At 33.6% G+C, this 71,629-nt stretch overlaps 7 protein-coding genes and 2 non-coding genes across 11 annotated transcripts; 5 read left to right on the forward strand and 4 right to left on the reverse strand.

Moving 5' to 3' along the window:
- Positions 1–6,824: 6,824 nt before the first annotated feature.
- Positions 6,825–10,376, forward strand: LOC144563281 (proline-rich receptor-like protein kinase PERK3). 2 transcript variants are annotated; one of them, XM_078312730.1, is made up of 8 exons: positions 6,825–7,514; positions 7,802–8,239; positions 8,334–8,420; positions 8,533–8,603; positions 8,780–8,856; positions 8,952–9,099; positions 9,192–9,353; positions 9,814–10,376. In XM_078312730.1, exons 1-8 carry the CDS (start codon positions 6,854–6,856, stop codon positions 10,069–10,071), a joined length of 1,902 nt encoding a protein of 633 aa, XP_078168856.1. In that variant the 5' UTR covers positions 6,825–6,853; the 3' UTR covers positions 10,072–10,376. The 2 variants fall into 2 exon arrangements, with proteins under 2 accessions (XP_078168856.1, XP_078168857.1); XM_078312731.1 differs by having other exon boundaries at positions 7,805–8,239.
- A 5,698-nt stretch (positions 10,377–16,074) lies between these two features.
- LOC144562901 (ras-related protein Rab7-like) lies at positions 16,075–19,707 on the forward strand. The gene is made up of 7 exons (XM_078312251.1): positions 16,075–16,304; positions 16,423–16,449; positions 16,564–16,663; positions 18,294–18,440; positions 18,645–18,725; positions 18,834–18,979; positions 19,435–19,707. The coding sequence occupies exons 1-7, from the start codon at positions 16,252–16,254 to the stop codon at positions 19,502–19,504; spliced, it is 624 nt and encodes a 207-aa protein (XP_078168377.1). The 5' UTR covers positions 16,075–16,251; the 3' UTR covers positions 19,505–19,707.
- A 1,550-nt stretch (positions 19,708–21,257) lies between these two features.
- On the reverse strand, positions 21,258–26,052 carry LOC144563282 (cell division cycle 20.2, cofactor of APC complex-like). Its single transcript, XM_078312732.1, has 5 exons — positions 25,977–26,052; positions 25,322–25,588; positions 24,537–24,806; positions 22,090–22,653; positions 21,258–21,989 (listed from the first exon to the last, which is right to left on the reverse strand). The coding sequence occupies exons 2-5, from the start codon at positions 25,556–25,558 to the stop codon at positions 21,843–21,845; spliced, it is 1,218 nt and encodes a 405-aa protein (XP_078168858.1). The 5' UTR covers positions 25,559–25,588; positions 25,977–26,052; the 3' UTR covers positions 21,258–21,842.
- Positions 26,053–48,098: 22,046 nt separating this feature from the next.
- Positions 48,099–48,197, reverse strand: LOC144563744 (small nucleolar RNA snR60/Z15/Z230/Z193/J17). Its single transcript, XR_013514412.1, has one exon. It is a non-coding gene; the product is annotated as a small nucleolar RNA snR60/Z15/Z230/Z193/J17 (small nucleolar RNA).
- A 384-nt stretch (positions 48,198–48,581) lies between these two features.
- On the reverse strand, positions 48,582–48,672 carry LOC144563745 (small nucleolar RNA Z43). The gene has a single exon (XR_013514413.1). It is a non-coding gene; the product is annotated as a small nucleolar RNA Z43 (small nucleolar RNA).
- A 3,430-nt stretch (positions 48,673–52,102) lies between these two features.
- On the forward strand, positions 52,103–54,966 carry LOC144563088 (uncharacterized). The gene is made up of 6 exons (XM_078312472.1): positions 52,103–52,342; positions 53,249–53,376; positions 53,507–53,610; positions 54,129–54,216; positions 54,527–54,588; positions 54,755–54,966. Exons 1-6 carry the CDS (start codon positions 52,230–52,232, stop codon positions 54,905–54,907), a joined length of 648 nt encoding a protein of 215 aa, XP_078168598.1. The 5' UTR covers positions 52,103–52,229; the 3' UTR covers positions 54,908–54,966.
- Positions 54,967–60,080: 5,114 nt separating this feature from the next.
- On the forward strand, positions 60,081–61,511 carry LOC144563716 (uncharacterized). The gene is made up of 2 exons (XM_078313210.1): positions 60,081–60,366; positions 60,969–61,511. Exons 1-2 carry the CDS (start codon positions 60,110–60,112, stop codon positions 61,399–61,401), a joined length of 690 nt encoding a protein of 229 aa, XP_078169336.1. The 5' UTR covers positions 60,081–60,109; the 3' UTR covers positions 61,402–61,511.
- A 5,971-nt stretch (positions 61,512–67,482) lies between these two features.
- LOC144562580 (uncharacterized) lies at positions 67,483–69,772 on the reverse strand. 2 transcript variants are annotated; one of them, XM_078311770.1, is made up of 3 exons: positions 69,232–69,772; positions 67,973–69,177; positions 67,483–67,622 (listed from the first exon to the last, which is right to left on the reverse strand). In XM_078311770.1, exons 2-3 carry the CDS (start codon positions 69,156–69,158, stop codon positions 67,585–67,587), a joined length of 1,224 nt encoding a protein of 407 aa, XP_078167896.1. In that variant the 5' UTR covers positions 69,159–69,177; positions 69,232–69,772; the 3' UTR covers positions 67,483–67,584. The 2 variants fall into 2 exon arrangements, with proteins under 2 accessions (XP_078167896.1, XP_078167895.1); XM_078311769.1 differs by having other exon boundaries at positions 67,943–69,177; positions 69,232–69,770.
- Positions 69,157–71,374, forward strand: LOC144563009 (U-box domain-containing protein 70-like). The gene is made up of 3 exons (XM_078312384.1): positions 69,157–69,165; positions 69,673–70,347; positions 70,540–71,374. The coding sequence occupies exons 1-3, from the start codon at positions 69,157–69,159 to the stop codon at positions 71,224–71,226; spliced, it is 1,371 nt and encodes a 456-aa protein (XP_078168510.1). The 3' UTR covers positions 71,227–71,374.
- The last annotated feature ends 255 nt before the right edge of the window (positions 71,375–71,629 follow it).

A 71,629-nucleotide genomic window follows, 5' to 3' on the forward strand; every position in this document is an offset into this window, starting at 1 on the left:
TAAATTTGATATATAAACACATCACTCATGAAGTAGATCGGTTTTAACAATTTGAATTTATCATTGAAATTATTTCGATAAATCTTGAAGACTAGAGTTAAGTTCACCAAAAAATTTAATAAATTTAAGAACATCTTAGTTCTACTCAAATTATAATTCTCAAGACTTTGTTTTGAATGATTCTACAAATTTGACTTGTTCATGATAGCAATTAAACTATGAGAGTTCTTTATAATCACTAAATATATCTTGAAAATTATTACTTTATATATAGGTGTAAACCCTAAATTATTACTTCATAATCACTGCATATATCTTGAAAATTTGATATACAAGTGTAAAGAAGAGTTATTAATTGTTAAAGTAATTTTCTTCAAGTGTATACGAGAACAATATTTTTGGTTAAAATCAACTTGCTTAATATTACAAAAATACAATCACACCATCCTATTTTCAATATAATTATAGGTTAGAACAATTAACTTAATGTTAAACATAACTAATTAAATATTTTATCGTGCAACATATTTATTAAAATAAAACTTGTTACTTGAGACATCCGAAAATTGACAAAAGGCAGTAAACATGATGATTTTTATAGAGAGATTTTTTTTAGATAGAAAGATAAGGGTCTAGTTTTTTAAATTTTATTTTTGAATGTTTATAAATAATTTTTTGTTCGAATTTTGAAAATAGATTTCAATCTATAGAGATAGTTCTTAGGCTTGTTTTGATAAATCAAAGAACTTTGGATATTTCGAAGTGAAGCAATTCACTTTGATTTGTAATAATAACGAAGGAGCTGACAGGATGAGATCTTCTTTTTATTTAAATTAAATGAAAATTACCAAATTAAATTGCACATAGTTAGCACCTACACATTTACAAAGCCGCAACTTGTATCCTAAAAATCATTTTTTTAGTAATATTTATATGTATAGGAAAGATAATATTTACAACATGAGTAGAACTTGGCCGTTTTTGAGTTTATCAAGTCTTTTTGCGAACTTAATTATAAAATTTATCGGATTGACTTCAAATGATAAATCTAAACTATCCAAACCGATCTATCTTACGAGTAATGCGTCTAAGAATTTTTAAATTTAAAATTAATTTCATTTTTGACTACTTGATCCTATACAAAATTAATTTAAATTTAAATTTTTTTCAGATGAATTACTTGTAATGTAGATCGATTTCAACAATTTGAATTCATCGTTTGAAATCAATTCAATAAATTTTATGTAAAAAAAGTCCTAGTCATGTTGAGTATGAATTTCGCTAATTTTCTTGATGTTAAAATCTGAGGAAAAGAGTTTATGTATGTTATCAGAGTGAGTCTATGGTACTATGCATATTACGATTCGGCACCGTGCTACAGCTCTATATTCGAGTTTTCAAATCCTAATGGTCGATCCGAACCGTTCATTTTGTTCTCCATATTAATATGTGTTTGGAGACCAAATTTTACATTTTTTGAAATTTTTTTACTATTTTTTGAAATTTATTGAAAATCACTGTTTTTGGATGGTCCAGAATTTTCAAATCAAGTGATTTTCTAAATATCTAAAAAAATAGTAAAAAAAATTAAAAAAATGTAAAATTTGGTCTCCAAACACATATTAATATGGAGAACAAAATGAACGGTTCGGATCGAGCATTAGAATTTAAAAACTCTAATATAAACCTGTAGCACAGTGCCAAATCGTAATATGCATAGTACCATAGACTCACTCATGTTATCACATCATATATTTTAAAATAGTTACAATTATTGTGACAAGTTACAGTTATACAAATTATTAATTATAACTGTTTATTTAACTTGTATATAGTTGAGAGCCCACTTATAATGACACTTACAAATGAAGGGTGCTTTTGTACTTTCTCATGATTATTTAATAACCTCTACCATGTCATTAGCGCGTGTTCAAAGTTTCTCAAGTTTGGTCAGCCTTAGCTGCATTTATGAATTAATTAAGCACTCTTTCTCTCTCCGTGCACAAAATTAAATTCTGAGTAACAATCAATGACTAAGTATTAATAGTTTTCTTTCAAAATAAACAAATGCCCTCCAGGTTTAATCCCTCTATCTGACATCTTCTGTGATACTGTGTATCAACTGTTTCACATAATCACATGCCAAAATAAATAAAAACAACCAACCAAAAAAGAAGAAGAAAGAGTAATAAGACTTAATTAATAATATTAAACAACTTTTTTCACTAGATGAATTTAAAAGAGTATTAGCGGAACCAAGCTAATTCACAAGTCCCAACCATGTACAAGATGAACTCTTTGATGTCTGAACTTTGAACCGGCTGAGGTGCATTTAAATTCCGCTATATCTTCATTGTATTGTACGTATCTCTGTTATTAAAAAAATAGTAATAAATATTTTCGAACTTAAACAACAAATGCACCGACAATATTATCTTTATAGTATATAAAATGTTACTTCAGGTTTCATCTTTGATGAAAATAAAAAGTAAAATAATGTTCGGAAATTATTCACATTACAAATAAATTAAAAAAATATACTTAATTATTGTAAAATGCGCTCCCGACTGATGCACACTCATATATTATAAAAGAAGCGTATAATTGTCCACCATTTGTCCATAACTTTGACTTGCGTGAATACTGTAAAACTACTTCTATATGCTGTATAATAATACAACATATCACATAAAATATATCAGTTAATCACAAAACATCCAACAACTATTTGAAGTGGTCCCATGATAGTTAAAAAAAGATTGCAACTTGCACAACATGACAAAAAAATTGTACTTTCAAATTGTACTTTCGGAAATTGCAGTTATAGGAAGTTATTGATAGTTAGTGTTAGTTATTAACAGTTATTTTGACAAAAAACGTGATAAATAGGGAAAATTAAATTTTTCGATTATTTTTTTTCTCGATTTAATGAACACACAAATAAATCATCAAAATAATGAATAATGTAAAATTGACCACTTTAACTATAAAATTACAGACATGCAAAATTCACAGATGAAAACGATAAAATAAAATATTGAACAATACCAACTTTCAATACTGTAAAAATATTAAGTTAAACTGTGAAATGAAAAGGTAAAAACTATAAAATTACAAAATTGTAAAATTAGCATATTAAATAAAATTAAAAAAAATGTTAATTTTCAATACTATAAAATTGTAAACCTAAACTATGAAAATAAAAAGTAAAAACTATAAATTTACAACAATGTAAAATTAGCAGATGAAAACGATTAAATACAATTTAAAAAATATAAATTTTCAATACTGTAAAATTGTGAATTGAAACTGTGAAAACAAAATGTAAAAACTATAAAATTTCAATAATGTAAAATAAGCATATGAAAGGATAAAATAAAATGTAAAAAATACAAAATTTCAACTTAAACTACAAAAACAAAACATACAATCTACAAACAATCAATACTGTAAAATTGCTAAATCTAAACTATAAATCAATTTCATGTATACTGTAAATTTTTAAATCTAAACATACATCCATCATCTGTTCACAAACAATAATATTCATCACAAAATAGCAAACCTAATTATATCATTCAAAATTCAGAATAGCATCAAAAAAACTATGGAAAAATAACTTTTACATTGAAAACCTCATGTATTCATTGTTGAGATGAGTAAGAAGCCTTGTCACAAGAACCACACGTTCTTTCGAAATATCGTCCTGCATACAAATAAAATAAACAATTAACAAATTGGATTTATTACAAATCAGAATTACAAAATAAACATACAAGTTTTTTACCTGTGTGAAATTCAAACAAAATAACTGATGTATCCGACGTACCTTCAAAATCAATCAAGCAAAATAACTGATGTATCCTATAAAATTAACTAATGTATACTGTATAGGTAATAAAAACAATCATGTAAAATAGCTTATCTAATCAATGAAATTAACAGATGTATCCTATAAAATTAACTGATGTATCTTCTGTATGTGCAAAGTAAATCCTGTAAAATAATTGATATAACCAATATAGTTAACTGATGTTTCCTATAAAATAACATATGTATATTATAACATTGACAGATGTATCATACACAATTAACATTGACAGATGTTTCCTATAAAATCAACGACATTACAAAAACGATCTATGTAATTTGGAATTCAAATATCAAATTCAAAAAAAAAAAAAAATTCAAATCAAACTTTAAGATAAAAAATTTACAAAATCAAACGAGATCGACAGCTGATCTGTTAGATTAGATCAGATCAACCTCAAAATATTACCATCGATTAGCAGATGATAAATTATTGGTGAGAAATAATTGGAGATAGGAACGATTACCATGATTAGCAGATGAGAAATATTACCACATCGATTAACTTTGAAACCTCTTCGCTAGAGCAAAATTGGTGAGAAATAATAGAACAGACGAGAAAGGAAAACTACCATCGATTAGCATAAAATGATCTTCCTCACAGCGTACTCCACTGGACCAACCGCTTGAGATAGGAATGAGGCGTAATCGAACAGGAGGAAGCGCTGCCATGTGGCTACCGAGTCGGCTACTGACCGTATAGAGCAGGACACGGCGGAGGGGCGATGCAGAGAGAGAAACGACGGAGCACGGTGTGGATCTCGTGTGTACGATGGTTAGAGCGTGAGTGAGATGGGAGTGGCAGTGGTCACCTTGATCTCCTCCGCTATCTGAGAGAGACCGATCATATTTCTTTTTGTAGATTAATTCATTGAAGAAGAGAGCGATCTTTTGTAGATTTTTTTTTTTAAATGGAAAGTTAGTTTGGGAGAACCGTTAAAAGTAGTTTGAAAGACAGATTGAATAATTTGGGATAAAGCTTGTGGACAAACCGTAGACAGAACAGTGTGGACAAGAACTTTTTCTCATTACAAAATGTACACTTTCTTATTTCAAATAAACATTTTATACAATTTTCACGCATTGACTTGGTCAAATTATACCTTCATAACAAAAAAAAACAACTGTTTTGAACTCTTAAGCCGATTTTTCTACCTCTAAATACACAATCATTTAATACATAGAGAAAAGGTAACGTCCCTCGGGCTACAGTTCCCCGAAAATCCCCGCATATAAAAAGCTTATCTTTTTAGCTTAGTTCCGATGCGCTTTCAAAGTACTTTTTCGGTCACACGCTTTCAACTGCCATAACCGGCAACGACGCGCTTTCAACTGCCATAATTTCAAGTACAATATGTATGTTCACAGAATAATATTTGTATGTTCACAGGATAATATGTGTATGTTCACAGGATAATATTTGTATGTTCATAGAAGGTGGTCCCCAGTATAACTGCCGATTGTACTTCAATTGTACTTTGTTAGTTGGTCACACGTTTTCAACAACTTTCACGCGTTTTCATCTGGGACCACACGGTTTCATCTGTAGAACATCCATTGAACTTGTTTATAGGATTGTTTTCATAGTATTACCGGATCTAATGAACTTGTTTATATGATTAGTATAAAAAGTTCGGAGATTTTCGAGGGACTGAAGGTCGGAGACTGTTAGCTGTTTCCTAATACATAATACCATACGTTTGACTATTATATAACACATTTAAATATGACGGACTGATTTTTTTTTTTTTTCGAAGTTGAAAGAGATAGTTAATGTATGTAGAATTTTTTAACTTATGTTAGTTTGAAAAGTTCAATTCCTGATGCCTCATTTCTTGTCGTCGTATTATCAAACAAAAAGTTAAGAAGCAATTTTCTCGTCTTTATTGAAGTAGTTAATTTTGTATACTAAAATTTATTAATCATTACTTTCTCGATTTCGTATTATCAAAACTGTTAGAATGTGTTTGAACTTTGAAACTTTGAAACTTGATGTGAAAGGTTGAAGTCCTAGAAAATGAAATTACACCGCGTATTGAAAATTCAGGAGGAGATTATTTATCAAATGAGGGCCCCACTAATGAAGTTAATTATTAGATGGATTAAATAGATGCCTCTATTAATCCGCCTCCTTCAAATCCATTCCGCTGACTTTTGCTACATGTGAATCGGATCCTCTCTATCATGTGAACTTTCGTAGATGATAGAGTGCAGATCTGGGCCGTTAATTCTGATTTTGTGGCCGTGATCTAACCGATTATATTTTTCGCAGCATCTAACGATGCACATTACCATTGAAGAGGATCATCATCTTAGCTGCCAGGTGACTGGGTCAGCGGAGTGCGTAACCTCTGAGATATCTCATATTTTGCGTGACCGACGTGTCCGGTGCCTATTCGGGGATACAGCGGGGGGCCAGTATTATTTATGCTTTGAGATTCGTGTAGAACGTATTTGAACGGTTGAGAATTTCCAAAAAGTCACGCAAAATATGAGATATCTCAGAGGATGTGAATTCGGTCATGAGTGGCCAGTGTGGGGTGGTTTATTCCCTTCCCGGCTAATTAGTCCTTTGGCCGACATGACCCCATACTCCTATAACAAATAGATTTATTCCATTAAATAAATCTCTACAATATTTTAACACTTATTAGAATAAATATTCTTATCTTATGGAGAGACTAAGTACAAAGTCATGAAGTTCATTAGTTCAACAAGCGGAAACAGCAAAAAAAAAAAAAAAAAAAATCACTTGTGCACGCGTCTTCCTTCCTACTTTTGGCCCCTTCTTCCCACAAAGGCACAAACTGAAAGTCATAAACCCCACTGGCCCACCATATTTTATGTTTCACCTGTTCCATCAGCGAACGGTGAATGTTTCCCTCCTTCTATTCCTTGACAAAGACTTCCACTTTCCCTTCTTTTAAACACCCATGAAAAAGTGAGGAACCAATATATCAAGCTATAGAGATATTTACAAACCATGTCAGCCCCTTCACCATCAACGGTCTCCTCTCCGCCTCCACCAGCTTTGCCTCCTTCAAATCCTATCCCGCCTACACCAGCCCCAGTGAGTCCTGCTAATCCACCTACACCAACCCCAGTGAGTCCTGCTAAGCCGCCTACACCATCCCCTGAGCCGCCTACTCAACCACCAGTTAAGCCGCCTACACCAGCCCCTGAGCCGCCTCCACCAGCCCCAGTGAGTCCTTCTGAACCGCCTCCACCAGTCCCAGTGATTCCCCCTCCCCCCTCCCCACCTCCAGCCTCTCCTCCTCCGGGAAGTCCTCCTCCTGAAAATTCTCCACCACCTCCTGAATCAACTCCTCCACCTCCATCTTCCCCTGCTCCGCCTCCATCCGACCGTTCACCGCCGCCGCCGCCGCCATCGGCCCCTACGCCGAATACGCCATTGCTTTCACCACCTCCACCAAGTTTATCCCCTCCACCACCGTATGAGCCTCCTCCAGCGGCGCCCTCTCCCTCACCCTCAAGTTCATCATCAACTGCATTGATTGCTGGAATATCTGCCGGGGCAGTGATCGGTGTGCTCTTGCTGGTTGGCCTTGTTTTCTTTTTGTGTTTTAAGAAACGGTCTCGACGTAATCCTTATGATCCCTTTCATCCCTCTCCTCCTCCTTCAGGTGCACCACATTTCTCCATAATTAGGAACATTACTTTTAAAACAATTAATTTTAAAATTGGTAGGTTATACGGAATTTCGTGCATTTGATTGACCTCGCTTGCTACTGTCATGTATAACTACATAATACATTCAGTCCCTGCTTTCACTTTGAAACAAGGTCTGATGGTGAACAATCTTAATTGTACCGTCAAAATGTTTTAATGCAGCAACGATGTAATAACCAAAACACATTGTGTAAAATTAATTGATTTTATATATAAATGTTAATTTGCTCTTTCTTCATAGCAGACCCCTACCGTCAGTTCCAGCAATCACCATTTACCCCCCCTTCAGTCAGCACACTAAGTGATACTAAATCCGGATCCCAACCCATTATTAATCCCAAACCTATGTCCCCTGCTCCCGCACCAGCTATGGCAGGTGGGGCCTTCAAGTATGAAGACCTTGAAATTGCTACCAACGGATTTGCAGAGTCGAATGTGTTGGGCCAAGGCGGATTCGGGCTTGTTTACCAAGGCACATTGACTGGAAAAGAGGTTGCTATTAAGAAACTGACGTCAGGCAGTGGCCAGGGAGACAGAGAGTTCAGAGCAGAGGTTGAGATAATTAGTCGGGTCCACCACAAAAATTTGGTCTCCTTGGTCGGGTATTGTGTACATGAGGATCAGAGATTGTTGGTTTATGAATATGTGCCTAACAAGACACTTGATTTCCATTTGCATGGTATGTTCTGAATTGTTCTGAGCTCAAATGGCTTTGAAATGAATTCTCTTTTGATCTGATATTAAGTTTGTAAAATTGAATTGCTTTTATGTAGGGAGTGGCCGGCCAACACTTGATTGGCCTAGAAGATGGAAGATTGCTTTGGGTTCTGCTAAGGGTTTGGCATATCTACATGAGGATTGTTAGTCCCTACTACGCACCTATTTTTTTCAGCCATTAACATGTTAGCTTGCTTGCACAATTTTTGGTGCTTGGTTTCGCTTCTTAAGCATATGCTGTTTTACTAATTTTAGGTGATCCAAAAATCATTCACCGGGACATTAAAGCCGCAAATATACTTCTTGATTACAACTTTGAGCCTAAGGTAGGCATGTTGTTTGATTTTCCTTGTAGCGATAAATTTATAATCTTGAAATTTTCAATTTTTTGTCACCATTTACTATTTTATTTGAGGTTCTTTTTATACTAGGAAAAGTTTTTTTTTTTATTAAATTGAGGATGATATTGACTAGATTGAACCTAACAAGCCAAACACTGCAGGTTGCGGATTTTGGATTGGCAAAGTTTGTGCCTACTAATGTGACACATGTCTCTACCCGAATCATGGGAACTTTTGGGTCAGCATTTTACTTTAAATATTATTCGATCATATTATTTATTTGTTTGTTTGTTTCTGCTCTTCTATTTACAATCATTCTTTTGATACATTCAGATATGTGGCACCAGAGTATGTGACATCTGGAAAACTTACAGACAGGTCAGATGTATATTCATATGGGGTTATGCTTCTTGAGCTAATCACAGGGAGGAAGCCTATTATGCCTTCTGATCCTGACATGGACCAGAGTTTGGTTAATTGGGTAAGCCTGCCCATACATATTTTTGAACAGTGTGAAAACTGCCTCATAACTTCAACAAGAAAAATTCATTAATAAACTTTATGGTCCTCCAGGCAAAAGCATTGCTTACCCGAACCACAAAAGAGGATATCTTTGATGAACTGGTAGACCCATGGCTCGAAACCAACTATGATCACTATGACATGAAACGCTTAATACACTGTGCAAATGCCGCGGTACGAGACTCGGCAAAAAAGCGTCCTCGAATGGGCCAGGTCAATTGAATTTTCTTCTATATAATTTACCTTGTACAATATCTGCATAATTTATGACCGGCCGCTCAAATTGTTATTTCCTTGTACTCGACATTAGCTCGCTTCCATTGTGTATTGTGTTCCTGGTACAATATGGTGATGTGACAAATTTCATTGAGCTTTACCAGCAATCAATTCAATCATCCAAAACCATTTTTTTCATCGCTCAAGGAAAATAGCAGATGCAATGTTATGGAACTACTTTCTGTAAAAGCTTGAACTGATAGAGGACATAGTCTCATAGACTTTTTTAATTGTAACACTCTCACCTCACATGAGATGGTTTGATTATGAACCTATCTGGTAGGATTTGAACTTGGCACTTCTTGCTTTTATCTAAATCTGAACAGAAGGTGTCTATGGACATTCCTAGCATCTGAAATTTACCTTCTTTTTTTAAACTACTGACTTAATTGAGCAGATTGTGCGATACCTGGAAGGAGAAATATCACTAGAGGACCTGAATGCCGGGATGATGCCGGGTGACAGCAAGGTGAAAACCAACACAAGCGAGCAGGATGTGCTCAGGAGAATGGCATTTGGTGGTGTCTTAAGTGAAGACTTAGCTGAGAGTGACATGACTAGCGACTATGATCTGCAATCTAGCACTGGTGCCAACACAGAAGAGATGGAGCAGCAACGACTCAACAAAATGGAACAGAGCAGTAGTGAAGTGTGACAAAACAATAAAAGCTCGTTTCACAATTTTTTTCACTACACTTCTTTTTTTCCTCCAACGTGTTACATTTTTTTCACAGATTACCAGAAAACCAAATGATTTTGTTCATATATATATATATATATCAATTTGTTAATGTTCATTTTTTTTTTCTCTTTTGTTATTCAAGAAAACTAAACAATTGGTTTACAGGATGTACAGATTTGTTAATATTTACCAAAGAGAGAATGTCAAGCGATCGCTATTGTAATAATTATTCCCTTATAAATGTACATTATATTAGTGTGTTTCCCATTTTTTTTTAACTAGCGGTGCTCTAGTTATTGACTTATTTCTTGTGATGCAAAACTAATTACCATAATTTCTCCTTTTCTATCGTCTGCAAATTTATTTTATATTTTGTACATTAAGTTATTGTTATTTATTTGTGTTGCTCGTTGAGTCGTTGTTATTAGTAAGAAAAAGGTTATGAAGCCATAGAAAAAATGCAGCTTGTTCTCATGCTACGTTGTAATTTAGTAACAAAATGGGGTGATTTTAAGGCAGTATCGTTCCGATAATAACTGATTTTTGTAACCTTTCGTCCCTTCCGTTCCGATAATAACTGATTTTAAAAAATATCCTCCAAAAAATAATAAACCAAAATACCACATTTTTTTTTTCAGAATTCCATATTTATTGAGGCCACAATGACAAATGGCGGCTCCATTCTTGAAGACCGCCATTTTGTTGGGATTTATGATATTTAAAGTAGCGGAATTTCAAATAAAAAATGACAAAAAGTACCAAAGAAACATCATGTGTGACTAAAATCAAACTAAAATCTATTTCCAAATCAATAAGATCGTACCTTTAGTTTCCTGTCTCCAACAAGAAAAGAAGGTACTTGAGATGTAGGGTTGTAGCCTCTATTTCCTTGTTGATGCTAATGGTGGTTGATGTCTTGCAGCGCCTTGGCGGTTGATGTGTGAGTGACCTAGAATGCCTTGCACCAAGATGAGCATCCAAAGTAGAAGCTCTCCACGGTATCCACAAAGAAATTAATTAGAAATCAAATATTTTTCTTGCTAGAGAGTACTAATTTGGCTGCTCCTTAATCTCTATTCTTCAAGAGAACTAGATATTGATTCTAGAATTTGTGGATTCTCAACACATGAGAGATCAAAACGGGAAAAAAAAGAGTATTTCGATAGAATTTCAACTCTCTAAACCAAAAGATAATACTTCTAGGGCTCTTTAAATAGCCTACGTGAAGTTTACAAGCAATTTCCCATGCCTTATTAGAAGTTTTTTCCATGATTTTCACTTACCTAGAATTAGCATTCTTAAAAAAAAAACTGTTTTCTGCGCAGTTGTTTCGGTCTCAGCTTCGGCCACGAACTATCTGTTTCGGTCTTGGCCGAACATACTATTTTCTCAGCACTTCCAGAACTGTCCGGAACTACCAGGAACTGAATCTGTTTCGACCTTCACATAACATGTTCATTTTCATCACTTTGATTTTGTCCAGGAATTGAGACCGAAACTGCACGAAACTAACTTTGTTTTGGCCAAGAACTATTTCTATTTTGGTCAAGAACTGTGGTAAAAATTCAGAACTCTTTACTATCCACAAAAACTCCTTTTTGCAGCCCGCAAAGATTCTCCCCGGTTGATTTTTTCGGATATTTGGATTGCATTGAACTATTTAATTAAATCCAAAATAACATATAATTATCCCCATAATTATTTATCTCATGTTTAGATAGAGAAACCAATTTATTAGGCATGTCGCACATGTCAAATAAATCAAGGAACATTTATAATTAATTCCTTATTGGCGTGGCCCTGTGATATCTATGTCATTTGTTAATGGAATATGAAACTCCTTTCGATTCCATAAACTACAAGTGGCACCTAGTAACATGCATTGTAGATACTCAAATAACATCGATGATAAGTACCATATCGTATCACGATCCCTAAGCAACAATTGCCTCGTGTCAATTTCATGTCTCATGATATCATGAATAGATCCAAGGTAGGAACGTGTCATTCTTGCAAATCTACTCATTTTATTGATTCTGAAATAATTAAATAATTATGATTAACTCCTTAATCATATGTGCACATACTTCTATTATTTCATCAAGGGGCTAGTGACATCATTACTCATTTACATGAGTAACATTGGTTTTCGTGATAATTACTATCTCTCCACATGAGAGACATATTGAGATAAAATATGTATGACTGTCAGTTACATGCAGCATTGGATATATAATACTCACGAATATGTATTCCCATGTGAGAGAAACAATCATCTCATACCTTAAAATTTCAGACACAAATAAAACATTAATGACACAAACACAGTCCATATTAAATGTTTTACTTTGGTCATGTCCAATCCACTGATCTCCATCAGTTATCCATTTTATTAGATTGACATCTCCTTGTCATATGATCTGCATAACATAATCATCATCTAATCCAAATGCTAATCTTATACCGGTAATAAAATACTCAAGGAATAAGATGATAAATAAATCATCCAATTACATGAACAAAATTTAGAAAACTAATATTAACACATTTAACGTTGCGGTTTCAATTATGGGGCCACCATTTATTGTTGTGGCCTCATTTTTATTAAACAAAATGTTTATTTGATTTGTTTGTTTATTTTTTATATATTTTAGTTATTATGTTTAATTGTTATTTTGTTTTAAACGTTGTTTATTAAATATGTCGACTATTTGTAAATTTGTCGGATCAAAATTCTAGTCTATCGTTTAGTGGACATGCAGTTTCTATTTTTTTTATTGTAGGTTTATTTTAGATATATTGTTATTATTATCTACTGAAAAAAATACACCTTGTTTGTAATTTTTGAAAATAAAACAAATAAATAAACTCAAATCTATTATACTTGAAATACATAAACTAAAACAAAATAAAATTTTATAACCTATTCTTTTTTTTTTTAAAGGAAACTAACATGAAATGGCGGTCCGAATATATATCAAATTCTACAGAAATAAAAGTTTTTTTTTTATTGAGAGTATACTTAAAAAATTTCGGCGTGGGTGGGCTTATTTTAATTAAAAATCATTTTTTGGAATGATAGAATCTTGCTTCCCTAAATCCGCTGACTATTTTGTAATAATTACTTGTGCAGCTGAGCTAAAATTGTTGGAAAATAATCAAAGATCAACAAAAACACAGGATATAAATAATGGACCGGGCTATAATAGCAGGATAGTGGGCCCCAATTAATTTAAAAATTAGCATAGAATAAACTTAGCTGAAATTAAGCTCGTAATTTTCAACTATTGCAAGTGGTTCCAGCTAATCCTACCTGGCCCCTCGGACTCTCTCTTCTTCGAGTATAAATGAATTTATAATAATCCTTTGACCGAGTGTCAATGATATCCTTTTAATCATTTACCTGATTAGTACAGTATTTGGTAAAACGGATATAAATAATTTTTTTATTGGCTTATATATTAGATATAGATATAGATAAGCAATCATATTTGTTAATTTATTGAGTAAGAGTATGGATAATAACTATTCGTAATCGTTACTGTATAGAATAATTATAAATATAAAATTATATATGATAATTTTCTTTATTTATATGTATAACTATATGTCTATATGACTTAATAATGATGGTTAAATCGATTATATTACAGTTCATATGATTTTCTATATAGTAATGTATGAGAAAAATAATTTATCCAACATTTTTTTAGTTTTTAAATTAGTAATTTATGATAAAAGTGATTTATACAATATTTTATCATTCTATATAATTAATCATTTAAATCTTTTACAATTATGAGATAAAAAATTATAAATGGTAAATGGGATAAAACACTATTTTTTTAATATTTTTGTGATATTAAGTACATGTATTTAATTTACATATTTATTTGTTATATTTTTGAATTAAATTATACCTACTATTAATTTATTTGATAATTATCGTGATTCATTTCGTTATCTGTTATCAATAACGTAATGAGTAAGGATAGAGTAAAAGTAAGCTAATATTTAATGAGTAAGAATAAAATATGGATAAAATTAATTTTAAGTGGATATGAATATAAGAGCAAAGCTAGCATGTGTTGTGCTCACTAAAAAGTTTGGTAAGTATTATTTCCATCAGATTGGTTTCAAACGGCAACTAAAAGATGTTAAAACTAATTTACTTCATAAATAATGTGTATATATACAAAATTTTAAAAGTTTCGAATTCATTTTATGCAAAGTCAAGCAAATAAAAAAAATTATAAGTTATTTTAGAAGTTATCTTATATATTTATTTACAAAGTAAGTGATAATTTTTTATTCATTATTTAAATCTAATTCGATGAAGTACTCTAAAATTATATTCATCAATCTCTTTTAACAAACACAACACAAGTGAGCCTATGAATATAAAAAGGGAGAATTTCATATATACTACTCAAAAATTATGAAATTACATATTTACTATCCAAATTTTTATAACTACATATTTACCATCTTAAAATCCAATAACTCACATATTTACTCAATATAACTTTAGTATATAAATATATCCAAAACTTAGATTAATTATATTATCCATTAACCACCTGTTTGTCACATGTTCTTATACCAAACAAATATGGTTCTATATGGGCTCGTGCCAAGATGCCAGCATAACTTGGACCAGCTTTGTAGATGTAATCCAGTTTGCTAACCAACTCCCTAATACACAAAGATCTGCTTTTCTCTTAGTTTGCAGTGCCATATGCTGGTCTATTTGGAAGCACCGTAACGACCTATGCTTTGAACAAGGTAAACAAAAATCAAGTAGACATCTCATTTTTCTAATTCTTTCTCTTGTACACTATTGGACAGGTCGGGTGACACAGCCAGTGGCTGCTGCTACAGCGTTTTGGCTTCCCTCTGACCTAGATGTTCTCCCTTTGGCAAGTTGGCTTCCAGATGATGCGGTTGCTTCCTCCACCGTTGCTGACGCCCAAGGAGACCAGCTGATGCTTTATGGAGCATAGCCCTTTCAAAATGAAAGTGGACACCTTACCAAATTTTGTAGTTACATATACTTTTCACAGCCCCATTGCGTGGCTTCGCTTTTTTAGTTGTGCTAGGCAGCTGCTGTCTGCTCTAGCTTTTTTGGTTGTGCTTGTCATGTTGATGAACTCCTTCTTTGTGAGTTTTGTAAGGGTTTATTGTTTGTGGACCTAGCTGATTTGAATTTTCGTTGAAGGGTGTAATTTAACTTTTCTCTTCAATAGAAGATGGGCTTCGGCCTTTTTAATCAAAAAAAAGATTAATTATATTTAATTTTCTTAAAACTATAATTAATCAAGGATTAACTTAACATCTTCTCTTTCATTCCTTAGAACCATTCTCCTTTATATCCAATATAAAAGATTAAAACAGATATTTCAAACTGAGTCAGTAACAAAATACATATTCTCAAACTTAGTTACTACTTTGATAACGGATTGCGATATCAGCGTCGAATTCAGTATAAGTTATTTTGTTGGAAAAGTTGGAACAATTACCTTGTTTTTAAACGATCAAGCTAGAGTTGGAATCCTTAAATCCGATTTTGTTGCTCCTTCTCTCTGAGTTTAAGCGAGATAGACGAGATGAGGAGAGAGTTTAAGTGAAAATGAAAAGTTACGTCAAAAAAGATAGAAGAGAAATATTTGCGCAAAAAAGGAAGAGGCAGAGAAGGAGAAGCGACTAAATAACTTGTTGATTATATTTTATATAATTTTAAACTTAATTAATCTCATTTTTTTACTAATTGAATAAATATACGAATTATTAGATTTTAAATGATAAATATGAAATTCTACCATACAAAAATGCCCCTCCATCACCCACTAAACCAGTTCTGACATCTAGCAGTAGTAGCCTAGTAGGTTCCGTTTCCAGGGAAATACCAATAAATAATTTCCTCAAAAAAAAAAACCAATAAATAAACCATACCTTATTTTAGGAATTTAACCAATGTGTGGCCGCCACGTGTCAATTTAACCTTTTCTCCTAACCTTCATCATTCGTCTTCCAGAGAGACCCCAGTCAAGTTTCTCTTCTATAGTTTCTAGGGTTTCGTCTGGCTCTTGTTTCGAGAAATCAAACCAAATCTTTAGGCATTTCATACAATCTCTGAGCTTCTACTTTGGAGCTATGGCATCGAGGCGAAGAACTCTTCTAAAAGTCATCATACTTGGCGATAGCGGGTGATTTATTGGTTTTTTTGGTACTTCATTCTAAATTTTTAGTTGTGACTCCATGTATTTAGCTGATTTGAGTAAATTTTTGTTTGAATTATATCTGGATGCTATTCCATCTGCGTAGGGTTGGGAAGACATCGTTGATGAACCAGTATCCTTGAATTAGCCAGATTTTTTTTGGTACAATTTTATTTTCTAGGAAAAAATCGTTCGCAATTTAGAGATTTTGTCGTTTTCTTTTCGTTATCCTTGATAATTTGAATAGATATGTAAATAAGAAGTTCAGCAACCAGTACAAAGCAACAATTGGGGCTGATTTTCTGACCAAAGAAGTCCAATATGATGATCGGCTGTTCACATTACAGGTATACTCTTAATCTCTTCGGGCATGTTCGGCACCCTTCCTTAAGGGTGAAGGATTAAATTTTTAATCTTTGCTAAGGAATGTATGTTCGGTAAAGAGATAAGATTAAGAAAAAGGCTTAATGTAAATAAAATATACATTTTAGTATACAAAGACCAATTTGTCCCTCACCTCTTCCTCTTCCTCTGATTTTTTACCTCTGATCTTTTCATCTAAAGAGATGATATTAATACCAAGTACATTTCCATTAAATTTCATATAATCCCAAGTAAAGAACTATTAAATCCATTATATCTCTTGCTCTTCCTCTGAACTTCTATAATTAAATAGCTATTTAATTGAAAATTTCCATTAAATTTTACAAAAAAAAAAAAACAACATAATCCCAAGTAATTTTTTCGTTAAATCCATGCACTGGTACCGTGACCCCTGTAATACAATTGAGGTACCATAGGTACCACTGTTACAAGCATCTTAAGAAGACTGTAGAAATTTGAAACTCAAAACACGCATGCAATTTTCAATTTAGTAAATTACATTATGAAATTAAATCCTCCTAAATTTTGTTAATAAACCATTCACCATCCAATTCGCTCAGGATTCTGAATTGAGAGAGTGGGTTCAAAAATAAATCTGATTGCTCAACCCAAGCCAAGTTATCTAAAAGAAGAATGAAAATTCAAACTAGCGAACTAAAACTTTGAGATTTGGTAGAAAATAACTCAATTGATTGAATTTCAGAAGAAAACTAAAATTGTTTGATATTACATAATAATCTTCGAAGTGGATCTCAATAGAGAGGTCATCTCAAGAGAAATCTGTCTGTAGCATTAGATTTACGATTTGATTACCGGAGAACCGTCAATCAAGGATGGAAGGAGGGCACAGTTTTTTCTCCCATGCCTAGAGACATGGGTTGGCTATAGAAGAAGAAAGGAATAAAATATTATAAAGGACAAAAGTGTTCTAAGGAGGTCACCTTTATGAGGATATTATGGTCCGTAAAAATCAGCTAAGGAGCTCCTTTAGAGGCCAATTTGCTAAGGAGGGGTCAGATTCGCCTTAAGAATTTGATCTAAGGTGGTGCTTTAATCCATTCTAAGGAATTATTGTTCGGCTGGATTAAGAGGGATTAGAAGCTAAAGGAGCTCTAAGGAGATGTCACCGAACATATACTTCATACCTTTAAACATTGCTCCCTTTTCAGTTTACATTTCTTTCTGGTGTCTAGTCTTGATATATGCATATCTTGTAGAAATGTATTTCACATCTGTTCTAATTTTTCATCTATAACTAGTTATATTTGCTAATCTGAGCTATTACTTGGGTTTTTACTTGTCTCATTGGCCTTAAGTGTACCTTTAGTGCCCTTTTCTAGCTTCAAATCATCCATTGTGTTAAATTTAGCACTACTGAGTGCTGTTTGGTACAGCTAGATTTGTATTGATATGGTACTACCAACTACCAGAGTGACTGACATGAGGTTGAGATCTGATGCTATTTTCATTCGTATTACACGTTGAATTTGCTTGATTCATAAAGGCTCATGTGATGTTTGTTCCACAATGAGATGTGACTGTACTAATCTATAGAGTTTTTTCTCTATTTTGATTGGATATTCCTTGTGGCAGATATGGGATACAGCAGGACAAGAGAGATTCCAGAGTTTGGGTGTGGCTTTCTATAGAGGCGCAGATTGCTGTGTTCTTGTTTATGATGTCAATGTTATGAAATCATTTGATAACCTTAATAATTGGAGGGAAGAATTCCTTATCCAGGTAACATACCTCGATACAAATTTTTCTACACTTCTAATTTCTACACTGATCTGTGAAGCATATTTTATTTCTACACTTCTAATTTCTACACTTTCACATTTTTGAAAGGAGCTTTATTTGAAGGTGACAAAGGTGTTCTAGGAAGGATTGTCTCTTTTATTTGTCTGATGAATTTTAAGTATAATTTCTCTCTCTTTTATTTAGGCTAGCCCATCAGACCCTGAGAACTTCCCCTTTGTAGTGCTAGGAAACAAAATTGATGTTGATGATGGTAATAGTCGCGTGGTAAGCACTAACCAAATTATCTAATTTTGTTGCTCTTTTGCTAAATTTGGGCTAATTGAATAGAATTAATATGTTTTATATTTTTTTTTATTGGGGATCTGATTTAAGGTTTCTGAGAAGAAGGCAAGGACCTGGTGTGCCTCAAAAGGGAACATACCATACTTTGAGACCTCTGCAAAAGATGGAACCAATGTTGACGCCGCATTTCAGTGCATAGTTCAGAATGCAATCAAGAATGAACCAGAGGAAGAATTGTGAGTGTGATTTCTCTTGTTTTGCACAAAGTATAATAAAATAAAAGGTGTTTTATGAGAATTAGGTAATATTCCAAATACTTGGTCTTTAGAAAATTAAAATGATGGATCAATAGAATGAGAAACATGTAGGAAATTATTTTTTCTGTTAAGCAAAGTCTCGCCAAAATGAGCTTTGCAACTGTTTTTCCTCTAAACATTGCCTTGTTATTCCACATAGACCTCCTGATTTTATCTAGAGGGTATAGTCTTTGCATAAGTGGTTCTTTTGGAGTTTGGTGCTTCTTATTATAGCTCAATATAAATGGCTCTGTTGCTCTTACAACTTACAAGAGAGCTGTGGGTTGTCTTAAAAGTTTGCCATTGGGCAAAATTTATAACGATTACCTGATCAAACCCTGGCACATTATCTAATTCTCTGAAGTTTGAAAAAATAATGATTTGTTTATGATAAGGTACATTCCTGACACCATTGATATGGGGGGCGGGTCACGGCCTTTGGGTTCATCAGGATGTGAGTGTTAAGAGAGGAGAATGGAAACCAGGTTGCAAATTATATTGTGATAAATTATGATTGTTGATCCTTAGTTATGTTTTTGTTTTATGTAAAAGAATGTGCATTCTTAAATGGTCTCTATGTCAAAGATTATGTATTATTTAAACATGCTGTAAATATTCTGTTGCGTCATTGGAAAAATGTAGTTGGGACATCGAATTCCCTTGCTTGTTTCTTTTTTCTTCGTCTTATTTATTTTATTTAATATTCTAGGTCGAGAAACCTTCTATGGAGTATGAACATACAGTTGCTTGGTTCATTATTTTTTTAATTGCACAATTAGTTTTAAATTTGGCATTAGAAACGAGGCTATAAAATTCAACGTCTAATTAGCGGTTAAGTCAACTTTTAATATCTAATTGGAATCCATCGTAGTGTGATTTTTTTGGTTCACAATTGTTGTGCTTGCATTGTCAGATACTTGATAATTTTGAAATATTTTTTAGATGTTCAATTAGACAATAATAAACTCAATCATCGATTCATCTTCAATATCAATGAAAAAAATTGTAAGTATAATTTGGGTTTTAGCCCTTTCTACATTTTGCTATATCATTTTTTGTAATACGTCACAACTTATCATTGTGTTATCCTCAAATAACGTAACGATTAAAACTATTCCAAAACTTCCAATCATTGTAACTTGTGAGTGAATTGTAGGATTGCTTTTACACGATTACTATTTATATTACGTACTTGTGAAGTTAATACATATCGGATGTTCTAAGGTCTCTTGCAGCCAAGGCAACAATGTCAGCACAGGAAACTACTCTGGGGCAAGCCTGCTCCACCATCTCATAAATCACCTCATATCCACCTCAGCGGCATCCCTCTCAGTGGCTGTGTTGCTTCCCGTTGACGAGTCTATGAGCAATGAAGCATCACATTCCTAGCAATCGGACGAGTCTGATAAATATAGCGCAAGGTTTTTTTCAGATATATATTAGGGCGTATATATTGAGAACTAAGCTTTTTGCAAATGCGAATAGATATATTATTAGAAAAATAAAGTTGATAATATTCGAACATAAAATCACTAGAATTAATTTATGATTGAAATTTTATTTTAAAAATTAATTTTCTCTCTCAATAATCGGTCATAATTAAGATAACTATAATCATACGACTCAGTAAGAATCAGCCGAGTCATACTGAGAACTTGGATTATTTTTCCTAAATTGTTTGCTTTTGTTCTAAAATATATAAAAGGGCTTATTAAGATTTACATTAAGACACAAAATTTCATTCGTATAAGATAACAGTTAAATACAATACAAGCATACAAAAATAAAAGGATCAAATAGAGTTGTAAATTTCAAAGACAAATAGAAAAAAAACATATACTTCAGAAAAAATTTCTAACTACCCTTTCATGAAATGCATTTATTTAAAGCTAGATCGTAAATAAAGTATTGTCAAGCACATACTTTTTAGTACTAGAAACAATATTGCACAAATTAGGTCACATCAATGCGAATACAATGAAGAAAACTAAAAAGTGCCAAAAGATATTAAGTATAATTTTCTAATGTTCATTATTCAATAAAATACTTTATTTGTACAATATATATCAAAAGCAGATTTTTTATTATTATGTAAATTGTTTCTTGTTAGATCCTGCAATATATGATATTTTCCAGAATTAATTCATAAATAGCTGTAGACATAATAGAAAAAAGAAGTATCAAATGTAAAATATATTAAACTAAATAAAAGAAAAGAGAGATACAGTACATTTCTATCTACGCCTTCAAAACACAATACAAATATTTCCTTAGTAGCAGATGATTAACCCTTACATTTTTACAAAAGCAAATATATATCTTTCATTAATTGAACAAAAAAAATAAATAACAGCTAGTCCAACAAAAAAAATTCGGCCCCGCTCAAAATAGTTTGTAGCCGACGTAGCTGACAATCAAGCCCCACCAACATGGCGGACATCACACCATTCCCCCATATCTCAATGGATCATCAATGCAATCAAATCTACCCTTCCGATCGGAGCTGCCGATAGATTTCCAAAACCATGGTACCAACAAGCTAAGTGACTATATCGTGATATGGTAGAAGCTCCTATTTTTAAGTCAGACACTTTACCAACAATTTTGAATACACATTTAATTTAGTTGTAAAATTTCAGTCCTGCACCATCCAATATGACAGGTACAACCGTACCAGTTTGGTATTAACCAACAAATTGAATAGAAACCAAAATTTACCTAACATGACATGATGAAAACCTGATGCTTCTTTGCCTTACCGTGGAAATCACAGAAGCAGAAAGAAATCGAATTACCTTATTTATCATCGTATGTGGCTGTACATGTTACATGGCCCCACAGCATGTGAAGTCCTAGGTGTACATCGACTTTTACTTGATTTTTCAAAAATATTCCACAGTTTTAAAGTCTCATCTTCGGATGCAGATGCCACTGTGCATCCATCTGGGCTCTAGAAATTTCAAAAAGAAAAATAAAAAAGAATGTAAGTTACAAATAAATCAAAATGTACAGGGACCCATTTGTAAGTTTCATGTTTTACATATACTTACCTGAGTCATATATAGTACAGGGGCTGTGTGATCAGTAATCTCGGCCATCTGAACCATAGAGGGGTATTTCCATAGTGCCAGTTGGTTCTTCGGAAGCCCGTGTGAAGTCAACAGTTCTTTCTCATTGTTGTTCCACAACAAACTGCACACCTCCGATCCCGTATTCACCGAGTTCAGGCAAGTACCAGCACTTACATCCCAAAATTTAATGCAATGGTCGGTTTCACCCCCACCTGAGGCTAGTAGGTCGTTTTGAAATGGACACCAACCGAGTGCCCTTACCGTGTCAGTGTGGTTGTTAAATCGGTGGAGAGGTGTGGATCTAGAGGCATCATATATATAAAGAAAATTGTCATTGCCTCCGCTTGCAAGGTAATTTCCTGATGGAGACCATTTGAGACCACATACTGCATCTAGATGGTCATAGTAAGCGCTGACAATGTGAGATCGGACCCTCACATCGTGGTTGATGACAGTACCATCTCCATCACCACTTGTGAGGATATAGTTGTTCCATGCGAGAGATCCCACGAAGCCATCGTGGATCCCGTGAAAACAACTTATCTGTTGAATGATAAATTTAGAATGATTAGGATTTCCAGTGTAAATCAATGAGTCATGTCAAGATATCAGGGATGAACATCCTAGAAAAAGATGTTATTAACAGGTGGATTAATTGGATTGATCACTTGCTGAAAAGCTCTTCTTCAAGGATTGTTTTAAATGGGGCAGTTTCAGAATTATTTGCTCACAAAAAGGGATTGAGGCAGGGTGACCCGTTATTCCCCATGTTATTTAACATTGCTGTTGATGTGCTACAAATGATTCAGAGGTTGAATGAGAATCTACTGTCCTGGATATCAATCAGGTTGAATAAGAGGGTTTTTGCATATCAATATGCCAATGACACAGTCCTTATTGCAGCCACAGATTGTTCGATGGTTGCATCGCTGAAAATTGTCTTGAGACTATTCACAGCAGCCTCAGGCCTATCAATTAATTATGAAAAGAGCACATGGATTCCCATTAATGTAAGGCCGCAAAGGGTTCCAATGATTTCTGCAGTTATGGGGTGCACTTAATCCAATTTTCCAGTTAATTATCTTGGATTACCTCTTACTGTTAAAAAACTGCTTTGGGCCCTTTTTTTGCCTTTGATTGAAAAGGTGGAGTTCAGGCTTGAGGGATGGAAGAGCAAACTATTATCAAGAGGAGGTCGTCTTGAATTGATGAACTCGGTGTTAAGCTCCATTCCAATTTATTTCATGGCCTCTTTTCTTTTTCCGAAATGGGTGATTAAGAGGCTTGATCAGATTAGAAGGGACTTTTTGTGGGGAAAACCAGATTCACGAAGAGGAATCTCACTTATAAACTGGCTTACTGTTTGTACTCCTAAACAGAACAGTGGAATGGAGCAGCCAATCTTCTGTTGAGGAATCAAACACTTCTCATGAGGTGGTGGTGGCGACTATACAAAATTACTGACTCCCTCTGGGCAAATACGGTAATCATGCTTTACTGTACAACAGCTGCAGTTCAGGGGCCCGTTTGGAAGCATCTGGGTAATTTGAAGGCAATTTTCCTATGGAGCACCAGATGGAACATTGGGAGGGGAACCAGTATATCATACTGGTATGACACATGGCGGTATCCAACAGTACAAATGGAGACAGTGAATTGCATAAAAAACCGTTCACTGTCACTAAGGGATGCGACTGTGTCTTTGGCAGAGTTCACAAGAGGCATTGTCCTTACAGAGCATACAGATCAGATAATTTGGCTTTGGACATCTAATGGATGCTACTCGGTTAAATCTCTGTATGAAGTGATCATAACTATGGGCAAAACAGATTGGCAGTACAAATACATTTGGAGGCTAAAACTACCACCAACAGTAAGAATGTTTTCTTATCTGTGGCTAAAAGGGAAGTTGCTAACACACGATCTGATGCATCACAGAGGCTTAGCTTGCGATCTAAAGTGTGCAACATGTACAGAATGTACATATGAAACTGACCTACACTTATTTGTTCGATGTTCTTACGTGGCTGAATACTGGCACATGATAGCAATGCTACTGGGATATAGAATTTTATGTGAAGGCGACACAATTCCCCTAACTTTTGACAGATCCTGGAAAAGCTGCAGAGGAAGAGTGTCCAAACAGAAATGGGACATTTATTTCTTGGCATCGTGCTGGATTTTATGGAAAGAAAGAAACAGAAGCATATTTGAAGGAAAGTTAAATGACCCCGGATGGGCGGCTGACAAGGCGGTACAAGAGGGGCAGCTATGGATGCAGTACTGCTGAAGTATTAGGGATAGCACAGGGTGGTTTTGTAATTCCTTTTTTAGGAAAGTTGTAATAGTTGATAGCCTCTATCAGTTTTTCAAAAAAGAAAAAGGAAAAGATGTTATAACTTGAAATCAATTAAAAGTAAACATACCTTGTTATTGGTGGTAGGATCATACAGGAGTACATGAGAATTGCTGAGACCAATGGCAATGCGACGGCAATCAGGGTCCCAGCTGACACTGGTTACCGGTCCGGAATATACCGGAACTGTCACTAGTTCAGATACAGACCCATTTGTAGGATTTCGCAAGTAGACAGTATTGCCATGTGCGATTGCAAGCACATTATTACTCCCCCAATCAAGCAAGTTAAGCCGGTTGTCGCCTATCATATAGGGCAAAGCACGTGTGTCCTCTGGTTTCTGAGGGATTCAAGAAGGGAAATGAATATACAAAGAAAGACAAAGTACGAATGTCATTATTCAGAAAAATGAGGTAATCAGTCAAAAGGTAAAACAAACCTGACTGGTTGAATGAAATATATACAAAAAAAGAAAAAGATGGTTAAATCAATTGGTAGTTTACCATGATGTTCGGTTAAGTATTAAATCAAGTGTTTCCATACTGTAGCAGACCTACACAATATTCGGTTACCGTACCAGACCGACACAATATTCAGTTATAAGTAGCAAACCAAGTGTTGTCATACCATACCATACCCCCATATGGTATGGTACCGAATTAAAATACCGTGTACCAGTACCAGCTACTCCCATGCACCAGTTATTGTACTTGCCTAAACCTGTCCATGATAGTATCAAAATCTGGCAAGGGGGTTGGTACCCTCCCTATATATACCATGCCTATTTCCAATCAGAAATAATGGTAATTTGAGATGTTTAGATCTAGTAACATATGCAAGATAGATAATAAGTACCTGAGGAATGCGCCTGAGCTTTCTTATCGGCTGGACTTGAGTCGAATAAGGGTCATTTGGAAAAGATTGAATGGGAGCAGGAGGTTGGTTGCTAAAAGATAAAATGCGACTTCTTCCTTGTAGCATGGTGTCAGCAAGAAGCTTTCTGTATGCTTCCTTAGAAGGAGATACTATTTCAGATTTTCTCTCATCTTTTCTAGGTATTGTCAGGAGACCCTGTGCTAGAGTCATATTCATCGCACTCCTGTTTGGGATGAATCTGTCGGGCTTTTTATTTACAAGATAGAATACAGAAAATTATCTCCATAACCATGAAGTTATATTAATATGAGAAATTACAGGAGAGAAAACGAAGAATGCATAATGAATAGTTAATAGAAGTGTCATGAAAAATTACTTTCTGGATGAAAAGTTGAAAAAAGAGAAACTTTTGGTTATTCTTAGTACTTTCCATTTATTTCTGTTAGTGGGGCATAATTAACAAAACAACTTCCTAATTGGAGCCACCAATTGAACATACTACAGAAAAACAATTACGAATCAAGGGTTCACTCCACAAGTTAATTCTTGATCCAACAAAATGGCCTAAACATGTATTCTTCATAAAAAAATAACAAAATTTGATGAAATATAATTTTGATTATTAAGATCTTACGTAGCTGCGTGATGAGGGGCGTGAAGAAGCCAATGGTGGGCGACGATAGGGGTGCACACGGTTTGTAGCATCTGACACAGGGCGGTTGATCACAGGTCCGGTGCTCCTTTCAGATGAATTTGATAAACCTGAGAAAGCTACGTCCATAATTAAATAACTAACAGTATGATATAATTCAAACAAGCAAAACCAACAATATTGAATAGAAAAGGAGAATGTATGGAAGAAAAGAAAGTGCAGTTCCAAAAATGAAAAATCAAGAAAAAAAGAGGAAGCGATGCCGTAGATTGCAATTTTTGTGCGTGCGAGAAAGAGAATGAATGATACGTCCGTGCCCCGTGGTGTTTTTATAGGTGGGGGCTTTTTTATAAGCTAAGCTTAGGCGGTTGAATCTAATTAAGAAGGTTTCCAAATTTAAGCCAGTTCTAGACCGTTCTTAATTAAGAAGGTTTCCAAATTTAAGCCAGGGAGCGGGGGCGTTCCAATGGTATCTAGACCGTTCGATCTTTCATTAAGATCATGATCTCATCTCATTCAAACGGAGCGCTTCCGTTAATTTCCCGTCAGCAACGAAAAGAATCTGGACATCTGGTCTACTCTGCCGTCACTCACGTCCTCTCTCTCACGCTCCTCACTTCGCGTCTAGCACTCTTCGCAGAGAATGCGTAATGTATCCTCTGTATTTAACTCAAAAGATTCCCTTTTAAGTTAATAAATCTCAGATTTTAATCGCAGTTTGCACCTCCCTATCTCTTTCCTCCACTTGGGATCTAACTCGAGGATTCTCTCTGTATCGTTGAGTTCCCAACGAGCTCGCTATAGCAGCCAGGGTAATAATTTGGGCTGTTGGAAACTAAATTAATAATAGTTTAGGAAAATATTCTTATCTCCATTCCTATATTAAACATGTAGATATCTTGATCCGTCAACAACTTTGATTAAAAGATAAAATTTCGAATTAAATATCAACTCTTTGATCAAATAAATATAATTCTATGCATCCTTTTACGTATTTTTATGTGTAGAAGTCTAAATTTTTTTAGACACATATCTGTCATATTCTACACATGCAAATTGAATTGTCTTTCTAAATAGTCCTAATTATTTTTTATTTTTTTTAAATGTTATTTAAAATACTTTTGAATTGATTGATAATTAATCAGTCATGTCTTCATTTCTTTCTATTTTTTTTAATAATATTTAAGGAATGTTATTTATCATTTAATATGTCATCATGTACAGAATTTTTCTTATAAAAATATGTCAAAAAAGATTAAAAAAAATGTCATCTAAAAAAAGTTATTTATTATTTAGTCTATTTTTTTTTATTAAAATGTGATTTTGTATAATTTTTTTATTCTCTTATTATATGTATTCTTATTATATGTATGTTTTCATTACAGCATCATAATAATAATATACTATGTATGTTGATATTAACTATTGTATATTTATTTATTAAAAAATAAAGAGTCGTTAACTATCGTCTTTCAGGCTGCAAATGAATAGAACCAACACCACTGCAAATCTAAGGCACGCGCGTGCCTTGTTTTGTATTTCAATGTTTACTTTATACAAGCTTGACCTTGAACTTCACTTGCCATGAAGCAACTATTTTACATCCTTATCTGTTTATAGCATATCTGAATACCTTTTGTTTCCGGTCCACTGCATTAAAAATAAAAACAGTGGTCCATGTTAGATAGCTTCAGATTGTGAGTTCCACTTGATTTGATACTTAAGTTCTTCCTGAACATTAGCATTGGAATCGTACAATTTTTTTTTTTTGCTTACATCACGCCCGTAGGCTTACAATTTTACCACGAGAGAGATATCAGCAAAACGAGATAAAGGGGTCTATCTAAAAAGAGAAACAAAAATAAGTAAATCCGCCCAGTTTTGCCCATCGGTCTGCACTGTCGTTCTGTGGCCTTGAGATGTGTTGGCATGTGTAGTAGCTATTTCCTCTGAAGAACTTCCAAATTTCAGCCACCTCTGAGAAGACCCGCCAGTCATAGTCCAGAGGGGGTTGTGTGACATTACAAGCTTTTGCCAGTGTCTCACTGTCTGTGAAAAAGGCGCAATTTGCAATACCATTTTCCCAGGCATAGATTAACGCTTCCTTAAGTGCCCTTGCCTCAGCTTGTTCCAGGCAGCAAACTATTGCTCTTGCAGATTTGTATGCCAGCAACATGTCCACCTTTTTAAAGATGAACCCGAGTCCCCCATTCCAGTTATCCTGCCAGGATCCATCCACATGGCAGTTGAACTCCTCCACCACAGGGTTTATGTTAGGACTGTTCCTCCGACTGTCCCGGTACTGCCCCTTGTTTGGCTGCGCTACCAGTGCTTCCAGCTGGATGCTCTTTTTGTATTTGATGTATCCTTTAGTCGTAGCGACTGAACCTCCGTAGGCATTATTGTTCCTGGAGTGCCATATCCCCCACATTACTAAAACCGCCCCCATTCATTCCTCATCAGGTATGGCCGAGGAAATGAAACAGAGATTTTCTAGGAACATACTTGTTAGGCAGTCCGATCTCAGCGGAAATTGGCTCGCATACCAGAATGCTCGGGCAAAAGGGCAATGGAAGATTAGATGTTTAGTGTCTTCCAGTCCTTCACCACAGGTCCAGCACCTTGCCCCCCCCCCCCCCCCCCCCCCCCCCCCCTTGATGTATGAGATGCACAGAAAGAGGCAGGGCATTATACGCTAGCTTCCACAGAAAGAGGCGCAGCCGTGCTGGTACGCATCCTTTCTTCCAGATGATATTGCACAGATCCTTTGCAATTGCCTCAGGAGGTCCCCTCTGACTTTCTTCCCTGATCGAGATTTCTCTCAGATGGGCATACATTTTACTAACTGAGAACCAACCACTACTTGATGTGGTGCAGAACTGCAGATCAGTCTGTCTTCCCCCGCATTTTCATCAGGGGGTCTGACTGTTGACATGATACAGATAGCATTCTGATACCCAAACAGATGCGCCAAGGCTCCCACATCCCAGTTGTGCAAATTTGAGTCTACCAGATCACAAAGTTTCATTACCTGTTGTGTCTCACCTGAATCGTACAACTTTATGATATCTCCATGAGCATTCTGTGAGAGAGAGTTATGATTTACTTCATAACAAAACAATGACTCTATGCTTAAAAACTACATTCTTGCTTTTTGGTTATTATTATCAATGAACCATGAGATGAATTCAACATAAACCTTTACAACATTTTTTTTGACACAAAATTATGGTGTCTAATTTCACTACAGAACATCAGGATTCCAAATAAGGGAGATAAGACAAGAAGCACCACAGAATAAAATGAGATGCCTTGATTTTTTTTTTTTTAAAGCTTCAGCGCCATGCAAAAACAACAAATTAGTTAATCTGATCAGACCAAGCTTCTAAATAGCTAGCTATAGCGGTTTTGGACCCAGAAAGCTAAGCTACGGGCTAAAACTGCGCTAATCAAGCTACGACTGCTATAGCGGTAATAGCAGTCCGCTATAGCACGTAGCGGCAATAGCGGTCCGCTATGCTACATGGGTTATGATTTTGCAATTTTTTTTTTTTCTGAAAACATGATTTTGCAATTTTAATGAGCCTTAATATCTAGATTGGTTTTTTTTTTTTACTTTATTAAGCTATATCAATACAATGGAACATGTGCGGGCTATACCGCTATATCAATTAAATTTTGTATCATGCATTAATATATGGTAGTGGTATATTTTGAATATAAAATATATCGATAGTTTTTGAATTAGGGATATTTTGAATGTCAATTTGAACTTTGTATTAGTTTAATATGAATATTAGAACTTCTTAATTAATTTGATAATTTTTTTTTCTTGACGAGACATTTTTACTATTAGTAGAAATATAAAATATAATTTTTGAAATAAAAAAACGCTATTTATAATAGCTTTCGCTATAGCTCCGCTATTCGCTAAAGCTTTTTTTTTTTTTCCTCCCCGCTATACCGCTATAAACGCTATTTAGAAGCTTGGATCAGACAAATCAATCGCTGAAAATGGTTTCGTTAAATTCCTAATTTAAAGCCACCAACTAACAAAATTATTTGCACAACAAGTGAAATCCAAATTTGAGAGGCTGAGACATCATGGCATCATTGATATCACATGGTAATGTGGTCATACTATTCTTAATAAAAAATTACAACTTCTATATCAACAATTTCTAGAATTATAGGGGTAAAAAAGGGAAAATAATGGAATTTGCAAAGCTGGTGTACAATTACATCAATTGAACCAAAAATGGAAAGGAAACCAAGAGGAAATCAAAATTTATTCTTGATGCTTTTCTGAGCAACTTGTACCCTAGAAGAAGTTAATTAGCTTCATTCTCTTCACACTGAACTTACACATCACCTTTCCAGAGTGATTTTTCTCTCCTCTTGACCAGCACAGACATCAGAAAGAGTGAAACAGAGAGATCTCTGGTACCAAATAAATGCTATTACAAAAATAAGTAATTAAGGTTATGAAATGGAGATCATACAGAAGAGACATGATTGAGCTTAATCCTGACTTTTTGCAACAATTGTGGAACACTACCCCTCCCATTTGTAGAATTCAAGTACCTTCTTGTTTAGTGTTAATACATATTGGCATCGTCGAATTAAGCAACACACTAAGCATTGTAGAATTCAAGTATTTTTTTTGTTTAGTATCTGAAAGAAAATATTCTCTTTTTGAAAAATTACTAAATATTTGACACGCATCTAACTACAATGAAACATATAAGTTTTAAAACACTCAAAATAGGCTCAACCTGCATTTACATTTTTGAATTTACATCATTTTGCAAGGTTTTTTTTTCCTATTTTTATAAAAATTGGGTAACTTTGAGCATTACACTGTTGACCTAGCCCACTGAATACATCTCAAAAAAAAAAAAAAAAAAACTTCTACTGTCCTCCAAATGTGAAATAAACTTCAATAAAATAGCATAAATAAGGAAAAACATGTCGACTTACCAGGTGGATTTATGAGACAATCAGAACTGGGGACAGAGAACAGACAACAACTGGGACCAGTAAAAGAAAAGGCATTAAAGAGAGATGTCAGATATATAAAATATTTTGGTTTCAAATACCAGGAATACTCAAATTGTACCCTTCAGAATGACCAGAAGCATTTGTGACAGAACTTTTGGCAGGAAATTCCCATACCGGTCTGGAAATTATGTTAAATAGGCCATATGATGAGATCAATTCACTGATTATTGAATCAAGTTTGTAACCCTCAATATGTTTTCCAATTGAAATCTCAGCTGTGCAATTATGCCTTGAGTAATAGTCAATAATGCAATCAAAATAAGGACAGTGAGTAATTCCCATAGCTTACAAGATAAAAGAGTAAAAATGAACTTTACCAGGTGATGTAGAAATTCAAGTCAGGGACTTGAGAAAAGGGTAAACAAAGGACACAAATTATATTCAAGTCTGATTTGTCATCTGTTCTCTCTGCTAACATTATTGGTTTACAACAGCACCTAAAACTTAAGGGGCTCATGGCCAGTTCTACACATAATTCAGAGTTCAATTTCAATACTAATGTTTCTGTAACATGCGTTAAAGTGGTCAAGTGAACTCTGTCTTTTAATTCTAATAATTTTGATGAAACTTTTGCCTAACTTTAAACAAACAGGATATTTTCTGAGAACTGACTTAAAAGAATACAAAAATGAAGAAATTTCAGTTGCAAGAAAGGGCAAAATAAAATTGATTTTAAACAAATTCAATTAAATTTTAAATAAACTAGCAGATTTCTATATTGGCCTTAAGAAATCAAGAAAATTTCCCAAATTACCCTTGTTAAAACAGAACTGGATCCAAAGCACACAAGTGTTCCTCGGAATGAGGAATTGCTTGAACTAAAAGAACCATCTGTACAATTCATTATAATCCTCGGAATGAGTAACATAAACAGAACTGATCAGCACAATTTATCAGTTTTGTGCAGTCATGCCCTTACCATTTGAAAAGGTGAACAAAAGCCCGACATATCTCTATTTAACAACAAAAGATAACGACAAACCATTAACCAATTTTAAGTTGTAGGACTCACGGAGAGGCGACGGAAGGGGAAACCACGAGAGAGTAGAGGCGAATGGGGAGGCGACAGCGAGAGCGAAGGAGAGGGGGCGACAACGAGAGCGAAGGAGAGGGGGCGACAACGAGAGCAAGGGTAGAGCCGTAGTGGCGAAGGGTTCAGAAGACGAAGGAAAACGGGAAGGACTAAGAGTGAAGGATTAAGTGTTAGCCTCAAATAATTTATAACGATAATTTTATCATTTATATTTTGTTTATAAATCGAATGATTAATCATTTTATTGCCTCTAATAATTTATAACGATAATTTTATCATTTATATTTTGTTTATAAATCGAATGATTAATCATTTTATTGTCTTAATTATTATTATTTTTATAAATTATTTCGAGTTCATGACGGGATTGTAAAACTTCATAATACAGATGATATATATTCTTAAAAGTCTCTAACCGAGATGATTAGCAGGAACACTAATTGACCGCTACAAAGTTAGTACGTGGATTAAAAGATGGTCAAGTTTTACAGACCATAGATAAGATATGTCATTTTAATCACATAGATACATGTTACAGGAACATGGTATTTAACAGACCCCGAATAAAACATTAAATAGAATTGTGTTCGTGTCATTAATGCTTTCATTCAGTATTAACTTCTAAAGTATGAGATATTCATTTTTCTACATAAGAGATGTGTATGTGTGAGTGTTGTCTAGCGTTGTCCTAAAAAACAGCTATAACGGTAGCATTTCGGTATACATAACTTATACGGAGGAAGAGATGGTTTACCAAAAGTACTATTGTTTCTCGTATCTCTATACGAGTTATAGTATCACTGGGCCCCTTGATAGAGTAAGGATTATTTACTAGCGGTATGATTATAAGAGTAATCATATTTGATAATCTGCTCAAGATCAATAAAATATTAAGTTTGCAAGAATGACACACACCTACCTTGAAACTGATATAATAGTTATGAGACAAAAGAATTAACACGAGTAAAATAGTTTACTGGATCGTGATATTGTAGAGTACAACATCAGCTGTGTAACCTTTCATGATTTAAAGAAGTTAAAACAGTTTTAATTCTATTTACCAACATAACACAGATCCTATCGGGTCAGACCGTATAGGATGTATTCGGAGAATCTTATGAATTAATTATAAATTGATTATGATTAATAATAAGATGGTTATAATTAATTATATGTGATATAATTAAATTATAAATGTCATATAAAAATGACAAGCAAAAACAAAGGTTAATTTATAAACTTGAACGACGCGTTGTATAAAAGTTACCGAAACAACAACCGAAAGAAATATAATTGTTCAGGATAATTATATATATTTGATTTGGATTTAAATGTTAATTATGGATTTAAATTTTGGGCCTAAAGCCCATTAGCATTAAAGTCTTAATTAATAATTAAAGTCCAAATACAAAAGCCTAAACTAATCAAAGCTTATCGGGCCAAGGACAAACTTGTCATTTCACCTTGGAACTGCCATACCCAAGGGTATTTTGGTCATTTGCAAATCGTCACAATGTCCTATAAATTGGCATGGGGTGTAGAGAGAGAAATCACTAATTCACTTGTATCGTATCGTGTCGAATCGATTCGGTATTCTATTTTCTCTCTTTCTCGGTTTCTCTCCCAAATAGTGTTTCGGTTAGAAAAGAAAGTTATACATAATTCACGTATAATATTTCGAGTTGTTGAATAATGTTTACGAAATCGATGAATAGTGTTTTGCAAAAGTCACAATATTTCTGTTTTTGCTTATTAGTGAATCAGAATGCGGATCGTGAATAGTGTTATTACGCCTTTCTGGTGAATAGTGTTTTTGTAGAATTTCGCAGTTTACAGTATTTCTGGCAAAAAAAATAAACTGCTCTCTGATTAGTACTGGTGGATAACCGATAGAGGCATCAAACGTCTGGTGCTCTGAGGCGAGTCGGTCTTCATTCTAAAATTTGGAAACGTCTGGTGCTCTGAGGTGAGGCATCAAACGTCTGGTGCTCTAATGGCATTGGGTAGCACCAAAACCCAACATTAAGAGCTTAGGCAGCCTTCACAAACTAGGAGTAAAACTTCATTAAAGGAAATGGAAGGGAGAAGATAGGATTGAAGCTCTCATTTAAACAGTAATCTGTACATTTCGATTTGGGAGGTAACAACTTCGTTAAAACTGAACACGGAGTTCACCTCTGAACAGTGTTTTCGCCCCTCCGCTCCCTCTCCGATTCTCTCCTTCTGGAGCAAGTGAACTCGCTTAGTCAGATCCGGTCTGGTGAGCTCTCACCTCCGCACAGTGAATTTGCCCTTCCCCTCCCTCCGCATACCCCCGTCTGGAGCACGCCCTAGCACTAAGGAACCAATATTCGGTTGTCTTATTCCGTGGATAAAAGTTAAAGATGCTAAAGGAAGGGGTATGGGTGTCTTAAGGTCCGGACAGAGGATTAAGATCCGAGCAAAAGAAAGCTAAAGGAGGCATTCTTAATCTGTGCTAAGGAACCAGTGTTTGGTAGGATTAAGCAGCTAAGGATGCTAAATGAAGCAGATTGAGTCTTAAGGAGGCTTAATCCTTTGTTGTCGAACGGCCCCGGAGAGAGTTAACAATGGAGTATTATGTTGGACTCGTAGGGGTGCAAACGGATCGGATACGGATCAGATATTAGACAAATACGGATACGAATCGGGTATTAACCGAATATGGATATCTACTTTTTATAATAGTAAATAACATAATTTTTTTCATAATATACATTAAACTATATAGTATATATCTACTATTTGAATACGAATAAGTGAAATTTAAAACCATATCAGTATCCGTATCCGCATGGATATTCGGATATTGGATATACGTATCAAATTTTCAGATACGAATTCGGATATGGTCGGACAATATCCGATCCGTTTGCACACCAAATTGCATACTCCTGTAAGGCTGTAACATGCATTCACCGAGTCCAACTGTCCAAGCAAGTTCCAGCACTTGCATTCCAAAATTAATGCGAGAGACTTATTTCAGGTCCGGCACTTCCAAATTTAAAAGAGACTTTATTGCCGTTGTAGCGACTATACTGCAACAAATAAAAAATATATTGCAATTTCTAACGGCATATGCAATTTCATCACTTTTCAAGCCACGCTAATTATTTTTTTTTTCTTTGTGCTAGTTAACACACGAAAAACACGTTCACATGTTTTTGAAAGACATTTGCTATGCGTGACTTCTGTTTCATGGAAATTTCATGTGCATAGAACGGACAACTGATGCATAATTAGCATTTACTCGTATTATCTTTATATACGTGTGTGTATGCTTTATACAATTTGTTAATTATGTTGGTGATTTTATTGTATAAATATTATCGCTTGTCAATCATAAAAAACATAAATAGAATATTAGAGAAAATCAATGTATTATATATCTTGTTCATCAACTCTAAATTTGTTTTTGAAAAGATAGATAATTAATTAATCATGCTCTATATTTTTACAAGAATTAAAAATCATATCATACATTGAAAATTAAAAGCAAAAATAGAGGATAAAAGAAAAGTGCAATTCCAAAGTGGGAGAGATTTTATGTGTGGAAAAGAGAGAAATGATGACCATTGTTTTTTGTAAGCTCTGTTTTTGTATGGTTAAACTGCTGGCACCTCTTTTAGGAAATAAATCTGCTATTATTTCTTAGAAGTAACAGACAAGGAATAACAGAACCTGTTATTTTGATTCTAATTTCAAATTTTTGAATCACAATTGATTTTTCAGGACTAAATTGTAATTAATTCAAATTTGTTCAATGGAAAAGAGATGACTTGAATAATTCATATCTTTCGATTTCATATATGTTTGTATCTTTCGACATTTTGGATAGTGTCCTAATTTAAATTTATTTTAATGCAGTGCCCACAACAAGTTGGAGGTTGGGAATGTGAATATTATGTCATGTTATTTGTGTATGACATAATAACTCGATTCCTTAATATTTTTCCGAACCTCACGGTATGCATATTTTTTTTTTTTTGCAAAAGTATGCATAATTAATTTATCTTGCTCCAAAAATATGAAATTTCGATCTTTTGTCATTTCAAAAATGCAGCACTTCCCCATAGAGTACACCGGAACAAAAATCGAATACATGCGAATATTGTGGGGTAAATTTTTTTCGAAGGAAGTATTAGGAGTTCAAAGTAAATCAATTTAGGATGTGTTATTTTGTACTATTTGGTGAACTTTGTAATTTAAACATGCTTAATTTTAGGATGTTTAATTTAGGATGTGTTATTTAGGATGTTTAATTTATGATGTTTAAGTTATGATGTGTTATTTGATCTCTTTATATAGGCCAGCAAAAATATATGGTAGCTGGCCAAATCATAAAATTTATCTTCTTTAAAAAAAAAACAAATTTGTGTCGGCTATTTATTAATTACCCGACACTAATAAATATTAGTATCGGCTTAAATGTTAAAGCCCGACACTACTAATCATTAGTGTGGGCTACTTCGGCCAACACTAATAAATGCAGCCTTTAATTAATAAAAGTGAGCAGTCGGTATAATGATTTAGTATCGGCTCATTATTAATAAACCGACACTAATTAGTAGTAGTGTCGGACTATAAATAAATACCCGACACTGATACTTATTAGTGTCGGCTTTTTATTTATAGTCCGACACTACTACTAATTAGTGTCGGTTTATTAATAATGAGCCGACACAAATTCTTAACCTTTAGTGTCGGTCGTTTGTAAGTATTAGTATCAGCTCGATTAGTGTCGCCAATAATCCGACACTAATACTTAAAAAACAGCTGACACTAATTCCATGTTGTCCACTAGTGAAATGAAAATTCTGAATGAAAGAAAAAGAAAGAAATGTTGAAATTTCAAATTTAAAAGATAGATGTGTCTGAAAGAAAAAAAAAAAGAATGAAGACGGTTGTTTTTCTGTTGCATTATTTTTGATAGGCAGTTGAATTAATTAAAAAAAAAATTAAAAAAATGTTATTCACCATTATTAAAAATTTGTAAGGGTGGACAATTATTATGAACTTTGTTAATTTACTAGTCACCTTGTCGATAATGTGAAAAAACAGATTTCAACACAGAACTTTTAGTAGCTCATTAATGATTAATCTAATCAAATGCAAGAAACGCAAATGGAAACTCGAGTATTTACAATGAGATACGTTTCTGTTGGGCCTTTAAGTTTTTAAAACAAATTCGCACTACATTAAGAAAATTATTACAATTATATTATATTTTAACATTCTTGTTAAATTTCTTTCTGTAAATGTCATAAATTAAAATGATAAGAACTACATTATAATTATATTGTTTGTAACTTTTCTTTACGGAGAGTAGCGAATAAATAAATTCTCAAAAAAAAAAATTACATATTCCAAAATAGCCCCTAGATGGCCCAAAAAAAACTTGTATTATTGGAGAAATTTAAAAAATATATTCGACCTAAATTTGTGCTACTAGGCTGACACCAGTTCTAAATCCGGTTAAATGGCTGAAGTTATTGGTTGGTGCTTTTATTTTTTATTCTCTAGCATGGCCAACCATGCATTATTAAATAAAGAAAAATAATAATGAACTTAACATGACTAAAATAATAATTATCCCTTTTTTTTTAATCTTGCATCTTAGCGAATCTAGATTTCAATTAACATTTGTTTTAGATGTAATACATTACATGGCCCTTAAAACGAAGAGCAATCCAAATTTTGTTCTTGTCATCATTGTGTGGTAAATTCGTGATTCCAGAAGCAACTAATAGAAACCTTTTTTGTTTAAAAAAAAAAAAAATTTCAACTAAAGTGCTCTTTTGCATTTATTGAGAAGGCTCTTTGCATCTCCCTAACAAAAATGTGGACAATATAGTTATCAGAACCGTAATCACGTGCTTTTTCGCCAAGGGAGATGCTTTACAAAGAAACAATCCAATATTTCAACATCTCAATCGATGTATTTCACTCATCAGAACAGATCAATCCAATCAATCCAACGTTTCAACATCTCAATAGATGCATTTCACTTATCACAGTAGATTATTTCAATCAATTCATTATTCAAGAAACATGGATGCATTTTGCAGATTTATCAGAACAAAACATTTCAAAAAACATCAATGCATCACAACGTTTAAGATGCATTTCACTCAAACTCGTCAATTCAGATCAGCCCAACAAATGAGAAGTTCAATCCCTAAGCCATTAGAAGGCATTTTAAGAAAAGAAAAGAAAAGACGCATGTTGTCTTTACCTGAATTTTCTCTCAGGAATTACGTGCTTGTAAGAATTGATCAGCTTATCTTTGCTTGCAGCTTCAAAATATGAAAAAAAAAGCAAGAACATTTCGAAAAAAATAATTACTGACTGAGAGGAGGAATTGGATTGCATGGATATGTTACAACTAATATTGGTATGATGATATTATTTATGTTTCCGCAAATTTATTTGTATTTGTCCAGTCTTAATTTGTGTTTAAATAATGTAATTGACATGTAGTGGGGATTAATCATGCTCTAATATGAATTCATGATTGGGGAAGTGACAGAAAGGATAGTGGTCATGAAAAGTAAACTAAATATCTTTTTTTAAGAGCAAGGATAAATAGATCATTTTAATTTTTAATATAAGGTTAATAATATTTTAAATAAACAAAGAGCCGACATTTTTATTAATATTCAACTTAAAATACAAATTATCAAATCTGACAAGATTTTTTTGGCTTTTATTAAAAAATACTCAAACTGTGATCTAAATTCAAGGTTTGGATTAAAAATTCCAAATTATGTATTTAGATCACAGTTTGGGGAAAAAAAAATTAGTTTTTTGTTATTTAGACCAACATTGGATATTAAAGAAGTAATATTATAGGTACACTATTTGATTGGGAAACGTACGTAACTTATCAAATTCAAGGCCAATATGATATATGTTAATTATTTTCATATACGTAAATTATCAAATATGACAATAATTCAAGGTAATATACGTAACTTATCAAATATGACAATGATATATATTAACATGAAAATAATTTTTGATAGATACTCTGTACACTCTATTTTTGTACAAATTCGTGAGAAAAAAATTTATATCTAATTAAATTGGACTTCTTTATAATAAAAATTAATTTAGAACTATCGGCGATTAAATTTATAGGGTCTTCAATAAAAAATAACAACAAAATAAAATAAAATATATCTAATTAAATTGAATTTCTTTGTAATAAAAATTAATTTAGAGTTATCGGCAATTAAAGTTTTAGGGCCTTCGGTGAAAAATAATCACAAAATAAAATAAAATATCTCTAATCAAATTAGACTTTAAAAATTAATTTAGAGCTATCGTGATTAAACTTCTAAGGTCTTTGATGAAAAATAACTACAATATATATATAGAGTAAGGCTTGGGTACTATGGATAGCATAGAGGACTACGGTGCTACGGCTCAATATTCGAGTTTTCAAAATTCAAATGGTTGATCCGAACTGTTCATTTTGTTCTCCATATTAATATGTGTTTGGAGACCAAATTTTACATTTTTTGGAAATTTTTTACTATTTTTTTAGATAGGTAGAAAATCAAATATCTGAATGGTGCAGAATTTTTTAGATCAAGTAATTTTCTACATAGCTAAACAAATAGTAAAAAATTTCCAAAAAATGTAAAATTTGGTCTCCAAACACATATTAATATGGAGAACAAGATGAACGGTTCCGATCGACCGTTAGAATTTTGAAAACTCGAATATTGAGCCGTAGCACAGTAGCCCTCTATGCTATCCATAGCACCCAAGCCTTACTCTCTCTCTCTCTCTCTCTCTCTCTCTCTATATATATATATATATATATATATATAGGAATATGCTAGCATGCTATGCATAGCATAGAGCCCCTCCATGCAACGGCTCGGATTTCGAGTTTTCAAAATCCTAACGGTCGATCCGAACCGTTCATCTTGTTCTCCATATTAATATGTGTTTCGAGACCAAATTTTACATTTTTTGAAATTTTTTTACTATTTCTTTAGATTTATTGAAAATCGCTGTTTTCAGCAAATCTGGACCATAAAAAAACAGCGATTTTCAATAAATCTAAAGAAATAGTACAAAAATTCAAAAAAATGCAAAATTTGGTTTCCAGACACATATTAATATGGAGAACAAGATGAACGATTCGGATCGACCGTTAGGATTTTGAAAACTCGAAATCCGAGCCGTTGCATGGAGAGGCTCTATGCTATGCATAGCAAGCTAGCATATTCCATATATATATATGATTTGGCTATGGTGCTACGGCTCAATATTCGAGTTTTCAAAATTCTAACGGTCAATCCGAACCGTTCATCTTGTTCTCCATATTAATATGTGTTTGGAGACCAAATTTTACATTTTTTGGAATTTTTTTACTATTTTTTTAGATTAATTGAAAATCGTTGTTTTCAGACAAATCTGGACCATAAAAAAACAACGATATTCAATAAATCTAAAAAAATAGTAAAATTTTTCTAAAAGTATTAATTTCTAAAAATAGTAAAAAATTTCTAGAAGTATTAATTTCTAAAAAATATTATTAATTTTCTAAATTTTTTCTAAAAGTATTAAAAAATAGTAAAAATAGCAATATTCAATACATCATCATAAATACCTTGTCGTGTAAGTATTAATTTCTTGTAATGCGAATGTAAATAATTAATATCTGAAGTGTTTGTACCTAACATAATTCATCAAAATTTTTTTCTATGACACTAGATGACGTTTGAAAGTATTAATATTAAGTATTGCAAATATTTATACATATGTCCATAAATTGTACTTCTTCTTTTTTACTAATTGATAGAAATTTTCTTATTGAGACCCTATGAATCACTTTGAAACCTCAGATTTATACTAGAACCACAATGATTTATTTTCAAGCTGAATCTCTGAGTAAGAATCCTTTGATTTATCATTTTTTTATAGAACCAATGACTTGACTCAACAAAATTGACAAAAAGAGTTACCATTCGGTCAAAATAAAAATATGAATGAAGTATAATTCGTTTGATTTAAAAGATATATATTCTGAAAATATATATTCTAGTTAATATATTCTCAATTTTATGCAAGTACAAATAGTTCATATATCAAATGTTAGTAGCTAACAAAATCTATAAAAAAAATTATTTTTCATATAGCACTGGATGATGTATGTATCTAAAAAATTCTACTATATTTTTTTTTTCATATGGCACTTGATGATATTTGAAAGTATTAATATACAATATTACAAGTATTTATATATCGTCAAGTGTGAATAGTTTATGTATCAAGTGTTTGTATCCAATAATTTTTTTTCAATTTTTTTTTCATATGGCACTGGATGATATATGAAAGTATTAATATAAAATATTGCAAGTATTCATATCTCATCATGTAAATGTGAATAGTTTGTATTTAACATATTCTCTATCTTTTTTTTTCCTTGTGGCACTAGATGACGTTTGAAAGTATTAATATCTAGTATTGTAAGTATTCGTATTTATAACTGAGGCATGAATTATTAAATTGAAAAGTATCTTAATTTAATTTTTTTTATTACAAATTACTATGTTTGGTGCTTGATTGTATTAATACGTAATATTTAAAGTATTCATACCACGTTGAGCAAAAATATCAAGTATTAATATCAAGTATTGTAGGTAATCATATCTCTTAATGTAAGTATTTATACCCATAACTTCAATATGAATTGTTACATTGAAAATTATCTTAATTTAATATTTTTTTACAAATTACTCAGTTTATTGTTTGATTGTATTAATACGTAATATAGAAAGTATTCATACCACGTCGAGGAAATATTTATATATCGTAATGCAAGTATTCAAGATACCTAAAAAATTTCTAAAATAACTGGATGCAGATATGGATGCCTATGTGCGTAAATATTAATATATAAAATGTCAAATATTCATATCTAAAATATCAAACAACCAAAATAGCAGAAAACATAATAATAACATAATGAAATAAACAAAAATATTAACTCATACTCAAATCGTACAATTCATAAATTAGCACTAAACTTTTTTTCTCTCTTTAATTATAAAATTAGGAAAAAAAATTCTGAGACTCATATATATATATATATATATATATATATATATTTTTATGAAAGGCCCATGGCCTTCGATTATTATATAAATGTAGAGTACAAATGCTTAAAAGTTACAATCTCATAGCGGTATCGGATCCTATCAAATATCAGAAAAGAAATACTGAAAATGAACGACAAAATACTACCCTAACTAGCTAAAATAAAACATATTCCTAACTTACTCAATATACCGCTGATATAAAATCATCATAGTAACAATCTCATTAAAATTAATAAACTAAACTCATACCAGGAGAAAAACCAAGATCAATCGGTAGTGTATTGAATGCTTTATTCAACTTGTTTGTTATTGAAAAATGCTGAGACGAGAGCTGACCGATTTATTAGTATTTGTAAAAAAATTCATCTTTCTTTGAAACACGCTTGAAAAGTAAAAGCTACGAGCATATTGTACCATTACAGAAGAGCTAGATGAGCTAACATCATAGATAGACGTCTAGCTTTTATTTGATTGATTGTGAATCACATCTCTCAAGAAGAACTCTTCCTTTATCTGGTGATCGGAAAAATACAACCTAAAATGCAAGAGTGAAAAGATTGGGCCTTTTGCATCGGAGAAGTAAGAAGATCCAGTAACACAACGTAAGCGTCTAAGTCGATAATACCAGGTTTAGATAACATGGCATGGTTCGAAAGTGGCGAATCTTTCTTAATGACAGAAAATTGTAAAATAATTTAATAGTGTTTTTTTTACCGACAGTACCATCCTCGCACCGATGCTGATCTTGTCTCTTCCGCTAGAGCAGCACTAAATCCTTCTGGTGATCTCGGTGAGGATCGCAACCTTTCCACTGAACTTCTACTCAAAAAACTCAAACTTGCACCAGTGATACATCTTGTTCTTTTCGATATGTTTCTCTTCGTCGAGGAGCCTCTGCGTTCAGGTTAGAGATTAGAGACACAGCGCTAAAGAAATTGGAGGTGAAATCAGAGAAGAGATCGGACACGTGACTGTTAAGGACGAGAGATCGGAGGGATCATGGCTGCATTTTCAGCGAATGATAAAGGAGAAAGACAAAAAGAAATGGAGAGGAAGGAGAGAAAAGGCAATGGAGAGATAGTTGGATAAAATAACTAGTTAATTCGTTAGTGATGAGTTGGGAGAAAATAGTGGTTTGACAATACCTCCAGTGGGTACACCCGGACCGGTCCGCCCGTGCCCGAGTATGCACAGGTACACGGGTATGGGTATAAGAAGGGCCGGACCCGGTTTTTCGGGAAAAACCCCATTGATATCTTGCCCGAATTGTACCCGTGTACCCGTGTACTTTTTTTTTATAATTCAAAATTCAAACAAATCCCCCCCCCCCCCCCCCCCAACGGCTGCCCAAGCCTACCCGGCCCCACACTAATTGACCCGATTTGACCATTTTTTTTTCATTTTTTTAAAAAATTCAAATTTCAATTTTCAATCCCTCCAAACAAAACTCTATAAATAAACTCTCATCCCTCACAAATTTTCACATCTCTATCTCAATATATTCATCTCTCATTCTCTCAATCTCAATATTTTCATTATTCTTCAATTTTAATTTTATTGTTAAAAAAAATATAGTTGTTAATTTAATTCATTTTACAAATACGCAAACGCAAATAGAATTACGAAGGTATTCTCGAAGATTTTCCCGTACATTTATTTCATGTTACATTAAATTTTGCTAGATTGAAATATTGAATGTTAGATTTATTTTTGTAGAGTAATTTAAATTGAATGTTAGATTTAGTTTATGCTAGATTTATTGAATGTTAAGTAATCAGATTTGTTAGATTTATTTTATGTTATATTTGTTAGATGTGTTAGATTTATTATATGTTAGATTTCTTAGATTTATTGAATATGTTAGATTTGTTGGGGTTTACGGTGCTGTAACCAAAAACCCGTTTAGGCTTAAGTTGCGGAATGACCGTAGAATAAAAATTTCTACGGCCAACTTAAGCTCAGAATTAAACGGGGTATGTCAGGAAAATTTCCAAGGCGGTCCACCTTCAGTATTCATTTGGCATCAAAACCCAATTTAATCATTTTTACAGATCTACTCCATGATTGATTTCTAAAACTTTAATCTACTTACCAATTAAATATATTAATATAGCATATTTATACCTTGTTTCCAAATCACAGTTGGAATGCAGACCGAGCGAGTAGAGCCTCACCAGGGAAGGAATCGACTCGGAGTATCACACGTGTGATACCTCTATCGGTTATCCACTAGGACTAACCGGAGAGTGGTTTATTTCTTCTGCCAGAAATACCGTAAACCGCGAAATTCTGCAAAAACACTATTCACGGGAAAAAGACGAAAACCCGTAAACACGAATTTTCGGTTGCTCAGTTTCATCAATATGTAAAACTGACATACCGCGAAATTCGGTAAAACACTATTCATCGATCCCGTAAATATACTTCACAACAACTCGCAAGATTATACGTCAACTACGTATAACTTCCTTTTCTCAACTGAAACACTATTTGGGAGAGAAACCGAGAAAGAGAGAAAATACCGATCTGTTTCGACACGAAACGGTATGAGTGAATTAGTAAATTTCTCTCTACCCCTCCACCCCTATTTATAGGGTTTAGGGTCGGTTGCCAAAAGACCAAAATGCCCTCCAAGCTCGGCCTATTTACAAGATATGTCATTGAATGGATAAGGATGACATGTCATGTGGATAAGATCGATGACGTGTCATCTGGATAGGATCGATGACATGTCATGCGGATAAGCACGAATCTGAAAACACCCGAATGCCCTCGGCCCGAATACAAATAATATTCGTATAATTATTATGAACAATTATATATATTTTTCTTGCGGTTGTTGTTTCGGTAATTTATACAATGTGTCATGCACATTTATAAATTAACCGGTTAACTTTTATACAACGTGTCACACACGTTTATAAATTAACCAATGTTTTTGCTTGTTATTTTTACATAACATTTATAATTTAATTATAACACGTATAATTAATTATAACCATCTTACTATTGATCATAACCAATTTATAATCAATCACAATAAGATTCTCCGATTAACTCCTATATGGTGTGACCCAATAGGATCTGTGTTATGTTGGTAAACAGAGTTAAAACTATTTTAACTTCTATAATCATGAGCGGCATCTGACAACACATCATGACCATCCAATTACACAGATGATGCTGTACTGTACAATATCACGATCCAGTAAACAATTTACTTGTGTCTGTTCTTCTGTCTCATAGCTATCAAATTAGTTTCAAGGTAGATGTGTGTCATCCTTGCTAACTGAATCTTTTATTAATCTTGAGCAGATTATCAAATATAATTACTCTTGTAATTATACCGCTAGCAGATAATCTTACTCTATCAAGGGGCCCAGTGATGCTATAGCTCGTATAGAGATACGAAGGACAAATAGTATTCTTGGTAAACCATCACTACCTCAGCTAAGCCATGTATACCGAAGAGCCATCGTTATAACTGCATTTTACCGACAGCGTTTGATAACAATCACACATATACATTTCTTAGTAGGAAAGATGAATACCTCATACTTTAGAACTTAACACTGAATGAAAACATTAATGACACGAACACAATTCTATTTAATGTTTCATTCGGGGTCTATCAAATACCATGTTCCTAGAACATGTATCTATGTGATTAAAATGACATCTCGTGTCAGGTGGTTTGTAAAACTTAACCATCTTTTAATCCACATACTAACCTTATCGCGGTAATTAGTGTTCCTGCTAATTACCTTGGTCAGTGACTTTTTAAGAGTATATATTATCTATATTATGGAGTTTCACAATTTCAGTCATGAACTCGAAATGATCCATAAATTCAATAATACTCAAGGCAACAAAATGATATTAATTAACCAATTCATGAACAAAGCTTTATGATAAATTATCGTATTATTGACTTCTAGATTATTACACTAACAAGATTTATTTAGTTTATGTTAGATTTGTTAGATGTGAAGTAATTAGATTTGTTTTGAATATGTTAGATTTTATTTTTGAAATTCGAATTTATTTTTAATAAGTTAAAAAAATAGATCAGATTTATTTTTTTGAATATGTGAAATAATTATATTTGTTTTGAATATGTTATATTTTATTTTTGAAATTCGGATTTATTTGTAATAGGTTAAAAAAATAGGTTAGATTTTTTTTTAATATGTGAAGTAATTATATTTGTTTTGAATAGGTTAGATTTATTTTTAATATGTTAAAAAAATAGGTTAGATTTATTTTTTTTGAATATGTGAAGTAATTAGATTTGTTTTGAATATGTTAGATTTTATTTTTGAAATTCGGATTTATTTTCATTAGGTTAAAAAATTATGTTAGATTTTTTTTTTGAATATGTGAAGTAATTAGATTTGTTTTGAATATGTTATATTTTATTTTTGAAATTCGGATTTATTTTTCATAGGTTAAAAAAATAGGTTAGATTTATTTTTTTGAATATGTGAAGTAATTACATTTCTTTTGAATATGTTAGATTATATTTTTGAAATTCGAATTTATTTTTAATAGGTTAAAAAAAGATGGTAGATTAATTTTTGTGAATATGTGAAGTAAAACAATTGGTATCAGAAGATGTTAGATTTATTTTTGATTTTAAATGTTAGATTTATTTTTAAATAGGTTAGATTTATTTTAAAAATGTTAGATTTATTTTTAAATAGGTTAGATTTATTTTAAATAACCTATTCTCAAACTAACTAAACATATCCTTGTAGACTTTGAGGGCAACATAAACAGCTCAAGACAGTCTACAGTGCCTACTCGGCAAAGAGAATCCATGGCAATTCTGGTACATCACCAAAACAGTTGGTATCAAAATACCGACCCAAGGGATGCACGTGCAAAAGAGTCTATACTGAAATTGTTTTGGTGATGTATTGGAATGGCCCTGGATTTTTCAAAAAATATTTATTTTAAAGAAGAATTACTAATAAATAATTGCTAATATAAATATTCATTTTAAAGAAGAATTCAGATTTATGCAAACGACCTATTAACATTATTAATTCTAGCCGAATTTATATTCATTAGTTTATTCATTAATTAATTCTAACTGAATTTATTATATTAAGAATGAGTGCCAACATAGCGGAATCTCGTACGCAAGGTCTCCCCTACTTCTACTCAAGAGATCTCAAGGAACTTGTGAAAGAAGAAAACCCCGAGAACCTTCATGAAAAGTCCCAACAACGCACAAACAAAGAAAATGTGGATTTTGGCAATCCCTGTCACCGATATGGGAAGAGGAGCGAGATGTTATGTTGTGCGAAATGTTTGCAAGCTTTCCACCCTTCTTGCATTAGCGCCTACCTGGTGCACACAAGGGAGGATATAAGGTTCAAGCATTTCATATGCCCACCCTGCGCCTTAGACAAATCTAAGTAAAACAGGCAAAAAAGAAAACGAAATAAGCAGTGGAACTCTGATTCCGATTAGGATTATCTCGACGTTGTATTATTTTTACTTTCAAACACGAGCTATCAATTGCTAGTTGTAATTTCCTTTACTTCAATGTTATTTTCCTTTTATTTATCTCAATTAGTTTTTACTTCAAAAAAATTGAACATTTATGACTTTAATTCACAACAAATGAAATTTTTATCTTTTGATTTTCTTATTTCGTTTTATCTTTTGATTTTATACTTTCGATTGAAAGTATAAAATCTCTTTCAATAAATTCTTCGCAGTTAATATGTAAACAAATTATTTATGGAAACAATTGAACGGACTTACCGGTATAATTTCAACTACATCGAAAAAACGTGAGAAACATAATTTCACAAGATATAAAATAAGAGAAATCAACAAGATGACAAAAATAGAGTTAATTGAGAAGGTAGTCAGTTAGGAGCGAAAGACATTCAAATCTAATCAGAGCCCCAATTTGAGGCCATCATTTGAACTATGCAATTTGATCATCATACTACCTTTGAATATTAAATGTAATAAAAAGTTGAAAGAATTCAGATTATTTTATTCGAGTGTTAAAGGGTGGCTCAGAAGGCGGAAGACATTTCGCGGATTTTGTCTTCATAAAACTCAGATAAATTAAATCCTATAGATCATCAATGCCACCCTTTAAAAGATGAAAAAACAAACTCATAATTTCAATTACCAAAAAGGCGATCAATAAAGGAAAAACAAAATAGCCTCAGAGAGAAGATTAGATCTAATCCACACAGCATAAGCTTCGGATATATGCTTGTCTTTCTTTTTTAACATCATCGACCAAATTCATTTAAACAGTATAATAAAACAAGAAAAAGAAATCGAAATCGAAGAAAACAATTTAAATAGTTGCTTGAAAAAGGGATTGAACTCAGAATATGGGTGGTGATATATAGTGTGGTCGTCAAGGCAGATAGCCATTACGACGAACGAGACCTGATATCAATCATCATCGTTCCCTATCAGCTAACAACAAATTGAAACAGAGACTAAAACATCAAAAAGAACAAATTCGTTCGAAAATGAAGCAGAGAATTGTAAATCCAGTGGAAATCTCTAGTCGGCGCTAACTATATAGTGCTATCGGACGGGGCGTCTAGGGTTTTATTATTTCTGCGTTGGTGTTAGTATTGGGAATCTTTATATCTCAACCATTAGTTCGTTCTTAAACGGTTATGATTTTAAGTCAGGATTAAACAGGGTAATCCGTTCGGCCTGTTAATCATGGGCTTTTAAGGGTCTTTCCAGAAGTGTAGATTTTGGGCCCAGTAATAGGAGTCCGTGTCCTCCGTGTCCGAACTCAATTAGGGCCTGTTCGGCCGGCCGTAAAATGGTCGGAATCAATGTGATTAGATTATATTTCTATCATTTTCTAAAGGTTGTTCGGCTGCCTATTATTTGGAAGATGGGATTGGATTTTAAATTTTTAATCCTATACTTATTTCCAATCCTTTGTTATTTTGTGGGAAAAAAAAAATTAGCTCTGACTGAATTATTTACCCACACATTATTTGTTGTTGCTCCCTTCACAATACTTTTCTTAGAAGATAATCCTAATCAGTGATAATTACAATTACAATTATTTGTTATAGACTTAAAATGCAATTTAAGTGACTTAATTTTTTTATTTTACAATTTTAATAATTATTTGTGTATTTGTATTGTTCAATCAGTGTTACATTTATTTAATTATGAAAATAGTAATTTAATTTACTTACTGAATATTTTGTTAGCATTTTTAATCACATATTTTACTGCATATTATTGGTATAATTATATGTTTATAAATACTTTTTAAAATAGATTAGAAAATTTAAATAGATATACATATTTTTAAAATAAATCAAGATTTTCCACAACGAATCTTATAGTACAAACGGACACTCATTTCAATATTTTCATAATAAATCCCATACATAATCATATTTATTGGTTTCCACTTTTTTAAAAGTAATAAGTTCTGATTCCCGTCAAATCAGTGTTGTAAAAAACGGTCTTAACGGTCGTTTAATTGTTAACGACGGTCAAACCATCACAGATACATGTTTACGGATGAAAACAATTAATCGGCAGTTTTTTTCGATTAATCGATCGTTTTACCGTTTAATCATCTCTTTATTCCTGTTTATCTCCGTTTATTTCCATTTATTCCCGTTTATTCTTGTTTATTTCAATAAATATTTATTTTTCACATTGACCTTTTTTCCTATAATAGTGTGTAATAATAAGTTTTATAAATACTGTTTTGTAGTTTTATTTGTGCTCGGACATACATCCAATATTTTTATATATTATTTCTTCTTGCTTACTTTGAAATTGATTAATTCTTTTGTTATTTATATATTATGTATTTTTCTTACTTATTGATGTAATTTTTTCAATTAGTACGACATGTTCATTTATGAAACTAAGTTGTTATCATAAACTAAATTTAGTGATTTTATGTTGGAATGCTTCATTTCTTTCAAATAAGATACTATTAGTATTTGAAAATTCTTAAATTTATTTTGTCATTAAATAAATGTGTTACACATAAAAATTCTTATGAGTTAAGAAAATATAAACGTAATGTCATGTTACAATAATGAAACCAAGTTAAATTAAATTTATTTATAAGTTTATTGAGTAAAATAAATTATTTTTAATAATTATGATAAATATACATAAATTTAATAAAAACGGTAAATTGTCCATATAATTCTAATTAATCGGCCGCATACTGATTTCGCTTAGCGGTACTCTGTCCGTCCGACGACCGCATACCGTTATTTATAACACTGCGTCAAATTTATCCCATGTAATTCCGTGACAGACGAAGACGCCCTTTGAACTGTAGGGGTCTGTTCTGAGATTCGTGCAAGTTTAAAGAACGGTCCGATAGCTCACTCTATTTGAGCTCACAGAAATAAAGGTAATATTAATAAAATATTCAAGTGGCCCACCATTATTTGTGAAGTGGGACCTACAACAGACAAGTCATGATAACTATGAAGACTGATGAGTCAGAACCAAATCGATCAGATTCGTGGTTAGCAGAAATGCCCATTTTTTATTTTTATTGCCAAATCCAGAACAGATACCATCCTCAGTGGCCCGAGGAATCGGGGACACGTATCCTCTGCATTAACGTACCGTTTGAGTTAATTTCTGAACCGTACGATCAGAATTCGGGCCAATCCGGTCCAAGCCTATAACGCACGGGGCCCTTTAATATTAGTACAGATCTCAATCGAACGGTCCACATTTTAACTCAAAATTTGAGTTAATGCAGAAGATATGAATTCAGGAATCGGTTGCGAAAGGTAAACCTTCTACACAATTGCTTTGTTAATCACTTAATTGTGACATTTACCGACAATTTTTTTTTTCTCATATCCAGCGTGTATCCACGTGTTGGTGGGATGCGTACCGTGCTCCTAAGTCCTAACGAATGTCGTTATTTTCCATTACGCCCCTGCATTTTTTTTTTCCTTTTTCTTGTCTTTCTAATAGTAATTTTTTTTAATAATTTTGTGTCGTTTACTAAATTTTCAGTTCTCTAGCATATTTCAAACAAGTTTCAGCTTTATTGAATAACAATCGTTCATATTACTTCACTAATTTTTGTTTATTTTTTAAAGTTTTATTGTGAAATAGTAAAATATTTTAAAATTGCTAATTAATTTTTGTCTTTTCTGATCTTTCTATAAGTTACCAATGCTCAAGTCCTACTCAGCACAAAAACGTTAATAACATAGTCATTGGATTTAAATTTTACTAGAGATTACATCATTGACTTTACTTTGAATAAAAAATGTAGTGTTGAATGCTTAATTAAATTTAAAATTTCTCAAATCTTTAAATATTTTGTAAGCTCCAAATAAAATATCCTTACAACATGACAAATTCTAAAACATATTATTACAATGTTCAACAAGATAATTATACAATAATCAAAATTCCTATACTTGCTTTAACCATATTAATCTCTAATCTATGCTCGTATTTGATTTATTTATCTCTCTACGAACGGTAACCAAAGAAAAGGAAGCTTAACTTTTATTTTTATATTCATTAAAAATAAAATTGAATAAAATGTAGATGGTGATGGATGATCTTACTTCTATACGAAGAGATATATATTTAATTTTTACAAGTTTACACGAGATATCAAAAAAAAATTATCTAAAGCCATGATTTCAGAAGAAAACAAAAAATGATGAAATATTAGACGCAATATTTAACTTTTTTGGGTACCATTGATACATTTTTAGAATCCACGGCACATACGAAACTTTTAAATCTCATAAAAGCCTGTATTGACTATTCTACCAATTTGCAATTTTATTGGGGGGCAAAGGGAAAAAATGCCAACCATCCTCCCTCTGTGCAGGTATATATCAGCCTTCAACCTCAACATTTAGCTGTGTTTAGATCTCAACAACCCGCACTCATTGTTTTTCTCAAACCTTTTTATCCTTAAGCTAAATATATTGCAATCATATATATCTACTTCTTTCTATTATATTGGAAGATATGGTTTTGTACTTTAAGGCTCGGCCGGAGTTAGGAGACTACACCATTTTTATGGGAATTGACAAGAATGAGAATGAGGAGCTTATCAAATATGGCTTCCCCGAAGACATCTGGTAATTCCGTTCATAATTTTGGCTATTTACCTTTTCCTTTTTATTATGTGTGAAAGTATGTATATATGTATTCAGTTCATTCCTCTTTTGGGTTTCAGTTTTTTTCTTGGAAAATAATTGGTTTGATTTTCTTTTTTTTCCTCTGTGGTGTTAAATCGAAATCCTACCACAAAAGAGAACCATGATTGCTAGTTGATATTCTTCACTTGTGACATCTTGTGAAAGCAATGCCATCATTTTACAATTTAGTTATCTCTTAATTTTTTCTCGAGAGAGATGATTTTGTTCGTCCGAAATTTATTTATTTCCGACTGAGCGCAGAGCGCTGATGAGTATGCATCATGTACATACATCACCAACAAATGCTTGTTCTATGTTGAGTGTTAATTAGTTATGTACAAATTTAATACAAGTAACATAGGCACTTGTTAGCTAGCAACAATAAAGTAGATACTTTTCGCGAGAGAAAAAATACATTTATGATGGAACTCTATCACGAAAAGTATCGTCGCAAATAAAAAAACACGTTTATGACGGTATTCTGTCGCGAAAAGTTACTTTTTGTCCTCGCGAAAAATGTCTGTCTTTTGTAGCTGCATAAGAACATGCACAATGGTAGATGAGTCCGGAACGGCTGAGCTCCGGTGATTTATAACAATTTATCTTCCATAAATTTGGGATAACAGGCTAGAATAGAATCAGTTTTAAAACAACATTTCCATATGCAGTCTCCTTTTTCCTTCAAATATAAACTTGAAGTAATTTATTATTCTACCAGAAATTAATCATTTTTTAAGGGTTGTTGAAGCAAATTGAATTAGATCTGTTGGCAAAACCGCTTTTGGTACGTAACATGTATATTCTAATACAATTTGCCTCTCCATGCATGACATGGATTTATTCCAGGTTTCATGTAGATAAGGTATCCTCTGCTCATGTCTATGTTAGAATGCACAGAGGCCAAACAATTGATGGCATAAGTGAAGGTTTACTGGAGGATTGTGCTCAGCTTGTGAAAGCTAATTCCATTCAAGGTATATTATTATTTTTTTTTTTCAGATTAACTGGCACCAGTACGCTTTCATTTATGATTTTCTTTTATTTCCAATGACATATATATACATAAGGTACTGATGTAATAATTTTTCAAAAATATTATAACAGGGAATAAGATGAATAATGTTGACATTGTATATACGCCATGGACAAATCTGAAGAAAACACTGTCGATGGATGTCGGCCAAGTTGGCTTTTTTCACCCTAAATTGGTGAGTCAATTATTTCTTTTGAGAAAATATTTGTTGGCCATTATTATTTATAAAGAGTACAGTTGTACGTAATTTAATGCTATGGGCCTATGGAAACAAGTATACTGATAATCAAATTTAACTGACAATTGTATATATATTATAATATTTTAGACAATTTTTATATCAAATTTGGAACAAGTTACCTGCTCAAATACCAACGCGGAATACCGTAGTGGATTGAATCCAAGTTCTCGCTACGCCCTTTTGTTTATCCTTTTTTTTTCTTTCAGAAACAATTGATCGCTGATTATATGTTAATAAAATTGATAAATTAGTTTCTCAAGTTGCTCGATAAAATTGCACCAAAATTTGTACATAATCTAACTAAATTCTAGAAAATTTATCTACATTTTTTTTTTTAATATTTTGTTTACCATTCATCAATCGGTACAGTTGTCAAATTAGCAATGCACTGGTCTTCCTATATAGATTCGAATTGCTTATTCTAATTAATGATACTTTTACGGTTGTAATAGGTACGCACAGTGAGGGTTGAGAAGCGAATCAATGAAATAGTGAACAGGTTGAATAAGACCAAAGTTGAAAGGGTGACAGATTTGAAAGGTGAGTGACCTGATACTTTTAAGATTTGTTGGGTCGTACGTAGTAGCAGGATGGACAGAAATTTTGATTGAGGCATATTTTTATCATAATTTTGAATATTCAGTATATTTTTATAAAAAAATAACGAGAAAAATATGGAAATAAAAACATATTTTGGAGAAAGATTCTAGAATAGACAAAATTTTATATTTTTTTTAAACTTAAATATACTTTTATAAATTTTTTTAAAAAAGGACATAAAAATAGAAGTATATCATGTTAGTTATTCTTGTTGTTGTTGTATAATAATTTACATGTTATTTATTTACAGCTGAGAGAGAGGCCTTACATGCTGTTGAAAAAGCTGAAAGGAAACTTCAAATGAGAGAAAAGGTCCATTCAATTTCTCTTTTACATGTATTTAACTTGAGCTTTTTCATGCACAATAGAATTTAAACTTTTATTCTTTTTTTCAGAAATATGGAGTGTAAAAACAAACTTTTCTCTCTATGAAGATCCTTTCTCCAAATTTCTTATATATATATGTATTTTTATTCAGAAAAGAAGAGAAGACCTACAACGGCTAGAAAAAGAGAGACTGGCGGATCGAAGGAGCTACAAGGGTCTCATGGTGCCTGAAAAGATGACTTCTAACAAACAAATAGCATCTGCTAGTAATTCCTTCAAAGAACTGGAAGAAGATTTCATGTGACCATGACTGAAGCTTCAAAAGTAATCCAAATTAAAGATGTAATATAGGTCTCGATCTATTAGAGTATCTCTCAGCTATTATTTGTTCTACGGAAAGAAGAAGGAGAATAAATGGTAGGGTCCTTTAATTTCATATCCAGTCCATATGATTTGAAACAAACTGATTGGATCGGATTGATTGAGCGTCAAAAAGAGGATCCTCTTTTCATGGGGTGAATAATAGGAGAAAAGGCAACATATTATGTATATGAAGAAAGCTTCAATTAATTTGTGAGGTGATTGGTTTGGCAACTTCTCATTGTAAATGGCCCAAAGGCAGAATGAATTAACGGGTCTAATGTAATGCTTGAAACTTGAGAAGGTAGTTTTATTTTAAGTTGATCAATGATGGAACTTCTTGTGTTAATATTAAATTTGTCAGGCTTATTAACCAAAGAGGATGCCAATAGAAAACAAATAAAATAATGATAATTTCTAGTTTGAATAATAATTTTCAAAATACCAAAAAGCCGTTGGAATTATATAAAAAATAGTTCAGATAACTATGTCGATGTTACCAACATTTTTGCTTAGAAACAGAGACCTCTCAAACGGAACCGAACACATGATCTACCCCAACAAATTAATTCTCAGCGTATTCAAAGCTCATGCATCTCTATCCCAATCCAACGGCCGAAACAAACCAGGATCAATTATCTATTATCACGAGGTCCATAATCCTTTCTCTTCTCTCTCTCGGGAAGTAGCATAGTATTCTAAATTTTTATTTTCTTTCTCATCGTAGTCTCGTAGAAGGCGATAATCTTTCTTTTTGGGTTATGAGACCCACCCAAGTTTAGAGTCCACCACAGTAATCGAATATTTGAGGTGACTCACGTTCTGGTCCAGTGCATCTCAGGCTATGTGGTTGCCCAATATATATACCTCCAGTGGGTCCGGATCGCATAAAGTAATTCAAATTTTGAGTTTGGATTCGGACCGTCTGATCCAAGCCAGTTCTAGAATTTAGGGGATCTCTTTAAGAAAGCTAATATGAGTACCCGCGCTACAGTACCCGCACAGTACCTTCACCTAAACTGTCATAACGGTTTGTGGGGACCAAACTGCCATAACTGCAATTCAGATCTGTAACTTTTTTTTTAATATTAATAGTCAAATTTTGAAGTATGTAATCCAAAGAATACAAGTATTTATATCTATACAGTAAACAATGTAAATGATAAATTAATGATTTTTAAATAGTCGTATCCGCACTTTTTTTTTAAATTTCTGATGTCATACCCGCACCTAAACTGTCCTAATTGCTTGTGGGGACCGCAACTATTCCAGATCTGTAACTTTATTTTAAAATATTAATAGTAAAATCTTGAAGTATATAGTTCAAAGAACACAAGTATTTATATCTATATAGTAAACAATGTAAATGATAAATTAATTATTTTTAAATAATCGTACCCGCACTATTTTTTTTTTGAAATTTCTGACGTCATACCCGCACCTGAACTGCCATAATTGCTTGTGGGGACCGCAACCGTTCCAGATCTATAACTTTTTTTAATATTAATAGTCAAATCTTGAAGTATATAATTCAAAGAACACAAGTATTTATATCTATATAGTAAACAATGCTGTAATTTTTACATAACTGCTTGTGGGGACCTAAACTACTATAATGTTGTAATTGGATCCCTCCTCTTTTTACATATGACACTGAAAGTATTAATATCTAAGTATTGAAAGTATTTATATCTATGCACTGAGGTATTTATTTTTATGATGTCAACTATTTTTGTTAGAAAAATGTTGACGCGGAATTAGTGCCGAGGCTTTGAAAGGGTGCTACTGGGATTTTAGAATAATAATTAGTTGAGACTATATAATATCTTTTTAGAATAATAATTAGTGAACACAATATAATTAGTGGAGATCATAATACATTATTCCTCTAAATGCAGTTACTGTAGCGCGGGTACTGTAGCGCGGGCACATAAATGATTATTCTCTCTTTAATACTCGTGCAGATTATGATCATACGGTTCAGATCTAAACTCAAAACTTTGAGTTACTGCAAGTTGATAGTGCTACTTTAGTATGTTTCTTATTTTATTTTATTTTTTTTAAAAAGGCCAAAGGCCCATTCCATTGAACTGGAAATAGCTTGCATTACCAGTTTAATATCAAAGTACCCAACAGATGTACTCCAACCCATGCAATATACCAGCAAAGCAAAACGGTTAAGATACAAGCCAACAACAACATAAAAAGCATAACAAGCAAGTCAAATACCAAACCAAAGAGGAGTCTATTGACCAAAAGTAAGCTAGATTAGCTATGACTAAGCCGCACTTTAAGGGGCTAAGGAGAGTTAGGTTCAAAATTGAGTGGTATGGGGGCTTCATATCGGCGGGGTACTCAAGTGGTTGGTACACCACCATTTCCATCGGCATGAACTGAGCGAAAGGTATTGCATCCTCCATAAGTGGCATCCAAGCATCCACCATTTCCATCGGCTAGTATGTTTCTTATTAACATTAGATAAATTTCTGATCTAAGTTGTGAGTGCCAAAAGAAGATTGTCAAGATTGCACCATTGAGAGATCTATGTTTATTGCACAACCAATCTATACTTAAAAAATAGGATAAAATTTAAAAGCACATCACTTATGAGTTATGCCACAGAATTTGACACTTTCATTTTTCTAATTTTATTTTAATTTTTATTTATTATTATCGAGTGTATTAAAGATATTGAGAATATTGAAGATATCAAATCAGATCCGGTATGTGACAAATCTTAGTAAATTTCCAGCAAAGAATATCTAAAGTTGGAATGTATAAATTAGTAATTAACCTATATAATCTCATGTACAGCCTCTGTAACAATTTAATACAATACAAATTATTTCAATCCCATGTTGTTTTAAGAGACAGAAAGATTGAAATAATTTGTATTGTATTAAATTGTTACAGAGGCTAGCTGTACATGAGATTATATAGGCTAATTACTAATTAGCCGTTGCTATCTTTCTTAAATTACAATATGCAATAGCTGTTGTTATTTCCTAATTACACTAGCTAAGATTATACATAGATTTCATATCATGCTGCACACAGCTATACATTCCAACTTTAGAAATTCTTTGCTGAAAATTTACTAAGAGTTGTCACATACTTGATATCTTCAATACTCTCAATATCTTTAATAGAGTGACTGATATTTTCTCATTGACCCTCTTTTCATTTAAAAGAAACTATATATGCGGATAATAATTGTGATGTTTTTTTTATCATATATATTTTTGGAATTTTGAAAACGTTATTTATTTATGTTCAAATTTTATTTGACAGCGAGTTTTTTTGGAAACTATCATCATTAAAATTTAACTTACTCTAAAATAAATATTTACATTTTCTTGAGCAAGAGACAATCCTAATGTGACACAATTCGTTTTTGAAGAAGAAATATGGAGGTCACGCCTCCAAATTCCCTAATGTGACACAATTCGTAAATCAATGCATCATCTATCATGGTATTTGAGTAATTAATTACTGAATGTCCTTGGCAGTTATTAAGGATTAAACATTTTTCGAATTCCATCAAATTTTATATAACAATACTCTAAAAGTAATGAAACACATACTTGCAATTTTTAATTTATGAATCCGGCTAGTATGACATCACAACTCATACTACTACAAAATCTATTGAACCGGCTTCAAACGATGAATCAAAACTTATCTTATTCATTAATCGTACATTTAAATGCCAAATTTATAATTTTCCAAATTTATTTGATATCACGTCAAGCAGTCAAATGTGAGAGTTCTTAAGTTAATTTTACATTTTTAATTTTTTGACAGGTTGACTTGGTACTAAAATAATTCAAAAAACTATAAATTTTACATGTAAATGCATCACTCATAAAGTACATCGGTTTGAATGGTTTGAATTTGTTATTTGAAGTCAATAAATTTTAGAGTTGGTGTCATATGATGATACCGATATTGATCATACTAGCCGGACTCTTAATATCTACGAAACACATAATTAGGGACAACTTTTAATTTCTACGAATATTAATGTTCATGCAATATTTGTAAAATAAATTAATCATCAATATATGCCTAATTACCTACCATTGCCTACGTACGCTCAGTCTTCAATTTTATTTTGCTATTACTTCATACTTTCTTCTATTATTTTAAAGAGTTTGGTAGGCCGCGCTCACCTATAATTACCCAGCACAATACTCCTGTGAAGGTAATCAGAAGTCGGAAAGAAATTTGTTTATTGGAAAATCCAGTCCACTTAAACAATTATTGCAGTCAATGCTGATGTTTTTTTCTAACAAATTAACTGAAGTTTTTCCTAAACCATGCATCATACCGATTAATTAATTGCTCAATCAAACCACAAAAGCACAAACGCCTTGGCCGCTAGCTTCTTGTTCTTGCAATTTGGTACTGAGGTAATTATTCTTTTCCTTTTTCCGTTTTCCGTTTTCGTTTTCTTTTACTTTTTCCTTTGTGTATCGAAAATTTGAAATAGTCCAAGCTGTGTTTTCCTTTCGTGAGAAAGTGTGGGTTTACATCCATAAGAAATTTGTGCTTTTTAATTCAGTTTATATGAATACTTTCAGCTGGCTAAATAAACTTCAAGAGAGATATATTGTTAATTGTCTAGGGTTGAAAATTTTTAGGGACAGGAACAGGGTTTAAGCTAGGTTAATCTAGGCTCAACCATGCTCATTAAATTGCTTTATTTTAGGTTTTTTTTTTCCATTCTCGTCATGGGGTCGAATTTAAAGGAGAAATATGCAGTTAATTCTTAAAAGATAATAAATAAGAATAGAACAGAACATCAAAACTTAAGTTGCGTCAGTCTGTTTTTAGTAAGGCGATTCAACTCTAAATTCTCAAATTTAAGCAAACATTATTCAAATCTGCAAGTTTGAGTATTGAGACAGCTAAATCACATAAAAGAAACAATAAATAACTAACAAGGGAAAAAAATATACTAGAACTAGGTGTCAGGTACTGCTTATGTTACTATTTATTTTATAGTCATAATATGCACCATCAATGGGAAAGGTGTCGTACCACTTTTGCTTGTTTATACCATGTTTCCTTTCTAAAATGGAACTAGCTATTTCATCTTCTTTTTCTGCAGGTGAACCAAACCTATATATGTGAAAGAAGTTCAATGGAGTTTGCTGAAAACACTTTACTGGGTTTAAAATTTCTTATCGTTGTGGTTCTTTTGGCATACATCCTTACTACTAGAATGCAGACCCCACACACAGAGGAACTACACCTTACTTTTGAGTGGGGGAAACAGTTGATGAATGGGTTTACTCCAGCTGTGCCGGTATCAGATTTGAGGGTTAAACAGTCATGGTGTGTGACCTGTCTTGCTCCTGCTGCTGTTAGGTGCAGTGCGTGCAAGTTGGTTAAATATTGGTAAGAGTGTTCTTACTGTTCAAGAGGATAATTCCATCATTTGTCGAACCAACTTGCAGCCAAATCTAATTATCAAGAAGAAACCAACTAGCAATCAAATCTAATTGTGGTTAGTAAATTAACAAATTCTTTACTGAATGGATCCTTTTGAAAATGTTCAATTATCCTTTAACTGTGAAGGGTTTAGAAGGCTGTTTATAAACTATTTATGGAATGTAAATAATACAATACATCTTTGTTTCTTTTCTTTTTGCACACACACACACACACACACACACACAATGAATCAATTACAGCCAATCATACTATATCTAAATGACACAAATCATTAATGTTATGACTTTAATGCTTCTGTGTGTTATTATGGTTTACTAAATGATTATGTTTTTTTAATATCTGTGCACTATACCGGCAATAGTCAAGTCTGATGGTAGAAATTGAAGAAAGAAAAAAATGACCACAACATTTTCATAGTATATTTAGTATCTAGCAGGATATCATTCATCCAAAATTACCTTAATTTAGTTTTGTGATATTTATCGACATGTAGTTTCTTAAATGTGAACTTAAGCACAAGTGACTTAAACAACCTGCGTATGTAGTTCTGCCAAGTGTCAAATAATCCACTGGAAGAAGGGACACAGGGACACTTGTCAGCCATCATTGAAGCCATCTGAAATTGCTGCTACTACAGTACAGAGACCTCCTCAGCCAATGCCTTTTCAGGTCAATCTAAACTCACTGCCTCACAGAAGTAATACCAAAAAGTTTGGTATACAGGAAGGTGCATCCGATGACCAGATTGGTGCTCGAAAAAAGAGTGTGAGCAAATTGAAACAAACAAAACTAAAAGAGGAAGATAGTGCAGATACAAACTCTACGTGTTCTAACGTTTCATCAAAGGTTTGTCTATCTCAATTTAAATCAACATTTATTGTCTTGGTTGCTAGAAATTTGACGAAGACCTACTCAGCAGATGCCCTTTCCGATCAACCTAAACTCACCTCCTTTGGGAAGCGACACATGTATGCATGAAGGTACATCTGACAACCAGTTTGGTACCCACAAAAGGAGGGTCAACAAATCAAAGCAAACAGAACTAGAAGATGAGCATGCTAAAGATGCAAACTATTTGTTTTTTAACATTTCAGCAGAGGTTTGCCTGTCTCAATTTTATTAGCAACATTTATTGTCTCATTATTCTGGAACTATACAAATCAGGTAGTATTAGACTATTAGTACTGGTATTGAACTGGTAGGTACTGTCTTGGATGATATTATCTTTTATTGTTAGGTAAATGTTCTGGAGGGTTACCATATACCTGCCACTATGTGCCGACATTTCATTTGGTTGTTTTAACTATCATGAAAATGAGCAGTGTCTACTGCTTTTTGAGGGTTTACTCCACAAATGAATGTTCTCAAGGTTTTACAAGCAGCAGCGTGAATTTGAATTATCTAATCGTGCTAACGGCTAAGGTTGTCTGATCTCAAAACACTTGTCTGATGATACCAAATTTGATAGGTGAAAAAAAAATTGGTAGGCTGTAAGGTGGATGTTGACAACCGAATCTCTCTCCGCTTCTACTACAGAGTAGCAGACAACTTGATCCAGCAGGTGATTTGTCATGCTGATTTAGTGATTCATTTTTAGCTTAGTATATGGGACTGGGTGCTACTTTTGATCTCAGTCCTTAAATTCATAGCCTCCAATTTTGGAAAAGGTTTTTTGTTTTCAAATAAGGCCCATTTCAATTGAAAAGTATTTAATGAATTAGTAAATTTGGGAATATTGATGTATCATATGAAGTTCGATATATGAAATCATGAACTGCTTCATCTTCGTACTATTTATTCTTGACCTTTTCAATAATCAGTATGAACTGCAACAGCTACAGAGTAAGAAAAATGATCGTAATTCATGGTAGCTGTCATAAGTTAGACTGGTGTCTATTATTGTCCATTCAAGTTAAAAACTTTTGTGGATATTAGTTTTTCTATAAGATTGAAGAGCATCCCCATGAAACAAACATCTTGAAGTTATGCCCCTAGACCATACTAATGTGTATTTGTTATTGTCTCAGGCTAACATATATCGTGCCGAGAGAAACATAATTGACTTATATGTCACGCTTCTACGTTTTTCAAGGTTAGTGCAACTGCTCTGATATTTAGATATTTTGTTTACAGTAATTGTAATTGAAATTGCTTAGTTTAGTTATTTGAAGGTAATTAATGTTTTCTTCCCTTCTGTAGTCTTATAACAGAGACAATACCATATCATAGGGAATTCCGTCTCTCTCCAAGAACTGAGAAGAATAATTTCAAATTGGTAATTTTATTATTATTTTTAATTATTTCTCATGCTTCATTGATCCTTCATGCTTAGAGGACCTTCAGGGACGGAAGTAGGAGGAGGGGCAGGGTGCTAAGCAGCCCCTATAAGCTGGAATTTTTTAGTTTTGTTCTTTAAATTTTTTGAACTTATACAAAAAATTATACTATTAGCCCACAAATTATGTGAAATTACATAACGCTTATTTATCCAGTCCCCTATTTCAATTTTCTGGTTCTGCGCTTAGTGCGTTATCTCTTATGTATATGCATGCAATCTTGGTTTTAAAATTGCACTGGATTCGATAGCATTTATAATTTATTGTAGGAAATATTATATAATTGTGAAATCTCACAGGAAGTGAAAAAATATTATCCCTTTGTTGTAACATAATTGATTGGTAAGCCAATTTGACAGAAATTGCTTAGTGCTTTGGATGAGCTTGAGACCCTGAAGCCAGATGTGCAAAGATTGGTAGCTGCAACAAAATTAAAACCTACCAGTCCTCCTAACACATGGGCCCGACCCAAGCAGGATTGTTCTAGTAATCCGTATGTGTGCCCATCTATTAAAAAGCTGGCACCCCCACTTCAAGAGCATGATCAGGTATTCCTTTTCTTGCATCGCTTCAAAGGAATTGTTTGTATTACAATACCACTAGTTACACCCAACATGTGGTCATACTGCAAATTGCAATTTGTACCCATCATCTTTTTGGATTATGATGTTTAATCATTACATTTGTTATTCTAGAGATTCGTATACTAAAATGCAAACATATGTCAGTGTTGTAAGCCATTATGTTTGTCCATTTTCTCCATGCTGCAAGTCTTAAGATTCGGCAGAATTTCAAATGTTCGAAATTTTACATGAGCTAAACAACTTTCTCATTGACACCCAACTTGTACAATTTTGAAATTGAAATCTTGAACCTTCAAAATTACAATGTCAAATCTTTTACAACAGGTTTATTACAGATGGTACATATTAAGCCAGTTAGAAACATATAATCCAAAATAATACTTTTAATGACACAAATAGACAGCCTTAATTACCAAAAAGTCCAGAAAGAAATCATAAAAATTGGACATCACTTTTTTGAAAAATTATTGGCACTGGTACAATAGAAGTACCACTACAAGCCCTCTTTCATACTTCATAACTTGGCCAAATTTCTAATTAGGTGTCTAGGGATAATGCTACTATAGAAGAAGCTTGGCAAATCACGGATGAAACAATGTCCAAAAATTGCCCCCAAAACCAGGCTGAAAGCACTAGAAAATATGGAAAAAGAAATAACAGAACAAACTGCCCTGCAAAATTAGTCTCTTCAAATTCAGGTTGCAATACAGAAGGAACTGCTACTGAGGCCATTGTGCATCCGAATAGAAATGAAAATAAGCAAGTTCATTTCATAAATTTAAAGTAATGAGAAATAACACAAACACACAAATTTATAGAGGTTCGGCAAATCAATCGGCCTACTTCCTCTCATCTCATTCTATTAATTCTCTTGTTCTTACACAATTTCTGGATACTAAAAAACAGAGGAGAAGCTGGTACATATAGAGTTTCTAGGAGAAGATTTACAGCTCTTTTCTTTCCAAATATATCTATCTATTACATGGAATAATATCAAATAGAATGAGGCAGCTGTCCCTTGGTTATATTTAGCAAATGGTCTGGCTTGTTGCACACCATATCAGATTATTTGCCTAATAATCTTCTTGCCTGTTGTAGCCGGCTATTCTTCAACACTCCCCCTCAAGTGAGGCATGTATATGTCAGTCATGCCTAACTTGTCTAGTGCGCAATTGAGTGCAGGTCCAGGGACAGCTTTAGTCAGGATATCGGCGAGCTGATCTTTTATGCCCACGTGAAGAAGCCGAATGTTCCCCTTTTCAATGTGATCCTTTATGTAGTGTCTATTAATTGCGATGTGCTTCGTTCTGTCATGTTGTATCGGGTTATGGCACATGTCCATCGCTGATTTGTTGTCACATAATAGGACCATTTCTTCATCTAGTCCAAAACCGATTTCTTCCATGAGTTTCTTAAGCCACAGTAGTTCACTTATTCCCTTTACCATGGCTACTAACTCAGCCTCTGCGCTAGATAGTGCAACGCTTCCTTGCTTCTTGCTTCTCCATGTAACCAGGTTCCCCCCTACAAAGGTGAAATACCCGGAGGTTGACTTACGGTCTACAATGCTCCCGGCCCAGTCTGCATCGGTGTATCCCATTATATCAGTCCTTCCATTTTTCCTGAATTGAATCCCTCTCCCTGGAGAACCTTTCAAGTATCTAATTATCCTCATCACAGCATCCATGTGATCTTCACTGGGATTATGCATGAATTGGCTCACCAAGCTCACTGCATAGGCAATGTCTGGTCTGGTATGCGATAGATAAATTAATTTACCTACCAATCTCTGGTACCTCTCTTTGTTTGTAGGTACCTGGCCTTCAAATTCTCCCAGCTTTTCATTTACAGCTACCGGATTTTCTACCGGTTTGCATTCTAGCATTCCAACTTCTGCTAGTAAGTCTAAAATATATTTCCTTTGAGATAAAATAATGCCCTGTTTTGATCTAGCTACCTCTATGCCGAGAAAAAATTTCAGGCCCCCCAAATTTTTCATCTCAAATTCTCCAGCCAACCTTTCTTCTAACCTCCTGATCTCATCTAGATCATCTCCTGTGATAATCATATCATCAACGTATATAATCAAAAGGGTTAGTTTTCCTTGTTTCTTTTTAAAGAATAAAGTATGATCCGAATCGCTTTGATTAAACCCATAACTCTTCATGGCTTGACAGAACCGACCAAACCACGCACGCGGAGACTGTTTGAGCCCATATAGTGCTTTCTTCAATTTACACACTACATCATCTGAACCCGAGTTATTACACCCGGGAGGAAGGTCCATGTAAATCTCTTCTTCTAAATCTCCGTGTAGAAACGCATTCTTTACATCAAACTGATGTAGTGGCCAGTCCAAATTTGCTGCAAGAGATAACAAAACTCGAATGGTAGTTAGTTTAGCAACAGGAGAAAATGTTTCTTGAAAATCAATGCCATATGTCTGAGTAAATCCTTTAGCCACTAGTCTCGCCTTGTACCGTTCAACATTGCCCTGAGCATTGAATTTGATTGTAAACACCCACTTGCATCCCACAGGTTTTTTTCCCTCTGGTAATTTTACCAATGTCCAGGTTTCATTTTTATACAATGCACTCAGCTCTTCTTCCATTGCCTGTACCCATTTCGGGTCTTTCATTGCTTCTTCTACACTTTCTGGTACAGCTATGGACAATATTTTGTCATTAAATTCCTTGAGTTGTTTTGGTAAGTCATTCGTGGTTGTATAGTTGGCTATGGGATATCTGATTTCTTTACTAGTTTCATTTTCCGGAACATACCTTTTTGGTGGCATTCCCCTATTTTTTCTGGGCGGTAAGATATAATTTGAATTAGGAATACTTACCGTAGGGTCATCCTCAGAAGTCACTGGTGGTACTTGAGGTGTCTGTATCACTGCTCCACTCTCTGGTTCTTCAACTTGATCATCTCCGAAAATAAGGGCTTGCTCAGACCTCATTTCTTCTTGGGCTGATTTGTTCCTTCTGGAATAGACCCGATATGGGCCAGGGGTAGTGGGCTCGGTTACCCGAGTTGGGCTATGAGCCTCAACCCGAGCTGACTCTGTTATCTCACGGTTCGGCTCAGGAATGTTTTCACCAGGGTCAAGGTTCGGCTGTGACACGGTTTCAGAAGAAGGAAGGTTTTGATTTTGCACGGTTTCAGAAGAAGGAAGGTTTTGATTCGGGCTTGGATTAATATTCAGAAAATCTGGAAAAATATTTTCATACCAATTTTCAGCCTCATTTAAATTCTCCCCCTGAGATGAATAATTGGTATTTTTAAAAAATGACTCATTTTCAACAAATGTGACATCCATGGTGACAAACCATTTCCTTGTACTGGGATCATAGCATTTATATCCCTTCTGATGGAACCCTACGCCCAAATAGACACACTTAACTGCACAAGGATCAATTTTGGAACGTTGTGTTTTCGGAACATGGACATAGGCAACGCAACCAAATATCTTTGGGGGTAAATTCAAAACTGAGGGAATCGGGCAATGGATTGCAAGGGTTCTGAGAGGAGTTTGATAATCGTTCACTTTTGTGGGTAATCTATTAATAACATACACGGCAGCCACTACTGCTGTGTCCCAAAAAGTTTTAGGTACATGATTTTCAAATAGAAAGGACCGTGCAGTTTCTAGGATGTGCCTATTTTTTCGTTCAGCTATCCCATTTTGTTGAGGAGTACCCACACAGGAAGTTTCATGAATAATTCCTTTTGTATTGAAAAAATCCCTCAAGGCTCTATTGATAAACTCTCCCCCATTGTCACTACGGAAATATTTAATATTTTTACCAAACTGAGTTTGAATCATAGTAAAAAAAGATTGAAAAACCTCTGTTACTTCATTTTTTCCTTTCAAAAGATAAATCCAAGTCATTCTGGTGCAATCATCAATAAACAAAACAAACCATCTAAACCCAGCAATTGAAGTAATCGGGGCCGGACCCCACACATCTGAATGAATTAAATCAAATGGTTTACTACATTTATTCAAGCTCGGTTTATAAGACACACGATGGCTCTTAGCCTTGACACATGTTTCACATTGAAAATCTGAAGCCTTTAAATCAACAAATAAAGAGGGTAAAAGTTTATTCAGATAGCTAAAGGAGGGATGCCCTAACCGCCGATGCCATGTCCAAATTTCAGTTTCGGCTTTAGAGCTTTTCTTTGCTAGGTTTGTTTCTCCAATCCTCAAGTCTTCAAGGTGATACAGACGACCTTGCTTAATACCACGCCCAATGACTTCCTTCGTGAGGATGTCCTGAAAAATACAACAGTTTGGATACATCATTACTACGCAATTTAAATCTTCTGCAAGTTGCCCCACTGAAATGAGTTTGGTAGATAATGATGGTACTAGTAAGGTATTTTGTAATGTTAAGGAAGGGTTTATATGTACATTTCCAGTTCCAGTTACCGGAGATGACACACCATTGGCATTTAGGATTTCTATTTTCTTGGATTTAGAGCACTTGGATATATCATTCTTACAAAAGGTCATGTGGTCGGTTGCTCCAGAATCGATTATCCAAGAATTATTTTTCCTTGTATGATAATTACATTGAGATAAATAAACATTACCTTCGCCTTCAGTTATTTTTTCTGTCTTACCAGTAACCGCCAATGTTGCTTTTCCTTTCTCAGCCGCTGCAGCAGCTTCTGCCGCCTTTTTCTTTTTGAACTCGGGATACCAGTCGGGAAAACCAATTAACTTATAACAGCCCTCTTTAGTATGGTTCTTTTTCCCACAGTTTGTGCAGTACAAATTCTTCTTATTTGGAGCTGGTTTGTTCTTCCAAGTAAATAAACCCGTACCTGGAGGATAGTCTGTTGGTTTACCACTTTGAGTCTCCTCCGAATTGCCCTTGCTTGTGAGTATCTGGTGTCCCATGCTTACCCCGGGGTTAGACACACCATGCTGGACAGAATTTAACACCCCTGGTTGACCCGTATAAGAGTATGAGGGCCAATTCTGAGATACCTGATTAAAGGAGAAATTGCCATCTTGAACTACCATCGCCATAGGATTATATGAAGACCCATTTCGGTCACCTAGCATCACACCTTGCCTTTCTTCTTCTCTACGCACTCTTCCATATGCTTCATCAACTGTCAGTGGAGGATTTGTGCGAATAATTTCTGCCCGTACACCATCTAACCTTTCATCAAGGCCACCTAAGAATATGACCAACCTATCTTCCTGCAATTCTTTGTTACGTTTTTCAATATCTACTAAACACATCATGGAATTTGGTCTCCTTGAATCAATTTCTCTCCATAAGCCTTGCAACAAACTATAGAAATGTTCTACCGACCCCCCTCCCTGTTTGATTTGGTATTCCCTTTTCTTTAGGGAATAGAAATGAGACAGATCACCCCCATCGAAATAGGTAACCCTTAGGGCATTCCAAATATCTTTGGCCGATGTATAATGGACATAGTTACCTATGAGACTCGGTTCCATGGAGTTGAGAAGCCAGTTCTTTACCTGGGCGTTTTCAGCCTTCCACCTTGGATACCCGGCATCTGAAGACACCGGTTCATCTTGGTCTCCATTTACATACCCGAATTTCTCCTTCATAGAGAGGCACCCTTCAGCCAGGTTGGACCAGATGCCATAATTTTTTCCGTCAAACTTGACTGCGACAGGTTGAATGGTCTGATCAATATGAGGGGTTGGAATTATCTGTTGGTTTTGGTTCTGGATGAGTGCTTGGGCAATTTTTGTGGTAAGTTCTGTGATGAAATCTGAGGTTAATGGTACTTCGGTTTTGGTTTTTTCTGGTGGTTCTGCCATGGTAAAGGTCGGTGTAGAGCTGTAGGGATAGGAAAACTGAGTAACTCCAAAAAACTGTTCTGGTAAATCACACTTTTACCGTAAATCCGACGGTCGGATCGGCCCCGAAAGGAAGTTAGCTTGGATTTGGGGCTGCGAAGCTCCTGTCAAAATTTCAGCCCGATCCGACGGACGGATCAAAAGTTCCGCTTCTTTTCGTGAAGTATGCGCAAAACGCTCAAAAACAGGGACCCGATTTGGCTACACAAATGCTCAAAATCGTGACCCGAGCTCTGATACCATTTCATAAATTTAAAGTAATGAGAAATAACACAAACACACAAATTTATAGAGGTTCGGCAAATCAATCGGCCTACTTCCTCTCATCTCATTCTATTAATTCTCTTGTTCTTACACAATTTCTGGATACTAAAAAACAGAGGAGAAGCTGGTACATATAGAGTTTCTAGGAGAAGATTTACAGCTCTTTTCTTTCCAAATATATCTATCTATTACATGGAATAATATCAAATAGAATGAGGCAGCTGTCCCTTGGTTATATTTAGCAAATGGTCTGGCTTGTTGCACACCATATCAGATTATTTGCCTAATAATCTTCTTGCCTGTTGTAGCCGGCTATTCTTCAACAGTTCAGGGGCACTTTTTCCAGAAAGGCCCCTACAGAGAAGCAGCAGGTTACGAGAAATCTCCTTATAGTCTGACAAAATCAGATTATATGTCAGAAAAGCCACAAGATAACATAGTGGAGAAAGTGCATCGTTTGGGTGTGCAGAAGCCACAATATGTTCCAAGAAACAATGAGACTAGAAGAAAAACTTGCAAAGAAACAAAGAGACTAGACGAAAGCCTTGCAAAGAAGAGCATTGAACTTGAGGAAATCAAAAGGCTACAAGATGAAGTGCTCAAAGAGAACAAAATACTTAAAAATATGCAAAATGATATGGCAAAAGAACTAGAAAATTTACGTCAACAGGTAGAGGAGCGAGCTTCAATGAATTATGATGAGGCTAATCTCATGGAGTTCTCTTATTTGGAACTAAAGGAAGCAACTAATAACTTTGATGAGAATCTTAAGATTGGAGAAGGTGGATATGGTAATGTGTACAAGGCAGTTCTTCACTGCACAACAGTTGCTGTAAAGGTTCTGCACAGTCGAGGCAATCAGGGAGAGAGAGAGTTCTATCAAGAGGTAATTAGTTATGATGGTTCTTTAATTACTTCTTCATACTTCTTCTTTTTTACCATTTTATCATTCCTTCTGTCATGCATCAACATACTTTTGAACGATGGATTTGGTTTTAGTGTACAAATTGTGTTGGATAAGTTATCTTAGACAAATGTTGTTTAGGAAACAGAATAAGACATCCATTTTAATTTTCAGGTTGAAATCCTGAGAAAAGTTAGGCATCCAAACATTGTCACACTCATTGGAGGATGCTCACAGAATTGTGCACTTATTTATGAGTTCGTACCAAATGGCAGCCTAGATAATTACCTCGGCACTCTTGGAGGTAGAAAATCACTCTCGTGGAAAACCCAAATCCAGATAGCCTCTAACATCTGCTCAGCTCTCATCTTTCTCCACTCGACTAAACCTCATGGCATAGCACATGGTGATCTCAAACCTGAAAATATCCTACTCGACTTGAATTATCAGGCCAAGCTTAGCGACTTTGGTATTTCTCGTCAATTAATGAAGACTAACGACACAGTAACACCTCACCATCTGACAGAGCATCCAAAGGGCACTTTAGCATACATAGACCCGGAATACCTTCGAACTGGTGAGATGAATCCTCAATGTGATGTTTACTCATTCGGTATAATATTGCTACAGCTGGTTACAGGAAAATCTGCCACTGGTATATCCAAGTCAGTGCAGGAAGCATTGCAGAGTCACAGTTTGAAAAAGGAAATTGATGCATCAGCAAAGTGGCCCTCTGATAAGGCGATGAAAATGGCAAAGCTAGGCCTCAGTTGTTGTAATCCAGCCAGGAAGAATAGACCCAATTTAGCAAGTGAAGTGTGGAGTGAGATCGAATCTCTGAAACCCAATACTTCTAATTAGTCATCATCAACTGTTCAGGTAATCAGTAAATATCAATATTGAAGCTTCCTTGAAATCATGCTTCTAAATTTTCAATGCTTTTAATGTATCAAAACCTTTCGTAAATTAATTGTCAATAATGATTCAGCAGTTGCAAACTGTCTTTGCAGTAGCCATGCATAATCTTTCATTTATCATTGATCATATTTTGTTCTTTAATTTGGACTGGTGGTAAGAAACGTGGTCATGAAATTTTTTTCTGACAATGAGTGACTAAAAAAATAGGGAAATTTTCTCATGAAATAGGCATAGCACAACAACCCATTATATCGTCTTGTGATTGGGCATAGATATGAAAATATGAAAAGTCAATATATCGTACTATAGCATTGGAGATGCGCACAGTACTGATAGTAGACTAAGT

Source organism: Carex rostrata, chromosome 12 (genome assembly GCF_964058835.1).
Source record: "Carex rostrata chromosome 12, lpCarRost1.2, whole genome shotgun sequence".
NCBI lineage: Eukaryota > Viridiplantae > Streptophyta > Magnoliopsida > Poales > Cyperaceae > Carex > Carex rostrata.

Excerpts from the sequence above, each read along its gene's own strand:
- LOC144563282 (XM_078312732.1), bottom strand. The coding sequence starts at position 25,558 with ATGAATATGACTCTAGCACAGGGTCTCCTGACAATACCTAGAAAAGAT. Across the intron at positions 24,807-25,321 it reads AGCTCAGGCGCATTCCTCAG|AAACCAGAGGACACACGTGC; the intron begins GTACTTATTATC and ends TGAATCCCTCAG. Across the intron at positions 21,990-22,089 it reads CTGTACTATATATGACTCAG|AGCCCAGATGGATGCACAGT; the intron begins GTAAGTATATGT and ends TGAAATTTCTAG.
- LOC144563009 (XM_078312384.1), top strand. Across the intron at positions 70,348-70,539 it reads AGAGAGAGTTCTATCAAGAG|GTTGAAATCCTGAGAAAAGT; the intron begins GTAATTAGTTAT and ends TTTAATTTTCAG.
- LOC144562901 (XM_078312251.1), top strand. The coding sequence starts at position 16,252 with ATGGCATCGAGGCGAAGAACTCTTCTAAAAGTCATCATACTTGGCGAT. Across the intron at positions 16,305-16,422 it reads ATCATACTTGGCGATAGCGG|GGTTGGGAAGACATCGTTGA; the intron begins GTGATTTATTGG and ends CCATCTGCGTAG. Across the intron at positions 18,441-18,644 it reads GGGAAGAATTCCTTATCCAG|GCTAGCCCATCAGACCCTGA; the intron begins GTAACATACCTC and ends TCTTTTATTTAG.
- LOC144563281 (XM_078312730.1), top strand. The coding sequence starts at position 6,854 with ATGTCAGCCCCTTCACCATCAACGGTCTCCTCTCCGCCTCCACCAGCT. Across the intron at positions 8,240-8,333 it reads ACTTGATTTCCATTTGCATG|GGAGTGGCCGGCCAACACTT; the intron begins GTATGTTCTGAA and ends GCTTTTATGTAG. Across the intron at positions 9,354-9,813 it reads AGCGTCCTCGAATGGGCCAG|ATTGTGCGATACCTGGAAGG; the intron begins GTCAATTGAATT and ends TTAATTGAGCAG.
- LOC144562580 (XM_078311769.1), bottom strand. The coding sequence starts at position 69,158 with ATGGCAGAACCACCAGAAAAAACCAAAACCGAAGTACCATTAACCTCA. Across the intron at positions 67,623-67,942 it reads AAAAATAACTGAAGGCGAAG|GACATCCTCACGAAGGAAGT; the intron begins GTAATGTTTATT and ends TGTATTTTTCAG.
- LOC144563088 (XM_078312472.1), top strand. The coding sequence starts at position 52,230 with ATGGTTTTGTACTTTAAGGCTCGGCCGGAGTTAGGAGACTACACCATT. Across the intron at positions 52,343-53,248 it reads GGCTTCCCCGAAGACATCTG|GTTTCATGTAGATAAGGTAT; the intron begins GTAATTCCGTTC and ends GATTTATTCCAG. Across the intron at positions 54,589-54,754 it reads AACTTCAAATGAGAGAAAAG|AAAAGAAGAGAAGACCTACA; the intron begins GTCCATTCAATT and ends ATTTTTATTCAG.
- LOC144563716 (XM_078313210.1), top strand. The coding sequence starts at position 60,110 with ATGGAGTTTGCTGAAAACACTTTACTGGGTTTAAAATTTCTTATCGTT. Across the intron at positions 60,367-60,968 it reads TGCAAGTTGGTTAAATATTG|TTCTGCCAAGTGTCAAATAA; the intron begins GTAAGAGTGTTC and ends CTGCGTATGTAG.